This window comes from Prunus dulcis, chromosome 7, assembly GCF_902201215.1.
Source record: "Prunus dulcis chromosome 7, ALMONDv2, whole genome shotgun sequence".
NCBI lineage: Eukaryota > Viridiplantae > Streptophyta > Magnoliopsida > Rosales > Rosaceae > Prunus > Prunus dulcis.
In genome coordinates this window covers 14,405,152-14,475,028 of record NC_047656.1, presented here as the reverse complement: position 1 = coordinate 14,475,028, position 69,877 = coordinate 14,405,152, and the positions used below count along the sequence as shown (strand labels likewise).

General features: G+C 39.3%; 7 protein-coding genes and 3 pseudogenes across 8 annotated transcripts in view; 6 read left to right on the top strand and 4 right to left on the bottom strand.

Annotated features, from left to right (window-relative positions):
- Positions 1-1,975: 1,975 nt before the first annotated feature.
- Positions 1,976-4,761, bottom strand: LOC117635430 (L-ascorbate oxidase homolog). Its single transcript, XM_034369752.1, has 8 exons — positions 4,615-4,761; positions 4,412-4,521; positions 4,035-4,353; positions 3,685-3,784; positions 3,248-3,593; positions 2,737-3,102; positions 2,545-2,623; positions 1,976-2,429 (listed from the first exon to the last, which is right to left on the bottom strand). Exons 1-8 carry the CDS (start codon positions 4,759-4,761, stop codon positions 2,235-2,237), a joined length of 1,662 nt encoding a protein of 553 aa, XP_034225643.1. The 3' UTR covers positions 1,976-2,234.
- A 12,283-nt stretch (positions 4,762-17,044) lies between these two features.
- On the bottom strand, positions 17,045-20,465 carry LOC117635695 (L-ascorbate oxidase homolog). The gene is made up of 8 exons (XM_034370046.1): positions 20,126-20,465; positions 19,927-20,036; positions 18,940-19,210; positions 18,654-18,750; positions 18,191-18,536; positions 17,724-18,089; positions 17,560-17,638; positions 17,045-17,451 (listed from the first exon to the last, which is right to left on the bottom strand). Exons 1-8 carry the CDS (start codon positions 20,270-20,272, stop codon positions 17,248-17,250), a joined length of 1,620 nt encoding a protein of 539 aa, XP_034225937.1. The 5' UTR covers positions 20,273-20,465; the 3' UTR covers positions 17,045-17,247.
- Positions 20,466-36,293: 15,828 nt separating this feature from the next.
- LOC117635429 (reticulon-like protein B13) lies at positions 36,294-43,645 on the top strand. The gene is made up of 3 exons (XM_034369751.1): positions 36,294-36,487; positions 36,590-36,801; positions 43,297-43,645. Exons 1-3 carry the CDS (start codon positions 36,294-36,296, stop codon positions 43,479-43,481), a joined length of 591 nt encoding a protein of 196 aa, XP_034225642.1. The 3' UTR covers positions 43,482-43,645.
- Positions 43,646-43,658: 13 nt separating this feature from the next.
- On the top strand, positions 43,659-44,655 carry LOC117635428 (annotated as a pseudogene).
- A 738-nt stretch (positions 44,656-45,393) lies between these two features.
- Positions 45,394-46,801, bottom strand: LOC117634696 (2-alkenal reductase (NADP(+)-dependent)-like). The gene has a single exon (XM_034368884.1). The coding sequence runs from the start codon at positions 46,738-46,740 to the stop codon at positions 45,691-45,693; it is 1,050 nt and encodes a 349-aa protein (XP_034224775.1). The 5' UTR covers positions 46,741-46,801; the 3' UTR covers positions 45,394-45,690.
- Positions 46,802-47,509: 708 nt separating this feature from the next.
- Positions 47,510-51,503, bottom strand: LOC117634695 (pentatricopeptide repeat-containing protein At4g37170). The gene is made up of 2 exons (XM_034368883.1): positions 49,043-51,503; positions 47,510-47,772 (listed from the first exon to the last, which is right to left on the bottom strand). The coding sequence occupies exon 1, from the start codon at positions 51,501-51,503 to the stop codon at positions 49,428-49,430; it is 2,076 nt and encodes a 691-aa protein (XP_034224774.1). The 3' UTR covers positions 47,510-47,772; positions 49,043-49,427.
- A 452-nt stretch (positions 51,504-51,955) lies between these two features.
- Positions 51,956-55,797, top strand: LOC117634921 (annotated as a pseudogene).
- A 647-nt stretch (positions 55,798-56,444) lies between these two features.
- Positions 56,445-60,129, top strand: LOC117635926 (annotated as a pseudogene).
- A 1,952-nt stretch (positions 60,130-62,081) lies between these two features.
- On the top strand, positions 62,082-65,719 carry LOC117636188 (probable disease resistance protein At5g66900). Its single transcript, XM_034370686.1, has 5 exons — positions 62,082-63,086; positions 63,305-63,708; positions 63,836-64,197; positions 64,343-64,554; positions 64,669-65,719. The coding sequence occupies exons 1-5, from the start codon at positions 62,444-62,446 to the stop codon at positions 65,508-65,510; spliced, it is 2,463 nt and encodes an 820-aa protein (XP_034226577.1). The 5' UTR covers positions 62,082-62,443; the 3' UTR covers positions 65,511-65,719.
- Positions 65,720-69,407: 3,688 nt separating this feature from the next.
- LOC117636180 (probable disease resistance protein At5g66890) overlaps positions 69,408-69,877 on the top strand; it is a 3,677-nt gene continuing 3,207 nt past the window's right edge. The window contains exons 1-2 of one of the 2 annotated variants that reach the window (XM_034370677.1): positions 69,408-69,494; positions 69,623-69,877. The exon at positions 69,623-69,877 is cut by the window's right edge and continues 428 nt beyond it. In XM_034370677.1, coding sequence (XP_034226568.1) covers positions 69,684-69,877 — 194 coding nt within the window. In that variant the 5' untranslated portion in view covers positions 69,408-69,494; positions 69,623-69,683. The remainder of the gene's footprint in view (positions 69,495-69,622) is intronic. The other variant, XM_034370678.1, reaches the window with a different exon arrangement.

Here is a 69,877-nt window from a genome sequence, read left to right as displayed (position 1 = left end):
TGTTTGTGTGGGTTGTGATATTATGATGGCTTTAGCATCAGTAGCTAATAGCTATCCTTCTCTTTCTTCTCTATCTGCATGTGTGTTTTAAGGTGTAAAGGATATGAGGGTGTACCAATTAAGGACCAAGAAATTAAATTAAACGTTTGTTATTTGTTAGTGTTAATTTCTTGATGTTATCACATTATTATCTGGCATAAAATAAGAGGGGTTATGCTTAGATCCCTTAGAAAAGTGTAATTCAGCAGTTTAATTATCTTAGTCAAGGGTAATGTGACAAATTTTGGGTTCCCCCTATATAGCTGGCTACAATTAATTATATTTCCTAAAGATCTAAATAAATTTATCTATGTAAGAAAATATCTGGAATAGTTGATTGGATCAATTGAGAGAGAGAGAGAGAGAGAGAGAGAGAATTAAGCACATACAGCTTCTTGGTTGACTAAACAAGTTTAGTTATTTGAGAGTTTATTTGGATTATATTAATTGATTAAGTGAAGTGAAGGTGAGGGTGGTGGTGTACAATATTGTTGGGGTGGTGGAAGGCACATGAAGATTCAGGGGTTGTGTTTGGTTACGAGAAAGTGAAGAATGAAGTGTAAAAAAAGCAGCCTTTGGAAAGAGTTTCCCTTTTATGCAGCGATTTGATTCTTATTACAGTCGGCCGTCAGAGGATTCCTTCTATACTTGCAGCCTTTGTAAAATCTGGTGTCTGCTCTCTGCTCGAATTGCCTGCTTCTCTGGAACTTGCTCATACTATACTTATTTATGCCCTTTGGGTGCTCAAACATCAAAAGGGCACCATCTCTCTCTCTCTCTCTCTCTCTCTCTCTCTGGTATGTTCATAATTCTTTTGGTGTGAGCATGCATCTTTTTGAAGCTTAAAGTTCGCATGTATCAGAACGCTTAAGGAAATAGAGGGGGAAAAAAGTAAGAAAAGTAAGAAGAGCAAAATTTGGATAATATTCTGGCTAGGCCTATGGGGCATGTTTTTAGTATTTATCCAATATATATAGAACTTCAATTGAGGAAAAAATAAACTATAAGAACTCGAGTTTTGAGCAATAAGGATATATCATATAGTTAGCTACTTGATGAGTCGAGGCGCTTGACAAGACCATGATTGTATGATTGTATTGTGGCTGCACAATGCACATGCTGTGTACGCTGCCAGAATATGCTGGTTATGCTCCTATGGTCCCTGATTGGGACCCTATTCACGATGGGCCTGCTTGCTTTCTAGAGTTGTTAAACCTGGACCTTCATTGCCCTCTTATAGAAAGGCATATAACTAAGTCTTTGTAAAAGTCTAGTTGGGGTCCAGGTTTATCAAGAACAAGGAGAGAGAGAGAGAGAGAGAGGAACTGCAATTTTGTGATAGAAAAAGTTCGCCACTATGAGTAACTAAGAGGTACCAATTGTCAAAAAAGGTTTGGAGCTCAAGTGGTTAAGAACATTCAAATCTCTCCCCCATTGTCGCTTGAATCCAAAAACGAAAAATGAAAGGAGGGTACCATTTGTCTGATCCAAATTTCAATTTTGTTACCGTAATTTTCTTGGTAGTTTGAATTCCCTATAGTTTGAATTCAAACAACTGTGGAGGGAAATGTGGAGCTCTGCTCACTGGGCACCAGTAGGCCGCTCTTAGAGGGGAATCTGCTCTTTTTGCTGATATTAATTAATTAGATGGCACTCTTTTCGCTTGATAATTTCCTACTTGATTGCTTATTGCACAATGAAAAATCTTGAAGACATTTCTGACTGAGCAAATAAAAAGGAACATCAGTTTTTTTTTTTTCTTAGTAGAAATTGCTGGTGCTCTGTTCGGTCAATGCAGCTTGAGCTTGTGGTTTGAACTCTAAAATGAGTTTTTGGGTCAAAATCATGTTGGCATGTTAAAAGTCCTAAATGTGTGACAAACTTTCTAATGAGACTAATTGAAGCCAATCTTCTGAGCACCATTGTTGGACTTATTGTATAGAAATGAACATGTCCTATGATATTAGACATGAACATGTAAGAGAAATTAATCCTTTTTGGGACTGTGGCAGTAAGAAATCTAACACAATGACACTTTAAAACATCTTATTTCCCTCACCCTAAACCTGTTTCCCCATTCTTTTTTCCACAGTCACACCCTCGTAACTGAAACTTAAGAACTACCCAATTTTAAGAAAGAAAAAAAATGAAAGAACATACAGAGTTACATGATCAAAGAGTAAATAAATTGTCTATCAGTGCTTGGCCTTGCCGCAAAGCAACGCGTTCAGAGGCATATCGTTCTCAGTGAAAAGGCTGTGTTCGTTGTTCCAGACTCTGACATACAATTGCTGTCCCAAATATCTCCTAGACCAGATTGCAGACCTTAAATTCCACATACCCTTGTTGTCCAAAGACACTAATACAGCACTCCATCCAGTTGGATATACCTGTCAATTTTGTACACCAAGTAACATTTCAGTAATGATTAACATAGGATTAAATCTCCGAAATTCTGCATAAATGGGATGATTATATCAGTACAAGTTGCTAAGTTTCAATTACCTGAACTGTGTGTCTAGGTACACCATCTACCAAATTGTAGCGTCTCCTCATATCTGGTGTCCAGTTACCAGAGCCATATCTGAATATTTGAAGTCCAACAAAAAGTATAAGGCAAATTATCAAAACAAGATAAGGTTTGAGCAATATTTTGTTGTAGTTGTACACATTATAATTGTGCATAGAGAGGCCTACCCAACAACATAGAAACTGTTTCCATCAAGATGCCAAGATTGGAGAGTAGGCTCGGTGTTCTGGAAGACGATTTCCACGAAGTCATGAAGGGTGGTTCCTACAACAGAGGCGCCAAATACTGCAGGGCCTGGAGTAGGTGTGTCCTTGATTGTGTCCAAGTTGAAGACACCGGGGATGTTAAGCCAATCGGCGAGTTTTAATGGTGTTTCTGGATCAACATAAGATATATTATTCACAGCATATCGAAGCTTGCCACCGATCTTAGCAGCAGTGTTGGCCAAAACTAGTCTCCTGACAATTGGAATAGTTCCATAATGGAATGACCCCTGTGGGTTAGGCCGGGCTGCATTTGCTGTCAAATTCAATCTTCACGCACAAGAAAATAAAAACAGTTAGTTAGATGACTAGCAAATCATTAATCAAATACTGCTAGACAATGTCACATCATTTGATATATATGTATGCTTCCGAAAAAGGGCAACCGAAAAGATCTCAAGAAAATTATAGCTACCTGATTGTCCTGGCTTGCTTCATAGACCAGTGAATGTGATAGGTTGGACCAATTGGCAATGGCCCTGTAGCAGGGGTGTTAGAACCAGCATAACGTAGATATCCAGTGGTTGCGAGGATTGGCTTTGTGAATCGAGAAGAGGCAATGATGAAATAGTCCTTGAGTGAACCGTGCAAGGTGACCAAAACAGCTACAGATTGGCCTGGATGAACGTCAAGTGATTCATAGACCTCTTGCAAGGTATGAGCTCCTTCAACTTCAACAAGTGTCATTGTATGGCCCTGAATTCTAAAGTTAATTGAAGTTGCTATGCCAACATTTGAAACCCTGAACTTGTAGGTCTTTCCTGAAAGAATCCAACAAAACTTTGATTAAAAAATCTTCAAATCTAATATTTATGGCATACAAACACTTTTGAGGAGGGCTAATATGGTTACCTTTTTCGCCAGTGAAGATGGCGGATTTATGATGCCCATTGATAAGAAGACCATCAGGAAGAGGAAGAGTCTTGCCAGAGTCCAAGGTTTGCTGCAATACCTGAAAACATAAGAGCATCCATCAGTAATCAGATCATTCTTCTTGATATAAACTTCTTCCTATTGTTCCATTTATGAACAACATGTTATGTTACTAGCCTGTAAATCTAGACCACTCCAACAACATAACATGTCATACTGTATAGCAAAACCGCATTTTCCTTGCTTCTTACAACATCCAAGCTCAAAAACAAAACAAAAATTGAAGTAAAAGAAAATGTGAAATGATCCATGATCTTAGAGTTACATACCTTGTGGCTGTTCTTGTACCAATCACTAACAAGCAGGGTAAATTCTCCAGCGGGAATTGGATATGGGACTGCTATCACAGACCTGTGTGCAATATTGAAACCCCCAAAACCACCAACAGCCCTGTGCAGTTTGGTAGAAGGGAAGTAGTTGAAAGTTCCAATCTGATCTTTGGCTTGAAACTTGTATGTCCAGTTTGTGTTTGGAGGAATCGGGCAATTTGTTCCCAGCACTCCGTCTTGCCAGGTGGTCTTTCGCTGTTTGATCCCGTTCCTGATTTTCACACAGAGCAGAAAATTAGTCCCATGAGGAGGAGCCAAGCATCACAATTTTTTTTTTTAAATTTACAACCATAACAACTACCAGCAAAAATTATCACCATGTAATGAGGAAAGGCTCATCCAACTTGTTAATGACATTAACGATTATGTTGTCATTGGTCACGGCTTCGATTGTTGGGCCAGGAAATTGACCATTGATAAGGATACCCTGCATAAATTAACCAGAACTTTTAAATTAATTAAGCACAAGAAATACATAACAGAATTGGATGATAAATAAAAGGGTCAAAAGCCAATTAACCTTTTGAGGGATGCCCAATGGAGAAACAAGTCCATATGTAACTGTCCATGTATAATACAAATATGGGTCTTCTGCATTAATGATGCAGAAAGCACTCAAGCTAACCAATATTCCCACCAAAAAATGCAAGAAAATGGTTGGCCTCATTGTATCAGCTTCTATATATTAATCCTTGAAATTTCTGAATTCTGCAGAAATTAAAGAACATGTCCGCACAAAAACTAATTAGTACCGAATACCGATTGGCGAAGGCAAGACAATCAGAGTTGTGGAGTACATAGTTAGAAAGATGAATGTGCATACGTACTGAATTGTTGCCAATCTCCCCAAAGAGCAGAGGAAGATTGAAGTGCAAGTGTGTAGCCGTATGGTTGAGTTGTGCAAGCTAACAGATGGAGGGGCTTACTTAAATGGGCAAGGAAAGGAAGCAGCCATGAAGAGCCTCGGGGAGCAATGCCAGCGTGGATATACGGATGTGCACGAAGACCAATGGGAAAAATCGAAGCTCATTTGCGGCGCACTTCATGCTCAAGCAGTCAGCTACCTGCATATGCTACTCATTCACAACTCATGATATTGGCTCACACATTATTGATGATTAATTATCATTTTTACACATATTTGTATGTACACATTATAGTGTATAGAGTATATAGTGTTTATACGCCTATGCTGCTATGCATGTTAGAGCTAATTAAGTGGAGTGGCTTATTAATTAGATTTAGTTTCTTGATGTTGCAAAAACCGACCAATGAATGAATGCTATTTTCTTTGTTTGAGTTTTTTTTTAGTGATGGAAATGTGTTGTGTACGTGAGGCTTGGTGTTGGTGGGTGGACTTTGGACGTCGGTGGCCGCGGTGGCGGGAAGGAGAGAAGAGATCAAAGAGGCAGAAAGCAAGCGGGAGCTGCGCAGCTTAGAACGGATCCATATTCATTGCAATTAATATATGACAAGGTTTTTTTTTTTTTTTTGGTTGGTATTAATTAATTTTAATCTTTAGATTTCTTGACTGGTCTTTGAGGAGTTGAATTAAATGGGGGTTTTAGATCTCTCGCAACCTCACATGACGAAAACAAGCAGAAAAGCGAAGACAATGGAAGGGCAGAGTGGTCAATTTCCAGCATGTCCTCTGTTTCTTCATCGTGTTCAAGTCCCTGGCCTCCTCTTTCCCGCCCTGTTGGCCCTTTGAGTATTGACAGTTGAAGGGCGCAAGTTGAGCTTCTTCAGTCTTGAACAAACAAACACACTTGGCTAGCTAGCTACTTGCAACTTTATATTTAGACCCTTTTCTTTTCATTTTAATGGGGAGGGAATCACGTTCATGATCTTTACTAAAGAGTAACTACGAGTACCAACTACGATTTCAACTTTTTAACACTAACGGCCGTGATACATGACGGTTGCTTATTGATTGTAAATAAATAAAACTTATCGTGAGTTCATACATAAGCAAATGAGATTTTACCATATCAGTTAGGATTTAAAAACTTAGGATATGAGTTTATAATTGGAAAGTATAAGGATGTCGTTATTTTCCTTAAATTAAGGACATTCTATTTATAGGTTCTAAAACCAATACTCGAACTTGTTCAACTTTTATGTTATTTTTTAAGGATTATTCATGCAAAATATCAGTTAAATCGGAAATTGTTTAGCTATCCAAGTATTCATATTTTTGTTTCACTTTTATCTAGCAAACTATATTTTTTGCGCATTTTAGATGACCAAACAAGTTTCAATATGGATGATTTTTTGTTGCACAAATAACACTTGAATTGATGACCTAAAACATAGACAGTTGAAATGCGTTGTTGTGTAGCCTTAAGAAGGATGTGTGGATATTTCGTACAAAGAAATACATCCTTAACATAACCGTATAACTTAGTGTCCTGAAGTTATTATAACTAGAAGCAAAGTGAACTAACCTAACATGTGCGAGTTCATAAATGCATAGTCAATTTAAGGGAGAAGGGTGTAGAATATAGAGACTGTTAGTCCGAGCGAGCCTACATCTTACCCTATGAGACATGGTATAGACTAGTGTATTGATCAAAATTATGTTTCATATGGACAACAATAGAAGTCAATGGAAGAAAATATGTTACATTGATAACTTAGGACATTGAGAAGTCAATTTTTATGACGTTATTAGTTGTATTTTAAGTATATTTGTACAAGGATATATAGAGCATATACTTGGTAGATTTAGAATGCTACACTAAACAATTAAACATCTATTTTTGACAATTAGACTGTGTTTATAAGTTATACTTTTAAAAATATCCTTCAACCAATTGAACAGATTATTAATGTTAGTATGAACACCCTCCTAGTACATGAAGTGTAAAGTCAATGAAAAGCTTTTTTGATGGGCAAGTCAACTTTTAGAATAGAATTGGCAATGGATCCCAAGAACAGATCTCATGGGGAAAACAAGAACAAGATCCATCTTCTTGCTTTTGTTAAATAATATGATTTGGGGGCATATCCAGGTGTTAACTTACACATGGCACGTACGTGGACCTCAATTCCAACACATGTGACATTCAATTCTCATCATGTGGTGCCCGTCATGGGATTTTTAAGCCTCCCTTCAACATTTATACCAATTACTATAAGACGACACAGGGACTTGCAATTTGCGCCAACCAATTACTCGACTGCTCTCTCTCTCTCTCTCTCTCTCTCTCTCTCTCTCTCTCTCTCCTGGTTAACTTGGGGCCAGTATACAGTTCCCTCCAATCTGACAATTATAGTTTCATATTCTCATAAGTGCACCAAATAATTTGAAGTTCAATTCAATCATTATAAACATAGGTCAAAAGTTCTTGTAGGTTTACTGCTTATATTGGGTAATCTAATTCCGAATTTGGGTAAAACAAGTGTTCTCAAAGCTTTGAGCAGTGGCAGAACAATTCACCTCATTTTTTCCTCTTTTTACTAAATTCTACCAAACTTAAGCTTTGGGCCTGATCAAGCTCGGGCTGCATCTGCATGCACAAGGATTCTAGAAAACTATCTCATTTTGGTTATTTTTTATATATTTAGAATAAGTGATAATTGTATTCATAATTTAGGCATCAAGATTATCCGCCACAAAGACATAGACTACCCAAAAAAAAGGTTAATACAAATGTGGAAGCACAATAGCCATGCATGATTATTCCAGATACAGAGACATACACCATAACGTATATCTTCACTAATAATGATATAAAGCCAAATAAATTTCAGCATAAAAAGCCGCAAGAATGAACAAATCAAACATTGACTGCAAGCCTCATTTTGGTTCAGCTGATTGTGTTGCTAAGCTTGAATATTTGACCAAAAAAACGCTTTGAATATGCTTTTGAATTCAAGTAAAATGCTTTGGGGAAAACAAAAATCAGTTTAAGCCTTCACCATGAAGTTTTCTTTTGTTTAGTGGGTTATGCTATGAGCCAACAGTTTAGCCCTCAATAGCTGCATTTTGAAACAACCTCCAGCCCATGTCTTTCCTTTGTCCCAGAGGATCTGCAAAAAGCAAGCCCGCCCTTGGATGTCCTACTAGGCTCATGGGACAGGACCCAAGCAATTATTATTATTATTTTTAGTACTTGAGGGAGCAAATTTCCCCCAAAAGAATATTCGCCCAATATTCCTTCGTCTTCTCCGCCTCTCTTTCTCCCTGCAAAACAGATCGGAGTAAAAAGACCACACCCGGGGGGTGTTGGCCAAAGGCCCTCCGATGCCTAAGTTAGGTAGGGTAATTCAAGGAAAAACGGGTGGCCGGAGCCGTGTGTGGTGGCCGGAGCCTTGTGTGAGAGAGAGAAAGAGAGGGGGTGGCTAGGGTTTTTGAGAAATAACTTATGTAGAGTTTTAGTAGGAATTTAGGCGTACCTCAACCATTGTGTGTGGCTATGCTTTTATAGAGGTCTCGGATGCTAGGGTTTCAGAGGAATAATTCCGTAGATGGAAGGGAATTATTCCTCCCCTTTTTGGAATTGATTTGATTAATTAGGGATTTGATTAATTAGGGTAAATCAAATCCCTAATTGTGGTAGGTATCAATCAATCCTGATTCAATTTAGGCAATTCCTCATTTAATGGGGGATCGTGGTAATTAACCAAATCAAATCTCAACCTAATTAGGTAACGTTCAATTTAATTGGATAATTCCCAATTAAATTGAGTAACTCCTAATTAGGTTGATTGATTCCCAATTTGGTCAAATAATCCCCAAATGGTAGGAATTATTTGACCTAGGGTTTTGATTTAATTAGGTTCCCACAAATGCCCCCCAGCTTCTGCATGGCGCGTGGTGGCATGTAGGAGATGTAAATTATCCGTTGGGCTGTCCAGCTGTAACTGGGCTTCCTTCGTGGACTTGGGCTCCTGCGTAGAGGAGGTGTTTGACTTGCCAATTTTGTGAACTGCTTGAGTAACCAGCCTATGTTTCGATTGCGCGTCCTCCTTTAGAGATTTGCGAGTACCAGGGTCCCCCTTGAAGGACTCCGGGCATGCACTGCATATCCCGTAGGATGATTTCCCTTAGGAAGTTGGTGAGCACCAGGGTCCCCCTTGAGAGACTCCGGGTGTGTTCTGCACATCTCGTATGTGATTTCCCTTAGGAAGTTGGCGAGCACCAGGGTCCCCCTTGAGGGACTCCGGGTGTGTTCTGCACATCCCGTAGATTTCCCTTAGGAAGTTGGCGAGCACCAGGGTCCCCCTTGAGAGACTCCGGGTGTGTTCTGCTCCCGCTCATCCCGTGGGATGATTTGGTCGTCGCCCTGCGTCTCCCGTAGGACGCTGCTTATGGGCAGCTTACATGATTATCCTGCCTCCCTTAGGAAACGGATAGGAACCTGGATATTTCCCGCAGGAAGCATGGAGACCTCCTTTTAAGAACTTCATGGCGCACCCTGCGTCTCCCTTAGGACGCTTTTTTTAGTGGGTTGCGTCTCCAAACAGACGCTTTTAGTCGTCACCCTGCGTCTCCCTTAGGACGCTCCTTATGGGCAACTGTATGACTATCCTGCCTCCCTTAGGAAACGGATAGGAACCTGGATATTTCCCGCAGGAAGCATGGCGACCCCCTTTTAAGAAACTTCTAGCGCACCCTGCGTCTCCCCTAGGACGCTTTTTTAGCGGGCTGCGTCTCCAAACGGACGCTTTTAGTCGTCGCCCTGCGTCTCTTTTAGGACGCTTCGTATGGGCAACTGTGTGACTATCCTGCCTCCCTTAGGAAACGGATAGGAACCTGGATATCTCCCTTAGGAAATTCTTGGCGCACCTGCGTCTCCCGAAGGACGCTGCTTATGGGCAAATGTTGTGTTTTGTAGGGCAGATGAGACATTTTGGAATGAGAAACTGAACTTATATTGATATTCATAAGATTACAGTCCTTTATTCGAAAATGGAAACAACTTGATACAAAACTTAGAACTTCTAGCAGTCAGGAGGAGCATTATGGATAATACTTTCGAAGATGGTGAGCATTCCATTGTCGCGGTATTTCCTTCCCTTCCATAGTGTCGAGTGTGTAGCTTCCTCTGCCCCCGAGTCGGCTGATCACATAAGGGCCTTCCCAGTTAGGGTTCATCTTTTTTGACCCTTGTCTTGGTGCAGTAATGAAAGCCTTTCTCAGTACGAGGTCGCCTGGTTGAAATCGTCTGATCTTAGCTCTTTTGTCGTGGTAAGACTTCAACTGCTGCTGATAGGAGGCGACTCGGATAATGGTCTTCTCACGCTCGCCCTCAAGTAAGTCGAGATTAAGCCTCATCTGCTCGGAGTTTTGATCAACACTGCCCACTTCCAGATTTATGGAGGGGACAGTAATGTGAGGTGGTATGATTGCCTCCGTTCCGAAGGCGAGGGAAAATGGGGTTTCACCAGTCGATCTTCGTTTGGTGGTGCGATAAGCCCATAGTACTCCGGGGAGTTCATCTACCCATTTTCCTTCGGCGCCTTCCAGCCTTTTCTTCAAGCAGTCTAATATGATTTTGTTAGATGCCTCGGCTTGTCCATTTCCTTGTGGATATCTCGGGGTAGACAAGTGTTGCTTGATCTTGTATTTTGCGAAAAAGGCGGTGATCTGCTTGCCAATGAACTGTGAGCCATTGTCAGTAACCAGCGACTGTGGGCAGCCAAACCGGCATATGATGTTTCTCCAGATGAATCGCTCCACATCGGCTTCTTTAGTAGAGGATAGAGCTTCAGCCTCGATCCATTTAGTAAAGTAGTCGGTGGCGACGATCATCATTTCTTTCTTGGCGGGCGCTGGTGGCAGGGGACCCACTAGGTCGATGGCCCATTGCATAAACGGCCATGGACTGTTTTGCGGATGATAGACTTCGGCAGGCAAGTTAGGGATTGGCTTGTATCGCTGACAACGATCACACTTCTTGACATATTCAGCGGAGTCGTGACGCATGGTAGGCCAGAAGTAGCCTATGTTTAGAGCTTTCTGGGCGAGCGATCTGCCCCCAGAGTGGTTGCCACACTCGCCGTCGTGAATTTTGCAGAGAACCTCAAGTGTTTGAGGGTACTTTATGCAGGTGAGATGAGGACCGGAGTATGATCTGCGGATGAGCTTGTTGCCGAGCATGTAGTATCTCGCGGCCTTTTGCTGGACCTTTCTAGCTTCGGACTTGTCCGTTGGCAGGTTTCCATTTGTCAAATAGTCGATGATGGGGTCTTGCCAACTAGGGTCCTCGTCAATCTGCATGGTATCGATTAGCTCTATTTCTTCTATGCTTGGTCGGTCAAGGTGTTCGACCGGGATGGAGCGTCTGAACTGGGTATCCAGCGCTGATCCTAGGCTTGCCAGTGCGTCTGCATGAGCGTTCTCTGCCCGGGGTACTTGTTGAATGGTGAAGGTTGGAAATGCCTTCAACAGCTCTTGGACTTTGTCAAGGTATAGGATCATCCTTGGGTGCTTCGCCATATATTCACCTGAGGCTTGATTCGTGATCAATTGTGAGTCAGAGTAGATGGCTAGCTTTTTGATTGCGAGCTCTTTTGCTAAGCGTAGGCCGGCAAGCAATGCCTCATATTCTGCCTCGTTGTTCGAGGCGGGAAGCCAAGCGTAATAGCTTGCTCCAACAGGGTTCCATCCGGGGTGGTGATGACGACTCCTGCTCCAGCTCCTTTTTGGTTCGACGCTCCATCTACGCGCAACTGCCACATGTCTCTGGGTTGGCTAGGTTCTGCGGAGGTCCCGTCTGCTTTTGAACTTTCCTTCTTTTGGTTGACCAACTTCTCTTTTTCGGCTGATGGGGTGAATTCTGCTACGAAGTCTGCTAAAGCCTGGGCTTTTATTGCAGTTTTTGGCCGGTAGAGGAGGTCATATTGGCTTAGCTCTATAGCCCACTTCATGAGTCGCTGAGAAGCATCAGGGCTGTGGAGGATTGATCTCAAAGGAAAGTCGGTCATGACGATGACTCGATGAGCTTGGTAGTAGGGTCGCAGCTTTCTGGCAGAAACTACAAGAGCCAAAATAAGTTTCTCCAATTTTGGGTAGCGAGTCTCTGCATCGAGGAGAGCTTTTGACGTGTAGAATACTGGATGTTGGGCCCCCAGCTCTTCTCGGATGAGAGCTGAACTGATAGCTGAGTTGGACACTGCCAAGTATACGAACAAGTCCTCACCAGGGACTGGCTTTGAGAGCAGGGGAGGTGAGGTGAGGTAAGTCTTCAGATTCTGAAAAGCCACTTCGCACTCCTCATCCCATTTGTCTCTTTGCCCTTTCTTCAAAGCTTTGAAGAATGGTCTGCACTTGTCGGTTGATCTCGAGAGGAACCGGTTGAGGGCCGCTGCTCTGCCCGTCAGACTTTGTATTTCTTTCATCGTGGAGGGCGATTTCATCTCGAGAATGGCTTTGATTTGACGTGGGTGTGCCTCGATACCTCGTTGCGTGACTAGGTATCCCAAGAATCGGCCGGAGGATACACCAAACGTGCATTTACTTGGATTCAACTTCATGCGATATTGGCGGAGCAAGCTAAATGACTCGGCAAGATTTCCAATGTGATCTGCACGTTTTGGGGCTTTGACCAGCATGTCATCCACGTAGACCTCCATAGTTTTGCCGATCTGTTCTTTGAAGATTTTGTTTACGAGCCTTTGATAGGTTGCTCCGGCATTCTTCAGCCCAAAGGGCATGACCTTGTAGCAGTAGGTCCCTCTTTCGATGATGAAAGAAGTTTTCGCCTTGTCATCCTCGTGCATCATGATTTGGTTATAGCCGGAGTAGGCGTCCATGAAGCTGAGCAGCTGATTGCCAGAAGTGGAATCCACGAGTTGGTCGATTCTCGGCAATGGGAAGTTGTCTTTGGGGCATGCTTTGTTGAGGTCTGTGTAATCGACGCAAACTCTCCACTTGCCCTTTTCTTGTTTTGCCACCAGAACAACGTTGGCAAGCCATTCTGAGTAGGAGACCTCTTCGATGAAGCCGGCAGCTAGGAGTTTGTCAATCTCGGCTTCGATGATAGCGACTCGCTCGGGTGCGAAGTTGCGTCTCTTCTGCGCCACTGGCTTGCATGCGGGGTTGACGTGGAGTCGGTGACAGATGATGTTCGGGTCGATGCCAGGCATGTCTGATGGCGACCATGCGAACATGTCTTTGTTGCTCTGAAGGAATGTGGTAAGCTCCACCTTCTCTTCTGGGCTTAAGCGCGAGCCGATCCGCGCCTTCCTGTCTGGCTGGTCAGGATCCAAGGGTATTAACTCGACGTCCTCCTCGGGTTTCCATCCTTCTTCTGGAGAGACCTCTGGAGGGATCTCCTCGACTTGGTCCTGACGCTTTGATTGCTATAAGATAGTAAGATTCGGTTGCTCAACCTCCTCCAGATTTGCCTGGCTCACGGGGAGAAACTGCGCTTGTTTGCCTTTCTTTAGCCCTTGGGCGGAGCATTTCCTCGCCATTGCTTGATCGCTGTTGATTTGGCCGACACCGCCCCCAGGGATTGGGTACCGAATTTTCTGATGTGTGGCGGAGGTGATGGCATTGATCTTGCCAATCCATGGTCTGCCCAGGATGCCGTTGTAGGGTGAGACCTCATCAATGACCATGAATGTTTGCAAGCTGATTACAGGTGGGGAGTAGACGTCGAGGTCTATCGTGCCCACGGTAACCGTTGTTGCACCATTAAAGCCAGTCAGCGATCTGGCTAATTTGTTGATCTTTGTCTCCAAGCCCATCTGTTGGATGACCGTCAGTTGCAGGATATTGGCTGCGCTGCCCTCGTCTGCATGGATTCGGTCGACCATGGCCTGAGCGATTTGAATGCTGATGACAAGGGCGTCGTTATGTGGCATGTCGAGGCCGATCAGATCTTTCTTTTGGAAGCCGATCACAGGATCGTCCTCTGCTAGTGGAAGGTCGGTCGAGACTTGGGAGATCCCAGTGGCCTGTTTGATCTTCCTCTTCTTTTCCTTGCTGGTCAGCCCAGACTCCTCGGAGTCGGCTAGGATGGTGTTAATCCTTATGACCTTCTGAGGCAGCTCTTTGGCGGTGTCTCGATCTTCAATTCGTTGGATGGCCTGCTTCGCAATGAATTCTGTGCAGTGACCTTCTCTCACGAGTTCTTCAAGATGCGCTTTCCAAGCGAAGCACTTGTTCGTAGTGTGTTCGTGCGTTCCATGGAAGGCACAGTATTTGCTAGTGTCCCTCTTGTCCGGATCTCCTTTCAATGGTGGTGGTCTTCTTACCCAAGGTTTGTTCTTCACTTGGGCTAAGATTTGATGTATGGGGATGGTGAACTTGGTATAGTTCTCTCCTGCCGTAGCCTCCTCTCGTAGGTGCGACCTGCGCTTGTCCTTACTCCTGTTGTCGCCTCTTTGGCTTGCCCGTTTAGTCGGCTGATCTTCCTGCTTTGTAGACTTCTTTGCGGCGATTCGATCGTCATCCCAGAGCGCGTAGCGTTCCGCAGTCGCGTAGACCTCTGCCAGAGTCTGGCTGGGAGTGATAGTCAGCTCGCGGTACAAGTCGTGCTCAGCTGGAAGACCTTTCTTGAAAGCGGAGGACGCGATTCGGTCGTCACATCCTACAATGTTCGCCTTTTCCGCCTTGAATCTCTTGATGTAATCTCGAAGGGATTCGTCAGACTTCTTGCGCAGGTTGTACAAGTGGTCAGGGTTCTTCTTGATCGTCCGGTAAGAGGTGTATTCTTTGGTGAAGACGTAAGCTAGCTCCTTGAAGCTGCTGATCGACCTGGATGGTAGGGTGTGGAACCAGTCTTGGGCTGCTCCTCGCAAGGTTATTGTAAACACTTTGCACATTAGCGCGTCGTCAGCCTGGTGGAGGATCATAACACTTTTGAAGTGTTTTAAGTGGCTCTCGGGATCAGAATCCCCTTTGAAGTGTAGGAACGAGGGTGTCGAGAATCGCTTCGGGTGAACAGCCTGCTCGATATCGAGGGTGAAAGGCGTAGAGTTCACCTGGTCCATCTCCTTGCGTAGTGAATCCTCGAAGTTTCCTCCGGTCTTCAAGTCTCGGAGTCGGTCATTCACGAGCTTCTCAACGTCCTCTGCACACATTGCTAGTTTGTTGCGTTGGCGACCTCCATGGGATTGGTTGACTTCCTCATTGTCCTCCGAGGGTCGACCTTCTCGCCCGCGCTGCCTAGTTGGAGTGTTGGTGGACTGCGCCTGCGAATGATTCTCTGTAGCTGGCCGACGGGAATTGGTTCTTCGAGAGTGAGTAACGGAGCGCCTTTCCTCGTGGTCCTCATTGCGTGGGTTATCCAACTGGCCTCCCTGGGGTCCTAGCCTTTCGAGAGCGCTTCTCTGCGAGTAGACAGCTGAACGCCTTTCTTCGCGATCCTCGTTGCGATGGTTGTTTGGCTGACCTCCTTGGGGGCCTAGCCTTTGATGTACATTTCCCTGCGGGCCCAAGCGGGCACGGACGTCGAGTCGTCCACCGGCGCGTTCGTCCAGCCTTCTCTCCTCGCCCGGTTGTCCAAGGCCAAGGTTTTGAGCAAAGCCTATTTGGTTGATGAGCTGCCTCATTAGATTGCTTTGGTCGTCCATTCTCTGAGCTAGCTGGTCAACTCTTAGATTAACGTCTGCTTGACTTCGTGGATCGGGAGGAGAGAAGTGCGTGGAGCCCAACTGCACACGGGCTAGGTTTTCATTGGAGGTGTATGCAGGAGCGTGCGTCGCGCGCGGAGGCAATGAAGGGAATGCTTGGAGTTGCTCCAAGACCGGCCCCGGGTCGGCGGTGGTAACGAGTCCACCTTGATGGGAAGTTCCACCATGTTCGGCGGCGGTGGCCGGTGCGGTGGTGAGAGGTGGCGGTGCCACCATGTCGATCGCGGGATCGTGGGTGGAGTGGCTTTGGGCCGTCGTGGATCTAGCCATCGCGGCGGCTTTGCCTCTCGTGTTCATGCTTCCAACCATGGTTGTTTGGAAGGCTTCGGTGGATTGGAAAATAGGAGGAACGGATTCCTTGAGCACGCGTTGAGTATAACTCGTGCTCTCAATGAAAGCACCAATTTGAGGGAGCAAATTTCCCCAAAAGAATATTCGCCCAATATTCCTTCGTCTTCTCCGCCTCTCTTTCTCCCTGCAAAACAGATCGGAGTAAAAAGACCACACCCGGGGGGTGTTGGCCAAAGGCCCTCCGATGCCTAAGTTAGGTAGGGTAATTCAAGGAAAACCGGGTGGCCGGAGCCGTGTGTGGTGGCCGGAGCCTTGTGTGAGAGAGAGAAAGAGAGGGGGTGGCTAGGGTTTTTGAGAAATAACTTCTGTAGAGTTTTAGTAGGAATTTAGGCGTACCTCAACCATTGTGTGTGGCTATGCTTTTATAGAGGTCTCGGAGGCTAGGGTTTCAGAGGAATAATTCCGTAGATGGAAGGGAATTATTCCTCCCCTTTTTGGAATTGATTTGATTAATTAGGGATTTGATTAATTAGGGTAAATCAAATCCCTAATTGTGGTAGGTATCAATCAATCCTGATTCAATTTAGGCAATTCCTCATTTAATTGGGGATCGTGGTAATTAACCAAATCAAATCTCAACCTAATTAGGTAATGTTCAATTTAATTGGAAAATTCCCAATTAAATTGAGTAACTCCTAATTAGGTTGATTGATTCCCAATTTGGTCAAATAATCCCCAAATGGTAGGAATTATTTGACCTAGGGTTTTGATTTAATTAGGTTCCCACAGTACTTATATTGGGTAATCAATTAGAGTGCAATTGTGTTTATCACCATCTTTAATCATCACCATCTCATGTGCAATGTGATAATAAGTTAATAACTACAGTTAAACTTTCACAATGGTGACGGGTGATTAGTGGACACTGTAATTATTAGTGGAGTAGTAAATGGTGAATCATAATTAAAAATGATGAGCAAACATAAACTCGTACATTTTTCACTGATCATTTTAAAAGAAAACATAAATAATAATAATTTATAGAAAAACAAAGTTTATACCTTAAAAATATATTATATAACCATAGCATACAATATTTCCCGTACAAAGGCAAAGGAAAATTCATCTAAATTTAGAATTATACAACTAAATATGAAAAAGAAAACATTAAATAAGAATCTTCTCTTTTACTTTCCTTTCTGAAACATGTCTTCACTTCAGTCAAACTTTAATGACTCAAGAATTAGACGCCGAAGAATTCAAGGTCATTCTATGGGTGCCGGCCAAGAGCTTTGCCACACAGAAGAGTATTTGAAGGAATGTTATATTCATTAGCCAGGCTGCGGACAGGATTCCAAACCCTGAGATAAAACTGTTGACCAAGATACTGCCTTTCCCATATAGCAGACCTCAAGTTCCACATACCTTGGTTGTCTAGGGACACCAATATTGTGGTCCAAGAGGTTGGATACACCTTCAAAAACAAGACAAAAAAGATTACATTTTAGTTAACCAAAATTTGAAGCTAATTTGGAAGGTCCTACAAGTAAGCATATGCTGTCATTTCCAGGCTCTCTTTTACCTGAGCAGTATGTCTGGTAAGAGCATCAACTAGATTGTATGTTCTTCTCTTGGCTGCTGTCCACTGTCCGAAACCATAGCTGCATTTTGTTCAAACAATAAAGATTTTAGTCTATCCGTTGATCTCACAAAAGCTTAAAATGCAAGAAAGCACATTTGACATACCCAACAACCCAGAAATCATAGCCATCTAGATGCATAGATTGGAGGGTATTTTCATTGTTTTGGAAAACAATTTCGAGGAAGTCATGGAGTGAGGCTGGCACTACGGGGGTAGCTATGAATGCGGAGCCACTGGAGGGAACAGTTTGGATGGAATCAGAGCTGTAGACACCAGGGATGTTGAAATAATCAGCAAGCTTTAGAGGGGTATCGGGGTTCACGTAGGAGACTCTGTTGAATGCGTAACGCTGCTTTTCATTTATCAAAGGTGCTGAATTGGCTAATATAATTGTCTTTGTTGGGGTGACTTTGCCATAATGGTATGAGCCCTGAGGATTAGGCCTGGCTGCATTTGCTGTCAAATTCCACCTGCAAGAAAAACCCAAGTTCAAATTGCCAAACTAAATCATTATAGTCTAAAGTCCAACACATCTAAGGCTCCTTTTGTTTGAATCATCTTTAATAAATACCTGAAAGTTCTGGCTTGCTGCACAGACCAATGTATTTGGTAAGTAGGACCAGCGGGAACGGGTCCAGAAACTGAGGTGTGAGAGTTTGTGTAGTGTAGTACTGAAGTAGCTGTAAGAACTAGCTTAGTAAATCGTGTGGATGCAACAATGTAGTAATCCTTTGGAGGTTGATTTAGGGTTACAAGGACAGCCACTGATTGGCCAACATGTACGTCAAGAGAGTCATATGTGTTCTGAATTGTGTGAGATCCTTCAACTTCAACTAACTTCAGGGAATGGCCCTGAATCCTGAAGTTTAATGAGGTTGACAAGCCTACATTTGAGATCCTGAACATATATGTTTTGCCTGAAATCATAACAAGGAAAAAACACAGTTGAACATTTTTCATCAGAGTGAAGGTTAAAATATTTCCCAGCGAACTAAGAATGGCCCAAGTGATTGAGGATCAAGAATGAGCATTACCTTGATCACCAGTGAAGGTGTTACTTGTCTGCCCATTTATAAGAACACCAGCAGGAAAAGGAAGAGACTTTCCTGAGTCCAAAGTTTGCTGCAACGCCTGCAAACATCAAAACAGGATAACTTAAGTAAATTAGAATGCAAAAATGTTTATCAACACTTTCAAAGCAGTAAGATTGGACAGTACCAGCAGAAAAATATTCTTAACAATATCATCTGCTTAATATATTTCAACAATTTAACAAAAACACGTGTAGAATGGCCTTTATCATGCTCATATTTGTCTTACCTTATGGCTGGTGTTGTACCAATCACCAACAAGTAAAGTGAAATCTCCATCAGGGTTTGGAAAAGGGATTGGGATCCGAGGTCTCTCGTAGATATTGATGGCTCCAAACGCTCCAGCAGCTCTGTGCAATTGCGTTGATGGGAAATATGTGTAGGAACCTATCTGATCCTTAGTCTGAAACTTGTAGGTATAGTTTGAGTTTGGCGGGATGGCGCAATTAGTTCCCAATACCCCATCTTGCCATGAGTTCTTCCTCTGTTTAATCCCATTCCTGGTTGTGGCCAAGAAAATTTGTTGTTATGCACATGTCACTATGCTGAATGCCACAATCAAATATTCAGACATTGAATACAAGAACAGAAATGAAGATTTGTGAGATATATAACAATATGATTCTTTTCATCATTTCTATAACTTTTTAACCATCCCAGACATGTAAACCAGTGCAATCCATGCTTCAACTATGCAAATCCTAAATGAAGAGGGGCCTAATTGTTTCGTCGGTGGCACAGAAATGTTGGGGAAAAATATATGAAACAAAACTCAATTAAGACTTTCAAGCTCAAATTTCCCATCAATTAAAATCTAGGAACAAAATCCTCCACACGAGTAAGCATAATGCAGTCTTTTGGCTTAAATTTCTTTCCAATTGTCATCCTAAAATTTCATAGCAGATTAACATAAATTTAAGGGAAAATATTCCCCTTAGGGCCGCTACCAATCCTTTATTTCTGTATGTCGGATACCAAACCAGCATTCTGGCTGTTCTGAGTTAAGCCCTGAACTAGAAAAGCATGGAACTTTTCATTGCCTCAGTAAATAAAAGTTCTTTAATTTAAATAAAAAAGGAAAAACAAAACAAAAAGAAAAAGACTAAGGCATTTGAGCTAATAGACTGGGAAAGAGAACCCTGAGCCAAGAACTACCACAACATCAACAAAACCAAAAACAGTAAAGCATTAGAAGTAGATGGAAGGCTGAACTCACCATGTTAGGAGAAAAGGTTGGTCCAGCTTGTTAATAAGGTTGAGGATGATGTTGTCATTGGTGACCACATCAAGTCTAGGGCCAGGAAATTGACCATTGATAAGGATTACCTTCAAAACACCAGAAGACACATTTTTTCACAAAATCCAAGATCTCCAAAAACAGAACTGACATTGCAGAAATGGCAAAGACCACCAACCTGTTGAGGAACGCCAAGAGGAGAACGAGTCCCATAAGTCACAGTCCAAGTGTAAAACTTATATGGGTCTTCTGCTTTCACCACAGCAACACTGAAAACAGCCAAAACCCCACAAACCAAGTGGAGCAAGACTGCTTTTTTCTCCATTGTCGTCCCTGCAAAATGCAAATTCTCAAAACCAGGTATTTGGGTTTTGGGTTTAATTTAATCCCTTTTTCTTTTGGTCACATTGGATGATGTGGGGGCAGTAAGTGCCAGCCTTTTTATAGCAGCAGCGCGGGAAAAAGTGCTTCACCAAATGTGTCCTGCTTCTGCTTTTTCGAAAATAAAATCTGTTTTTAATTTTATCCAGCCATCAATGTTCTCGTATTGGGTGCATAAACGCGTTTTCGCTTTGATGATAATTCTCCATCGCTTAGATTCGAAGCCAATTTGAACCCATCATTCGTCAGCTAAAGTGAAACTGCGTGTCACACTTTGTCCATAAACCGCCTCTAATTGCGCCACTGATGTTGAAATTATATTACTTTTCCTCCTTTCGGTCTGTTTTAGTGTTTTTCTCTTTTAATTTTTTTTACTCTTCCTTTCATTGAGCGTAGGGTTCTCTCATAAATATATTGGATAATGAAACTCATCATAGGTAGTTCTATTTGTGATCCCAGCACATGCCTACAGTTAATGTGAAAGCACAATGCTTGTTCAGCAAATTAAATGCAACCCCACTTGTTTTTGTTTTGTTTGGTTCTGAGGCTTTTGCAGTTTGTTTGTTCGTTTTTTTTCTTCTTCTGGAAATTAGCTTATGTAGTTTTGTTAAGAAGAAAACGAAACTAATCGGTGTCACATGCAGATCATATTGTTTCTGCCATTTTTCATTTCCCACAATTCTGCAACTTTGGAAATAGCTGTAGCATGTTAAGGCTGTAACGCAGAAATATATATAAAATTTCAGGACCAAAATTGCCCTTTTGGGCTATCCACCAGCCACAAGGACAGAGAACCTCTTTGTTTTCTTTTTCGGTGAATAATGCGGCAGCTGAATCCCAATGAGTAATCTACATTAAAGGTTGTATTTTGTGATCAGTTATTCATGTTCATATGTGGTACTGATTAACGTTTAGTTTAGTGCTATTTGTTTTTATTTGGTTAGAGAATATCTCAAGTTCGACTCAAATCGATGGTGATGAATTCAGTAGCTAGTTAGTTATGACTAACCCTATTTTACTGATATAGTCTTCTTGTGAGTGTGTGGACCCATTATAAAACTATCATGTAAATATTCAACCGTTTGTGAAAATAAATCATAAAAATCTACGTTCATGTGATATAAATTAAACACTTAATTACAATAATTCATATGGAATTAACAAACACATTAACAACTAATGTAAGCATTTTGCCTCTGTGAAAGACACAATTTAGGTAGACAGACAATTTATATATCAGAGGCAGCAGCTAGACACTTGCCATCCGGATACCATTCAAGGTTTTCATGGGACTTGTCCTCTTCCTTCCTTTGCACTTTTCAATATGGTATTATTAGGGTGGGGCATGTGCATGACATAGTTGAATGCTGAGCCCAATCCAGCTCATATGTAACCGGGTTTTATAAGGTACAACGTGGTTCAGTTTAAATGGTGAGTTGACTGTTGACTAAAGCCATGCATGGACGAATCAAATACAGATTAGACCAACTGATGAATCAAATACAGATTAGACCAACTGATGCTTAGTTTATGAATCATGGCCTGACCTGCCCAGGTTGCAGCCTAATGATAATGCAGTGTAGGGTAGAACTTATGTGCATGTGCTGCATAGGATTCATATCCCACTTGCTCTCTTCCATCTCTCAAAAGCTTTGTTAGACTCAGAATTTGGCTAGGTCAACTGATCCCCTGTAGGAAAGCAACTTGTTGGGGGGAGGGGGGGAAGAGTAGATAGGAGGAATATTCAATGATGGTACATCCAGCCTCATATTTTTAATCACAGTAGAGTTCAAATCTTTCAACAAGCTTAAATTAAGCACAAATCTTTGTAAGCCTGTTGGGTTGGATTTGTTAATTCATATTTCATATACAATTGTTGATGACAGACATAATTTGTTTCTATCGTTTAGCGAGTTCAAGGCAATTTTATTCTCACTCTTTGTTTGTTATCTTACAATATTGTTACGTGAGCATTTTAGAATAGTAAAATATTAATGTTAATTTTTTGGATATGAGCCCGAAAATGGCTACTGTCAAATTTTATACACGAGGACGGATTAGACATGATATGCTCCCAAATTTGTTCACACACCTTTAATGTTACAATCACGTTATGCAATTAAGAGAGAACGTAGTTTTAAGTTCATGGCCCCAAGAAATTGGAAGTGGTTCTTACCTCTCTTTTGTTCTTTCTATCATTAAATTGGTGTGTACTAAATTACTAATTATAAAATATTGTCTTGTTACGTGTGCTTTGGACGTTCAAAGAAGTCCTAGCTCTATCACTGTTTATATATACGATAAATTTATTGATAAGAAAATTATTATGTCGAAGCATAGAATCAAAATTTGACAATTTTATGATAAAATAACAATTACTAATACATCTGGTATGCTGACTATTTTTTTAATCCAATTCCAGTCACGTAGTGTGCTTTGATTATCTGTCCTTCAAATAAACTTTAGAGTGAAAAGACTTAGAAATAGTGTGTGGGGGGGCCTCTAATCATGTCACCCATGTGGATATTCAGTAATTGCATGCCCTGGAATTTTGACCTTATACAATCCAAGTCGGTAGAAGGAACCAACTACCACAGGGTCCACACGCAAGCGCCCGGGAACTGTATGATCTCATCGCCATAATCTTGCAAGTGAAAGTCGAGGTGCAACTGTTCATGTTCTTATTTATATGCTTTAAGCTTAGGATGGATGGGGTTGGATTATCATATCGGATGAATTTGTTTGGTGCGTTATGAGTTAGGGTGGACATCAATCCGATCAAACCGCGACTAAATCGGTCTGTAATATGTGATTATTATTTTGTGCTACTAAAGATTATTGTCTAATTTGATGTCGTTTTTTGTAAGTTACCACATGTTAGAGGTTGTTGCTTATGAACCTTTCCATTTATATGCAATTTCCGATCGGAGGGATAAAAGGAGAAGTAACAAATTCAGCATATTGCGTAAAAAAAAAACCATTAAAGCATGAAGAATTGGTTAAGGCAATAAGTGAGACATTGTACATTATCATGAGGGTTCGTCGTGATGGAATCAAAGTGTTGTAACTGTTGGGAACATCATGGACCCAAAAATAATTATGGAGCATAATCACTAGCGCTGGTAATAAAAGATAAAATAAATGTACAAGAGGATGGAAGAGAAAGCTAACTAGCTTTTGGGCCTAACAAATCCTAAAAAGCCCATTAGGAGTGCGAATTCAAATCCTATACTGCCCTAACAAGGGGACAACTCCTGAAGAATTGTACAGTTCTTCTTCTGTGCGAATATTTGGATTTTATTAATGTATGAATATCAATGTAAATATAGAGAAAAGTAGAGAGGAGTAATAGAAAATATACGGCGTTCGTATAGTAATAACGTCCAAACATTCACAAAGGAGATATTATAGAAGTATATCCTCTAAAAAAAAGTTACTGAAGTATAAACATATCTCTCAAATTCTATCTTCTCTCTCAACCTAGAAAACCTCACAGCCAGTACCTACCATTGTCTTCGGTTCCAGGGGTTTCCAATGGGTAATAGGAAGATGCAAAATTGGCTTGTTTCTAGCCGGTAATAGGAAGACGTCGAAAATTATATCTCATTTGCTTACTCATATGGAAGAACTCCAAGTAACGGGCTTGGACTATTTGGTGATACCAAGCAACCCAAAGTCTCCATTATCTAGGAGCTTCCATGAGCCTTGAGGACCTTCATAATCTTCCACACCACAACCCCTACGAACAATCACATGACTTGGGTTCATTTGAGATTGGTAGGTGATTTGGCATAAGAAAAATGTATTAACCTTGCATGGAGTTATTTTGGCATGTGCATGGAATGCTTGGGCATGTGTTGCAGTGACTTTGGCTTTTGTGACGGTGGAGCATTCTTGATGGTGACCAAGCTTAGTGAGATATTGGATTTAAAGGAAGGGGAAGGAATAGGCTTGGCATGCGTGTTATTGCTTGATATGGCATGGATATTATTAGAATTTGTATAAAAGCTCATGTATATATTTATTTTGTTGAGTTAAATCCCAAAATATAATTGGAATTAGCACATGACTAATTTATCTTTTTATTTTGTAAGTTATATTAGGCTTTAAATGCCTTTGGGTTTATAGTGACTTTTTGGGCTTCAACAGGTGCCTATGGGGTGGACAGTAAGATTGGGTCGAAATCTCCATAGGAGAGTACTATGATATAAATTAGGAATTGTCCTTGAATTGTTTGGAATTCAAACTACAGTGATAAAATTGATAAAATTAAAACTACAAGCACCTTAGTGATAAAAATGGTAAGTTATAGGGACCAAAAATAATTTTTTGCCTTTGAGAAAAAATAAGACAAAAAAACAAAAAAGAGGAGGATGAAGAAGAAGAAGAAAGGGAAGTGATTATTATGTCACCGATGTTTGGGCTGTCAAATACATATACAAAAGCCCATTAGAAATGAGAATTCAATGGGTTGGGCTCAATTAAATCCAATTTGGGCCTAACAAAAAGATAATCCTTTTCCTCTTTTGGTAACTAATTTTTTCACGCCAACACGGGTTAACGCTGGAAGTGGAAGTGGAAGTATATCAGTTTCCTCAGTGTAATTTCATAAGTAGCCATGTTTATTGTTGCTTCATTGTTCGTTTCGGCCAACAACATGTGCTTAGGCTGCTGGCAAGTAAGATCCCATGTTTTTTTAATCCCCCTGTTCTTGTCCTTTTTCTGATTAGTTTTAATTAGAACTATTTTACGCGGAGACAGATGGAGATGAAGTCAACACTGTATGTATGTACGAGGACTTGTTGAATTAAATGAGTCTCAGATCTCTCACATGATCGTCATTATAGATATATTCTATTAAGACTATATTATAAAGAAGAAGATAAAAAAAACATATCTTATAGACTCGCAGTATGAACACTCTCCTATCCTAGTTAGGTGTGCGCATGATTTTGTCGTAATATTTTTTCCTCTTGATATATGAAACATTGAAGTCAAGAAATCAATGAAAGTAGAAAACTATCAGATGGCTCTTCACGGATGAAACCCCGCAACGGGCTTCTTGGCACCGGCGATTCGCACGAGTAAACCGCCCTGCCTTTCGTTGGTCGACATTGTTTCTGCTGCGGTAATAATCTTTCTATAAACTCTCACATCTAGTTTTTTGTTCAAAGTACAAATAAAAAACTTGGAAAATGTCGAACTAACATAAGTAATTGTGATCAGATTTTGGTACGTGTTGGGTTGTGTTGTGGAGAATCGAGAATGGCGGATCTTATTGGAGGGGCGGCCATAGGACTAATATTTTCAGAGCTGTATAAGGGCGTTGAGAATCTGATAGAAAAGACTAAGAAGTTCAGCCCCCACCTTAAAGCAATCAAGGCCACCGTAGACTCTTTGAAACCAGTGATCGACCAGATAGAGGAGCAAAACAAGGAACTGAATCTCTCAAACGAGGAGACAGAAAAGTTGAAAAGGATAATCTCCGACGGCATAAAACTGGTCGGCGACTGCTCGAAGAATCCAAAGTGGTGGTACAGAAAGGCAAGCTATACAGATAAGATCACCGACTTGGACGAGGCTCTCAAAAGGCAGTTGGAGATACTCAAGGCGCAGGGGCTCAGGGATGGGAAGGAGACGCTGATTAGGGTTACGGAAATAAAGAAGTTGATCAACCAACTACAAGCCTCCTTATTACAAGCCTCGTGCTTGTTATTGGTGCTCATAATTTTTCTTATTTTGGTAAGTAGGGTCATGTTTAGTGTTCCTGGAGGAGTGAGAGAGAAGCAGCTTGCAACATCATCGGCGTCAGTGCCTGGAGGGGGTATAATATTGTCCCGTCCGGCGTGGTTGCAGTTAGGTTATTTTGTGGTCTGGTTATTTGGAAAACTTCTTGCGTATGCCGTCTCTGGGGTCTTCGTTTGTATGTTCATATTGGGATCGAATGTGGTTGCGTGGAAGCTATTCAAGATCAGTATCGACTGGGTTTCTCCGGCCTGAAGCTCCCGGAATGGGATGAGCTTCGGGAATTGCCTATGATGATTGTCGGGCTGTGTATGTGCCTCTATCTTCTTAAGGGTCTTTTGGGGTTGACCAACTGGATTAATCAACAACTGTGATTTCATGAGATTTGAATTGAGTTGAGGAGTTTGTAAAACAATTTGGCATGTTTCCTAAAACCCTATCTTTGGGCTTTTATTTGCCCTCTTTTGGTTATTTTCAGTAGACTTCAGTTGTTTCCGCCTGTTCCTGACCTTTTGGATTTGGGACTCATTATTAATTTAATAGCGCCATTAATTTTTTTTTTTTTTAATTGGTGAAAGAGATTCCAACTCCATATTTTCACTCTTTAATTGATTTTTTTTAAAATTTAAATTTCTTCATTGGCTAAATAATAATAAAAACTAGCTATTGAATGAATGATCCTCTTTTAAGTGTACATTAGGAAGCCGTTACACATTAAAACTAGCTATTGAATAACGATGATCAAAACTGTCATTCATTAAGAGCTTAATTTCAGTAGCTGCTTTATTTGCAAGTGTTGCTTGGGAAGTGAGTGTATATATAATAATTTCTGAAGTATTCTTGACTCTTGACCTTGGGAAGGGTGCTTATGAGTTATAAAATACGTATTTTAGAAGAAGTACTTTCCAAATAGCTTCCAATTGGTAGCTATAAAAAAGTCCATTAGGAATATGAATGCAATGGATTGGGCTTGATGAAAACCTCTTTGGGTTAATAATCTAACAAGAAGTAAGCCTTTTCTTATCCTGGAACCGTATGCGCAATGACCACATCTGGAGAAGGCTCGCATGGTTTTGGCGATGGGCAATACCGTTCGAGCATCGGTTGAAGAGGGAATTCGCGATGGATGTTTCGGGTTGCTGCAGAGAGAGAGTGGTTTGTATTTGTTGGAACTGTCTCTGGTTTGTGGCTACTCTCCCCTGTAGCAAGAACCGTCGATCTTCTCATGCTTCTTACCCTTCTGGTTTGTCATTCTTATTTCCACTATTAATGGCGTGAGAATTCTAAATCCAAGGACGATGATGGTTGCTTCGAGTGTGGATCGAAAGATCACTAGAAAAAGAATAGTTCTATGTATTGACGTGAGTCTCCTAATTAATCAAGGAGATTTACTTCCTAAATTAATTAAGGGATTTACTTTCCTATTTTTTATATAAGTGATAAATCATTGTACAATTAGGAGATACTTTTCTAATTCTTTACTATATCTAATTCCTTGTAAAACCTTCATATGTAAACTCCTATATATACCTCCTTATGGAGAAGAATAAAAAATAACCTAATACATTTAAACCATATTCATATTTTAGCATGGTATCAAAGCAATCGATCCTCGGTTGTCTCTAAATCCTCATATCAAACTTCTTTGAACACAAACCCTAAAATCATATCTTCAAATTCCAAAACACATATTTTTTTTACCCTTAAAAATCTTCCGCTTCCATGGATGTCATCTCCTCTTCCAACACCACCGACACCATTCCACCATCCTCCCAAATTGTTACTATCCACAGTGACAACGCTCCTTTCCCAAATAACGTCACCCTGACTGAAACCAATTATGCCTTATGGTCTCAAGTCATGGAGATGCGTATTGCTGCCGGTGAAAAATTGGGGTACCTCACCGGCGACACCCCGCAACCTTCTAAGCTCTCCTCCACTTACTCCAAATGGTGTACGGAGAACTTTCAGGTGAAGGGGTGGCTTATTGACTCCATGTCTCCCGACTTGATGAGTCGTTTCATCCTTCTAAGTACCGCCAAAGAAATCTGGGATGCCGTGAAGAAAACTTACTTTGATGGTGGGGATGAAACTTTCCTCTTTGATCTCAACAAAAGGGCGTTCACCATTAAACAGAATGATGCCCCTGTCTACAAATACTACAGCCAACTGCAGACCATCTTTTAGGAGATTGATCACCGCACTCCCAATCGCATGCATTGCGACGCCGATGTCAGACCAAACTGGATCGTCTTAGTGTTCACCTGTTTCTTGCTGGGCTCGACCCTCAGTTTGATCAAGTCCCGGGGGAAATCTTGCGCAAAGAACCTAAATTAGACCTTGACCAAATCTTTGCATATGTCCGTCGCGAAGCTCAACAACGACTGACCATTACCAGTACTCCAGACACTGCTGTCCTAGCCACCCAATGTCCACAGGGTCCTCCGACTTCTACCACTGGTGCTTCTCAGACTCAAGTCACAAGCTCTCATCCCGAACGCAAATGCACTCATTGTGGTGGAAGCAAACATACTCGTGATGGCTGTTACGAATTGATTGGTTACCCAGATTGGTGGGACCACTCTAAAGCTCCGCGCAAGAATAGGGGCAAATCACTCGATACATCTTCTGACTCAGCTCCTGTTAGTCCTGCAGTTCAAACGGCACCAGCTCCTGCCTCTACCTCTGTAGTCACAACAGGACATCCTCAGCAGCAAGACGATTGGTTGTGGTATTAGGAGGGGCAAACTCCCAAAAAAGAAAAAAGAAAAAAGAAAAAAGAAAAAAAAGATCCCCTCTAGTACCAAGAAGATGTTGCTTATTTCTCGACTCTGACGACCCTTTCTCTTTAAGGGGAGAAGGGGAGTGAAGAGAAGTTGTTTTGTCTTTAAACCCTTATCTTAAAATTCTCAAATTTCTTTAAATTTCTCATATTCAAATCCAAAACCCTAAATCAAAATCCTCATTTTTTTTCCCCAAATCCAAATCCCTCAAATCTAAAGTCCTCAAATCAACAATTGCCCCTCCCTAAACTATATTCATATTTTAGCACTATATTTAGGGAGAGGCAGAACAAGTTGAAGAATACTAAAAGTTGAAGCGGAACAACTATTCAAGCCTTCCATATAGGAGCATTGGAAACGTGGAAGCCATGCAAGCCTTCTTCATATAGAGTCACTTATTGCGTGTAAGCTTTGGCGCATATATATATATATATATATATATATATAGGACTTTTCCTATTGAAAGGGGAGATAACATATTAAACTCATACACACAACACAGATGCTATGACTCGAACTCAGGACCTTGCCTGAGGGAATAAATACTCCAAACCACTATACTAGTAGGTCCTTTGCATATATGTATTTATTTAGTATTAGCTCTCAAGTCTATTTATTCAAAGATTTTTTTTTGGTAACAAAAAGTTTAGAGGAGGAGAGGCTACCCCATCCCAAGGGCAGGGCATTCCAATACTCTTTGAGGACTTACAAAGTGGGTGTTAGTCCCTTTTTTGGTTTTTACAGATTACTCACAAAGAGGAATTGTCGGCATCATAACTCAAATCTAGGCCTTGATAGTGAAGAGAACGATCTTTACCAACTCAACCAACTCTCGTTGGCATTTATTCAAAGATTTTGAATATTCTTGAGAGCTGCAACTTCATGGAAAAGGGTAAAGGTGACGTAGATATCCAATCCTAGATTCCATGTTAAATTAATAGATCAAAACGAGGCAATTGTTGCCTTAATGTTCAAGTGAACATTAGTATTTTGGACCGACGATATAAGGCAAAATTGTAGGGATATTTTTTGGGGTTCATCACGTCTCGAAATCAAGTTAGTATTGGGCAACGCAACTGCATCCATTATGATATGCCTTTCTGATCGGTTGAAGGTGGTTTAAGAGAAATTTCCTCTTGTTTTGCAAGTCTACACTACACCTGCGATATAGTTTCCAATTTGGACCCTGTCAATGGTGGTGTTGTCTGCACCTTAAACTGATCACATTTTATTAAGGCTAAATTCCATTTTTTATAGTGATGATTGGAGGAATCTCAAGCCATAGACAGGAAGCTTCTTTAGATAAGGGGGAAAAGTAATTGGTATGGAGAGTATCTGTGTATGCAAGGAAACTCCCTCGGAAATTTCTTTCGAAAATTCAATATTTCAGGGATTTTTGTTTTTTAATTTCTTTGACTAATCTTTCATATCGGTTATTGACTCTGCGCACAAATATATATCCATATTTCCACTGGCCATAAATATAAGCTATATACATTGCATATTCTGCAGCATTTTTTAAGTCTCGCAAGTAGCATAATTCAATATTCAGTAAAATTTAGAAAATGAATGATTCATTTACGCGTCCGATTACAACACTTTCCCAGAATGTCACAACAAAAATAAAGGCAATTGGGGAATTTTTTACCTTATTGGTGGCTCATGTACAAAGTTTAGGTTCTATAATTTACTAAGCACGTCTCGAACAGTTAGGACCAAAATGATTCCTATGAAAGTTGAAAAACGCTAAATTTTTTGTATTCATCCACTTGCCGTACGAGTTCTATAAAGTCAAAATTTTATGAAGCTCAAAGTTGAATAAATTAATGTATATATAAGATATGCCTTTTGTAAAAGCTGTTGAAGTAGTTAGTTTTGGGGGTTTGCTCTCCTAGACCCAGTTCATCAATAAAAAAGAAAAAGAAAAAAGCTGTTGAAGTACCTAACATGCAAGATTTTCTAATTTGGACCAGGCAATGGCGTTGTTCTCTTGCCTTATATAATTGATTTTCCTGTTAGGCTGAAATCATTACTAATCTCTTTGGAGAATCTAAAATGGCAGGAGGAGAGACTATTCTTGGTGCTGCAATTTCGGAGCTGGTTGTTCTCCTCAAAAAAACAATCCAGAAACATAAAGATTGTCCAGCCTTGCTTTAAAATCTGGATGCTACCCTAGTGTCTTTGCATCCATTGATACAAGAGATGGAGAACCTAAACAGGTACTTGGGTCGCCCAAAGGAGGAAATAGAGAGTCTGAGAAGTCAAGTCGATGCCGGTATAAAGTGCGTTCTCGAAATCTCCAAGTCGAAGAAGGGCAAGTACATATGGAGCATGTCTCATCACCAGCTTTCTGCATTGGATGCCTCTCTCAAAAGACTCCATGAGAAACTGGTGGCGCAGACAGCAAGGAATGGGATGGAGACCTTGCTTTGCACAAGGATGATTTTTGGTTTGGTGGTAGTCATTGCTCTTGTTGCTTTGTTGTTGCTTTGGGGCAACGGGCTTATTAGGCTTCACGCAAAGTAAGCATTTCATTTAAAGGATACCAAGCTAATTTTTTGATTTAGGTTTTTAATTAATTTCTTGTGCAACGAAACGAATTGAACTGAGCAGAGATGTTTCTTGTTTACAGGGAGTCTCCAGGTTTGAAAATCACAGAGAATTCACTTGTGAATATGGACAAAGCCAGCACCATTCGAGTGAACCATGCAGAGAGAAACTGGTTGGAATCTGTCTTTGCTGGTGGGTCATGTGGTTACTCTACAAACTCTTCCGGGGCGGGCTTTCTACTTTCCTAAACTTGGTTGGGGCGTTTTTCTGGTTATGTATTTTTTTTGGTCTGGCCATCTTAGCATATTATACATGCGTGACCGTAAAGTCGATTTTGGGGTGGGTTAAGGACTCTATCTCTATGAATATCGTATTGGATTGGATAGCACATCAAATTTGAGGCATATATTGAAGGAGGAAGTGAAGGCATATGCGAATGATCTTTTAATTTGGGGGGAAATAAGGATGAGTTATAAGGTGTGTATCCTACAATTTTGTAGGGATTATATAATAAGATAAGTTTTCTTCTTAAGTAATTTATCTTCTATCTTCAAATTGGACAAAGTTTCTTCATTTCTTCTTGTAATTTGCCTTCAATTAAGTAAGTTATCCAATTCAATCTAATCCTAGGCATAACGAGCTCATTAAGGCATTGTCCAAGGTTTGGTAGTCAGAGATGGGTGTAAAGAATCCCACTTTAGGATACCTAACCATTGTGTTACAATAAGGACTTGAGCGATTAATTGTTCGGATACACTATTTTTGTGATAACACAGTTTTCAGCCAAGTCCATAGTCTGTCAAATTGTTGTGCCCTAACTTTTGTATATGCTGTCTTGGAGGTGGATCTGGCATTTATAAGTGAAATTTTAAAAAGCATAATAAAAAGGGCCATAATATTGATAAGTAAGCATATGCATATACATATGACATTAAGATAAAAATGTCTTCATTGAATAAATAATAATAATAAATTTGTGGATATTTCTGTGGACTGCACGCATGAGAGCCTTTCCTCTTTTATATGATTAATTGGTATTTTTATCCATGTATGATCCTCTTTTAAGTGTATATTAGGAAGCTATTACACAATAAAACTAGCTATTGAATAACGATGATCAAAATTGTCGGGCTCGTTTGGTATAATTTTTGTCGGATAATATTAATATGTTTCGCAGAGTACTGATTGTTTATCCATAATATTATAAGACATTTGGTGTTGTTCTGGATAAATAGTCTGACTAAGTTATACTGTGTTTGGTGTTGTTCCAGATAACATCAGATGACTATTTTTTTTTAAAAAATTCTTTGATAATTTAATGAAAATTTAAATTCATAGGGAAATGGAGTAATTTAGTGGGAAGTTAAAAGGGCTTTGAATTTACTTCCCGTCCATCATCATGAATTTGCCTAAATAAGTTTTAGTTAATTTAGTTAACTAAAATTTAATTTCCAACATTCACCAACTTAAATCAAACAATCCACTCATCCACCAAACTGAAGCTTGAATTTTGAAAAACTGAATTATGAACCAAACTCATCCAAACTCATCCACTCCCTAGCAACCAAACCCAAGCTTTTTGGTTGCTCTATGAAATATTGCGTTTCAATTCAATGCAAAACATAGACAAATAAATAATTCCACGATGTAATTACATTCCTAACCTAATTTCCACAAAAATAACAACTCATAACCTAATTTCCATAAAATTTAATAAAAGAGGAAATATAAAAATAAAATTAAAAAAGAAAAAGAATAAAAAGAGAAGATGAAGACAGGATAAGCGAGAAGAAGCATATTGGATAGAGAGAAAGAGGGATACCTGGAGAAGAGTGAAGAGAATAACCTGTGGAGAAGAGTGAAGAGAATAACCTGTGGAGAAGATAGCAGGGAAAAACCCTAGGAGAAGAAGATGAAAATAGAATTTTTCACGTGAACACATGTGTTCTTTTTTTCTAACCGTATAAGTAAGCTTGTATTATTTAAACGGGGGTGTGTGAGCTGTATTAGTTAGTCAGGTAAGGAGAGTATTAAAAGCCCAACCTATTTAAAATAGTCAGATAATTAAATAACACAAATTGACACCAAAAAACTGTCATAGACTATTTACTTATATTCAGAATCTAATATGATGTACCAAACAAGCCCTAAATGTAATAACCCAAACCAAAATATCTAAAAAGAAAGAAAATATCTTCTAGCAAAAAGACCATTTTGCCCTCGCATTTTTTTATAGGGGGAAAATTGACTTTTTGATCGAGAAAGAATTTGGGAATGCCGCTTGCGCCATTGCGTAGAGCGCGGCGAAACGAGTTCGTAGACACGGAGTAGACCCGAATCGGGGCTGTAACGAAGGAGATATGGTCTAAAAATCACGAAGGGCAAAACGGTAATTTGGCCAAAAGTCAGATTTTTATCCCCCTCTCTCTCCTCTCCCCCGTCACTTTTCTCTCTCTTCCTCTCTCTCCTTCCGCGCGAACTGGACCGTGCGCCCGTTCGACTTCCAGGCGACGGCCCGGCCAGCCGATCTCCGCCGTGGGTACCATCGGGTCCGCCTCCGTGTCGCCGTCAAGACCTGACCGACCTCAACCCCGGGGCCGCCCTGAACAAGTTTTTCTGACGGAGGTTCCTTCGAAGCCACCCGAACTTCCAGCTCAAAATTCTCCTTCGTTTCTCCACCAAATCGATCGAGTAAGGCACCAGGAGCCCGACAGGATTGCAAAGGAGACTTTCGAAGGGTCAAAGTAGCTCGGACCATCTGTGAGTGGACTTTCTTTCATAAATCAGATTTCATGAATGATTTGATGTGATTTTATATAAAGAAGTTTTATAAATGAGTTTATATTGATTTTATATAAATAAGTTTTTAGAAATGAATTTATTTGAATAAATTTCTTTATGGGATCTTGAGTAAGTTTTATTACGGTTCTGAACATGATCAGTACAGTAACAGTTCTATAAGTCTGTGCTGCTTATTTACAAGTTATAGAAACAGAGTTTGAGGTTGGAATCAGATGAGACAGCAGCACAATTTGAGATTTCAGTTTTAATCGGATTTTCTAAAGGAATCTATTTTAAACCCACCTCGTACCCATTTTCTTTGGTGATTACCCACAGTTGGACCGATGTCTACGGACATCCAGTCCGATTTCAGTTTAGTCAGTGCACTTGACTTTGCCTCACGAGTTTCGGGGACGCTCGGACCGTGAGTGCCAGGATTTGCGGCTCGGCAGACTTGGTGTCCCGAGACCTGCCAGGATTGCGGCTCGGCTGACTCTGTGTCCCCGAGACCTGCCAGGATTGCGGATCAGGCTGACTACGGTCCCCTGCATCCTGCCAGAGCGACTCGAGCTGACTTGGTGTCCTCGAGGAATCTGCCGGCAGATCAGGCTGATCATAATCCCCTGATTTCGCCAGTTTGCGGCTCGGGTGGACTGCGTGGCGCCCGAGACTGCCAGAGGAATTGACGGATATGACAGGGGTACAAATAGGTGGTATTTTCAAAGGATTTTCAGCTCTTTTATTCAGTTATGATTTTCAGCTATTTCAAACCAGTTTCTTTGATATTTGCGCATTCTATATCTTTATATAATTGTTCAGTTATGCAAAGTTTGAGTACAGAGCTTTTATACAAGTTTGATTTCAGTGCTTTTGAATAAAATTTATCGAGCTTGATTATGATTTACACGGAATGCTTTGAGTTTAGTAGGCTTTAAATGGAATGTACGTATTCAGTTTATTTAACAATTTTTATAGTGGGGGTTATTATGATTGTTAAACTGTTTTCAAGAATTCTCATGTTTGGTCCACTCACATCTTCAAACTGTTTTCACCCCCAGGCCGTAGAAGTACGTGGGATCCACCACCGGGCCAATCTTAGCTTCCGCGCAAAGGTAGAGTTTTGTAGAAAATCCTTGAAACCTTGAAAACTTTAGAGTATGCTCTGATATCTAGTATTAGTGGAAAAATGGAGTTGAGATCTGTTACTTGACATATTCTGGCTGTTGGGTTGGATGTACTGATTGTTTAACAGGTGGAAAAATTTGGAATTGGTCAAAATACAGGGGAAACTCTGCCGAAATTTCGGCAGAAGTCTAGGGGAATTTTAAAGAAAATTTGAAGCAAGAAGGGTAAAAAGGTCTTTTGTGTCCGACATTCGCCAGGTGTCGGACACGCACCGGACTTGGCTCGAATTCCAAAGTAGAAATTGGGTCGGGTCTTGTCACTAAAAGTTTAATTTCAGTAGCTCCTTTATTTGCAAGTGTTGCTTTGGAAGTGAGTGTATATATAATAATTTCTGAAGTATTCTCGACTCTTGACCTCATCACATAACGTTTGGTAGAAATTGTTAAAAGTGCTTATGAGTTATAAAATACGTATTTTTGAAGAAGTACTTTTCAAATAGCTTCCAATTGGGGGGCTATAAAAAAGGAGTGGTGATTTTCCCACTCCAATTTTATCCACTTACACTCCATTCTATAACTAAAAAAGAAGTGTAGTTAAATAAAATTGGAGTGGAGAAATCATTATCCTAAAAAAATCCATTAGGAATATGAATGCAATGGGTTGGGCTTGATGAAATCCTGTTTGGGTTAACAATCAGACAAGAGGTAAGCCTTTTCCTCTCCTGGAACCGTATGCGCTGTTGTGTACTCCCACAGTCCAAGGCTCCACGCAAGAAGTGACCACAAATGGAGAAGGCTTGCATGGTTTCCACGTTTCCAATACTCAGATCCATACGTGTAAGCCCAAAAACCAAACACCCTTTAAGCATATCTCAACTAACCGCTTCAAAATCAATATTTCAAAATTAGCGTGTCCTGCTCTTCATCTTCATCTTCATCTTCAGCTTGAGCTTTGCTCCAGTCATCAACATCTATCACCAACATGTCTGATACTTTGAGTGATATAATCCTGTGGAGGAAGAAGAGGCAGAGTTTGCTGACTCTTTTGACAGCAACAGCAACATGGGTTTTACTCCAAGTCTACCAATTCAACTTCCTCACTCTGATTTCATACCTGGCCATGTTTATTGTTGCTTCGTTGTTTCTTTCAGGCAACTTGCTCAGGCTTCTTGGCAAGTAAGTGAGCTAAGCTCCCCTGCTTTCTAAGATCCCATGTTCTTGTTCTTTTTATATTGTGTTGTGTAACGATTTTTGCATTTTAATTTGCTTTATTTTCAGAGCGCCTCCAGACTTGTCAAGAGTGGGAACTTCGGAGAAGTCAGCTTCGGAGATGGGCAATACCATTCGAGCATGGGTCGAAGAGGGAATTCGATGGATGTTTTGGGTTGCTGCAGAGAGAGAATGGTTTGTATTTGTTGGAACTGTCTCTGGTTTGTTGCTAGTCTCCCGTGTAGCGACATCCATCGATCTTCTTACCCTTTTATATATAGGTAATGACTAATAAAAAGGAAACTCCTTGACTTACCTAACTAATTTAATGTCTGGTCCGATTAGTGTCACAAAATTTGTTCCATTGTATGTTAACAAACATGTCAATTGATTTAATTGGGGATAAGTGCTCTAATTAACGTAATATGTTATCGGAGTTAGCGTTAAACTTAGTGTTGTTGTGTTGGTCGCATGTGTTCTAAGTCGTTCACATGTTACTGTTAATAATTACTCGCATTTCCCTTCACACAATGATATGTATAACCTTAAACGTGGATTGCACAAATATATTTAATCCAATATTTCTCTGTGGAATTCTGTGGATTGCAAGTATTTTTTATTCTCTTTTAAGTGAATAATTAGCCAATGGTTAATACGTCTGAACCAATGGTTAATCGACTAATTTGGACTAAGGACGTTCAGTAGTTACATAGCATGCGTTGCTAGGAAACTGGTTTTGTACAGTATTTTCTTGAGCACTGTTGACCTGCTGGAATAGCTTTAGTCGGTGAATAGTATTTTTCTTCTTTTTGTTTCTTTGTTTTTTCTTCCATCCACGCGGTGTCTGTGTCTCTATTGTTTTTTGGTTTCTTCTTTGTTTCTTTGCTTACTGTTTTACATGTAAACGAAGAAGAAATTGCTTCAGAAGTATTAGATCATCAAGTCGATGCCTTAATGATATTATCTTTCCCAGGGCCGCCATGAGTTTAGGCGATAAATTAATTGAGCCCCCTTTCTTAGTATACAATAAAGCTTAATACGAAAGGATATTTTTTTTGGTTAATTTATTCTCTTTGGTTTAAACATAATAATTTCATTCTAACAAAGCAAAAGTACATGAATCATAAAAAACAAAAATCATAGATTTAGGTCCATACATAGTCATAAAGCTTCTAACATTCAACAAAACAACCTATTCTTTGACAATAGTTCTCAAGTAGTTTTTTTGGGGCCGAAAGGTGCTCATTAAACCAATAAAGAGAATCAACAAACCACCTAACAAAAGATAGAGGCCAAGCCCCAACAACAATGTGAGAAAGGAAAAGCAAGAGAAAAACTCAATAGAGACTGGAAGATAGGGTTTAGGGTGGGAAAAATTAGTTTGCTGGATAGGAAAAAATAGTAAGAAAAATTCATAAATCTGATTACATTTTCAAATTCTCATGCCTCTCTCTCTCTTCTTGGTCACCATCAATCTAAAAGACAGGGATCAAAAGAGAGTGGTTTGTATTTGTTGGAACTGTCTCTGGTTTGTGGCTACCGTCGATCTGTTAGAATTCTCTGATCTCTATATTTCAGATTAGGAAGAAGTGCACATTCTAGAGCATTTTGCTAGAGAGAGAGTGAAGAGAAAATAGAGAATGCACTGTTCTATTGAAATCTGTCAAATCTGCAGCTTACAAAGTGTGATTGCCAGGAGAGAAAATGTGATTCTCTTCTAACAGAATTACAGCTGTCATCCTATTAGATGTTTACACATGTCATACCAAATCTAAGCTAGAGAATCCACCTAGACTATGATCTAATGGTTCTCATTACATCATTTAAATAGACTTAGCAGCAAACAGAACAAATAGAAGATAGCTTCAGCTCTAAGAAATCTGCTGGAGGATTATATTTCAACACTCCCTTCTAATCCTTTAGCTGATTTCACTCCAAGCAAGCTTCTCAGCCTCACAAACCGATCCTTAGGCAGAGCTTTAGTCAAAATGTCTGCTATCTGATCTTCTGTTTTGCAGTACATCAGTTCAATTTCTTTTGCTTGAATGGCTTCCCTTATAAAATGAAATTTCCTGCTGATGTGTCTTGTCTTTTGGTGATGAACTGGATTCCTTGCCATTGCAATTGCTGAGGTGTTATCACATAGAATTTGAGTCCCTTCTATCTGTTCTTCACCAAAATCTTCAAGCACAAATCTGAGCCACTTAGCTTGTGAAGTTGCTTCTGCAGCACTCACATACTCAGCTACGGCTGTAGATAGAGCAACTGTGTTTTGCTTGATGGAAGCCCAAGAGAACATGCCTGAGCCTAGTGTGAAGGCATATCCTGAGGTGCTCCTCATATCATCCTCACTCCCAGCCCAGTCACTGTCACAGTACCCAATTAGAGTAGCTGTCTTCCCCTTTGCAAACTCAATTCCAAAATCCAATGTGCCTTGAATGTATCTCAGCACCCTTTTAGCAGTTCCCATGTGTTTCTTTGAGGGATTGTGCATAAACCTAGCAAGCAAGCTAGATGCAAACATGACATCTGGTCTTGTGGCAGTCAGATAAAGGAGACTTCCTACAATCTGTCTGAATTCACTTTCATCTGCTGCTTCACTCCCATCTTCTCTACACAATTTCTCATTCACCACTAATGGAATTGCCACTGACTTGCAGTCTCTCATTCCAAACTTCTCAAGAATTTTCATGGCATATTTCTTTTGATGAATGAAAATATGCTTGTCAGTTTGTTCCACTCCCATGCCAAGAAAATGGTGCAACAGACCCAAGTCTGTCATCTCATAGTGTTGCATCATATCTTGTTTAAATTCTTCAAGCATTTTAGGACAGCTTCCAGTATATATAATGTCATCTACATAGAGGGAGACAATGATAATACCTGAGGTGTCACTTGTTTTGATATAGAGAGTAGCTTCACTTAAGCTTTTCTTGAAACCTGCAGTGTTGAAATAGGCATCTATTTCATCATACCAGGCCCTTGGGGCTTGGGTCCATATAGAGCCTTGCCTGTAACCTTGGTTGGTTTCCTTGCTCTCTTGAACATATCCTTGAGGTTGTTCAACATAAACTTCCTCCTTTAGAATGCCATTGAGAAAGGCAGACTTCACATCCAATTGAAATAGGTTCCATTCCTTTTGTGCTGCAAGGGCTATCAAAGTTCTGATGGTGTCAAGTCTTGCCACAGGGGCAAATGTCTCATTATAGTCGATTCCAGGCTTCTGTGAATAGCCTTTAGCCACAAGCCTAGCTTTATTCTTCTGCACAGTGCCATCTAGGTTCAGTTTGACCTTGTAGACCCACTTAACACCAATTACTGGTTTGTTAGATGGCCTGTCAACTAATTTCCAAGTATTGTTCTTCTCAATCATCTCCAATTCAGCCTCCATTGCACATCTCCATGATTCATCCAAATCTGCTTCTTCAAAGCTGTCAGGTTCTACAATGCACATGTTGCATTGTGCCATGATGTCATTAATACTCCTCCACTTGTGAGGTGTGTGATCAAGCCTTTGAGTCTCATCAAGCATTTCTTCCCCTTGAGGTGCAATTTCTTCTTCCATCTGCATTTGAGTATCCAAGAACTGAGATTGTTCATCTAATACCCTCTGTTCAGTTTCTGCAGTATCTTGATTTCCATCTGGCATAGGTATTCCCACATCTGCATTGCTAGGATTCTCCCATTTCCATGAGGCTTCTTCATCAAAATAGACATCCCTAGACAAGATAATCTTTCTTGTCTTAGGATCATACAGTCTATAGCCTTTTTCACACAATCCATAGCCCACAAAAATGCATTTGTGACTGTTTTCTTCCAACTTGTGTCTCAAAACAGAAGGAATAAGCACATGACATAGGCATCCAAACACTTTCAAGTGTGCAATACCTGGCTTTCTTCCTGTGTAGGCCTCAAATGGTGTCATTTTCTCAAGAGACTTAGAAGGACACCTGTTGAGAAGGTAGACTGCTGTATGAACAGCTTCTGCCCAAAACTCATATGGAAGACTCTTTTCATGTAGCATAGACTTTGCCATCTCAATCACAGTCCTGTTCTTCCTCTCAACAACTCCATTTTGCTGAGGGGAATATGCTACTGTCAGCTGTCTTTGTATTCCAGCCTCACTGCAGTATGCAAGAAATTCATTTGACATGAATTCTCCACCTCTGTCACTTCTAAGTGATTTCACTTTGTGTCCACTCTGCAATTCTGTCATTGCTTTGAACTTCTTGAAACATTCAAAAGCATTGGATTTATTTCTGAGAAAATAAACCCAAGCCATTCTTGTATAGTCATCAATGAATAACAGGAAATATCTGTTTTCTGACATTGATGCAATCTGCATTGGACCACAGATGTCAGTGTGAACTAATTCAAGTGGAAACTGAGCTCTCCAAGTAGATTCTGCAGGAAATGAGTCTCTATGTTGCTTTCCCAGCTTGCAGCCTTCACCCACTGCTAAATCCTTCTCCAGACTAGGCAGTCCATGAACCATGTCTTGATTTGCTAGCATCTTGATGCTTTGATCATTAAGATGACCCAGCCTTTTATGCCAAGTCTGCAAACTGTGAGTCACACTTGCTCTCAACACCAACTGAGTAGCAGGTACCATTGTGAGAGAGAAACACCTATTGCTAGTCATTGGAACCTTAGCTATAGGATTTTGCAGTGACCAATCATCAAAAATTGTCACCATTCCCTTTCCAAATACTAAACAATACCCATGTTCCATCATCTGACCAACACTTAGCAAGTTCTCCTCTAAACCAGGCACCAACATCACTTCTTGAATGTGTTTTCTGCCTGTCTTGGTTTCTATCACAAGAGTACCTTTTCCTGCAACTTGAACTGTCTCTCCAGTCCCCATTTTCACCTTGGAAGTTACATCCCTTCGAATATCTATCAGTAGCCTTTCATCTCCAGTCATGTGGTTGCTACAACCACTGTCCACATACCAAGAATTGTTCAATTTCACATCTGTCACAGCATTGCATGCATAAAACAATGTTCCAGTTTCTTCAACCTGATTGGCATAGTTCACCTTCTGCACAGATTGATTGTCATGGCAATTTCTAACCATGTGACCAAACTTTCCACATCCTCTGCATTTTGGTTTTCCTTCAAACCAGCACTTGCCATAGTGCAGTTTTTCACAGTGCTTGCAGGGTGTTTTAGTTCCATCATTTGATGCATTTGGTTTGGTATTTGAATTGGACTTGTTATTCCAATTCTTCCCATTTTCCTTCCAGTTCTTCTGAGACTTGTTACCTCCAGAAGAACTTCCATTCTTAGAGCTTTTACTCTCAATGTTCAGACTAGTGAAAGCCTTTTCTGTGGAATTTTCATTGTGCCTATCTAATCTGAGCTCAAAGTTCTTGAGAGATGCAACCACTTCTTGAATTTCAAGAGTGTCAAGATCCTTTGAATGCTCAATCACAGAACATATAGAATCATAAGATCTAGGCAAGCTAATAAGCAATTTCTGCACAACTCTTTCTCTAGGTAACTCTTCACCATAACTTTTCATTTGATTAATTAGATCAAACAGTTTAGCAACATAAACAGAGAATGACTCACTATCCTTCATACGAGTGTATTCAAACTCTCTACGTAGGCCTTGTAGTTTCACACTTCTTACCTGTTTATCACCTCTAAACTCCTGCTTCAGAATATCCCATGCACCTTTTGAGGTTTCTTCATTCACTATTCTGGGAAAAATTTGGTCTGAGACTGCACCTTGGATCAGTCCAAGTGCACGAGCATCTTTCATCAAAGTCTCAGCCGTTACAGACTTCTCTTCTTCAGCAGCTTTAGATCCTTCTTCCTTTCCTTTTTCCTTCGTTGGATCTGAAGCATCAAAGCCATTTTCAACCAAATCCCACAGTCCATGAGATTTCAGGATGGTCTTTAATCGAATGCTCCAAAACTCATAGTTTTCTCCATTGAACACTGGTGTACGAAGCTCAGAAGAGCTTGATCCTGCCATGTTAGACATCAGACGCAGCTAGACAAGCTTCGTGAAGTTTTGAGTGAGCTCAACGTCAGCTCAGCCAAGCACCAGCTCCTTCCTCACAGATTCACGCCCAATAAACAATCAAACCTGGCTCTGAGGCCATGTTAGAATTCTCTGATCTCTATATTTCAGATTAGGAAGAAGTGCACATTCTAGAGCATTTTGCTAGAGAGAGAGTGAAGAGAAAATAGAGAATGCACTGTTCTATTGAAATCTGTCAAATCTGCAGCTTACAAAGTGTGACTGCCAGGAGAGAAAATGTGATTCTCTTCTAACAGAATTACAGCTGTCATCCTATTAGATGTTTACACATGTCATACCAAATCTAAGCTAGAGAATCCACCTAGACTATGATCTAATGGTTCTCATTACATCATTTAAATAGACTTAGCAGAAAACAGAACAAATAGAAGATTGCTTCAGCTCTAAGAAATCTGCTGCAGGATTATATTTCAACACGATCTTCTTACCCTTCTATTCTATATATAGGTAATGACTAATAAAAAGGAAAATCACTTACCTAACTAATCTTATGTGTAGTCCGAATTCATAGTCTAATAAGATAAGTTAAAAGACACAATAATATAAGTTAGTGTCACAAAATTTGTTCCTTTGTATGTTAACAAACATTTTAGTACGTGCTTTATTTGTAATAAATAATGAAATCATGACAGACTTGGAATAAATGGTACACAGAGAATGCGAAAATTTGATGACCCTAGCAATACTAGTTTGTATATAATTTGGGTGGTTTTGCATGTAGGTATTGTCACGGGCATGACAGTTCCAGCAATGTATGTCAAGTACCAGGACAAGATAGAGTGGGGCGAGGAGAAATTAAAGGCACAATTGAAAAGGTATTACGACATGGTTGATGAGAAGGTAGTGAAGAAGATACAGAACAAGCTTGTGACAGTCCGGGAAGAGAAGGAGAAGAAGGTCGAGTAGCTGCTTATAATTTGCATGCCTTGCTTGGAAATTAATTGCATGTAAAATTTCTCGAGTAGGTATCTTGACCTTGTGTGCAAGCTTAGTTGTAAATTGTGGATCACTCATTGATCAAGCCCATGCCTTGATCTTGTGTATTCTATATATAGTATACCTGTGTAGTTTCACGAAAAATAAATGAAACATATCTTATTGCTTCCTGTTTCCTCTGTGTAAATTGTAATTTCCCAATTCCCCGTTACCCGTTATATTCGATTTCTTGCACTACACTCAAGTTGAGGGAAGTGAAGGAGAAGGTTCAGTAGCTAGCTACTTAATTTGCATGCTTTGCTTGGAAAGTTTCATGCATTTTACAATTTTCCTTTTCTCGTTTGGAGTCTTGACCTTGTCAGCAATTTAGTTGTATACGTAGCATGTAGTCAAATTTCTTCTAGGAGAAGTCCTGGCTTTGATCTTGTCTTTCCAATAGTTATATGTGTAAGTAATATATAGAGCCTACCAAAAACACTCCTATAAATGACACAAGCATTGCTCCCTCATTTCTCATACTCATTAATGCTGGTTCTTCTTTAAAAAAAAAGGTACTAACTACGGAAAAAATACTTATAGATGCTACTATAGGACGCGCATTAGAGGCGCTACTAGGAGCTGTTTCACAAGCAAGGGAGAGAGCACACATGTATGAGTCTATTCTTGCACAACTAGAATTCACAATTCAAACCATCACTCCAAAAATCAGTGAAATCGATCATCTTTCTGAAGAAGATTTCCCAGACGATGTCATTTACCGAACACGTCTACAGCTGATTCAAGGCAGGGAACTAGTCAATAAGTGCTCGAATGCGGGTTGCTGCAACTTATGGAAGAGCCAAATGTACTACAAGAAGCTCCAAGAGTTGGAGGACTCTCTTCGGAGGCTGATTACTATTGATTTGCAAGTTAAGGTGGCACTGGATGTTATAAGGATTTCGACTGAGATGAAGGAATTGTGTAGGAGATGGATCAAAAGAATAAAATGGATGTGCATGGGGATGGCAGGGGATGGATTTTTAACATAAGTGGAAGTAAGGTTTTGGGTAAGTTTTCTGGATTGAAGAGGCTTGTGCAGACTGTGCAGTCAGTACCAAAGCGAATCCTTATGAATTTGGTTACATGTGGGGCTATCACAGAATAAATCTATATAGCAGCTTCTGTCCCAAAAACTATGGATTGAATATTGTGTAAAATTAGTGTTCTGGATGCTTGATGTTGGTGTTAAAGTAATAAAATGATGCAAATCAAATCCCTCCAATTGATTGGAGGGAACCAAAATTCAAGGAGACCTTCGAAATTCCCCTTTTTTTTTTTTATTATTTTTTTATTATTTTTTTTTATTTTAAAATTTTCAAAATAGCCAACATGCTGTACTTTAACTATTGGAACAACCCTATTAAAAAAGACAATTGGAACGTTGTGTACTAGATCTATCTTAATTGAGTAACTTTTCAGGACAGTCACACTGTTACGTAATGTTATCAATTTATTCATATTGTAACACATGTATTTATTTATTAATAATATATCATTTTCCTATGAAATATGAATTATATTGTCTATCCATATTTTAACTTTGTAACACCACGTGACTATTTGATTGTAACTCTCTAAATTTTATGTGTCTATTGAATTTTAAGTCTATCAACATTTGGTATTTCGGGTTTATATACATTTACTGGTTAGAATATAGGTATCCAATACCTCATTTTCTTCTATCTTACTCGTTAGCAAATCAAATGAAAACTTGAATCTATGATTTTGACACATAATATGTCACGAGAACTTAACTGGATGTTAAAAGGATTTCGGACTGAGATGAAGGCCCAGTTTAGGAGACAGGATCAAATGAACCTTCATCAATGGGGAAGTAAAGTTCTAAGTAAGGTTTCTGGATTGAAGAGGGCTTGTGCAGACTGTCCAGTCAGCACCAAAGCGAGTTCTTCTGATTCTGAATTTGGTTACATGTGATTCTTTGACAGATTAAACAGCAGCTGCTGTCCAAACTCAAAGACATTGGATTGAAAAATAACATAATATTCTATAATTACGAAATTACTATTTAGTTTATTATTATTATTTTATTTGCACACCAGCAAAGGATTGATTGTGTAAACTAGTAGTAAGACAAGGTTCCTTATTCACTTAATATATTATTAATATTGCCAGAAGTATCTTACTCCTTAGCAATACAAACGGCCTGCTTACCAACATTGCGGCCATAGAAAATTCCAACAAGAGCAGAAGGGGCATTCTCCAGGCCCTGAGCAATATCTTCAACATAGACCAGCTTCCCTTCCTGCAAGTATTTGATACATAACTCGACCAACTCTGGATACACATGCCCGAAATCGTTTTCAACAAACCCCTTCATCTCGATCCGCTTCATGATCAGGCTAAACATATTGTGTACACCCTCTGGTTTCTCAATATTGTACTGAGAAATCATGCCACAGAGTGCAATCCGGCCATGAACTTTCATGTGCAAGATAACTTCATCAAGCATGTGACCGCCCACATTGTCAAAGTAAATGTCAATGCCTTGAGGGAAGTACCTTCTTAATGCCGAACCCAAATCATGCTCCTCTTTGTTGTTAAATGCTTCATCAAATCCCATCTTGTGCTTTAAGAGATCAACCTTCTCTTTAGTGCTGGCACTTCCAACAACATAGCAACCCATAAGTTTGGCAAATTGACCAACAAGTTGACCAACTCCTCCTGATGCAGAAGAAACATACACACAATCCCCTTCTTTGGGATAGCATATTTTGTGAAATCCAGCATAAGCAGCAATTCCTGGCATGCCCAGAATGCCTGCATAGTATGAGCGGGGTACGTCGGTAAAATTGATCTTGTTTAGGCTATCAGGGGTAGTGATCAAAGTGTACTCTTCCCATCCAATCATTCCCCAAACAAAGTCACCTTCTTTGAAGCTTGGATGTGTAGACTCTATGACTTTGGACACGCCATATCCCACAAGGACAGAGCCAGAGGTGAAGGACTGGACAATAGTCCCGGAATGGGAGATATGATCGGACATGCGGTGCCGCATGTAAGGATCACAGGAGAGGTATAGGTTCTTTAGAAGAACAGCAGATGATGTGGAACCATGGGAAAGGGTGCAACTGGTTGTAGAGGATCGCAATCCAAAGTCACTCTCTTTTGGGTACCCAGTTACATAGTGATTCAGGACGATCTGTTTGTTGGGAATGAGCTTCTTCATCATTGTCTTCTTCTCTTCCTCTCCCTTGTTCAACTTTATTGTTTCTAGCTTCCTAATTTTCTCCTAAGATATGAAGGTATGCATGTGGGTGGGTACAGAAAGTAAAGAGTGCGTTAGGTGTAGCAAGTGGGTGGGTGAAGTGAAAGAATTAACGATAGAGTGCAAAAGCACTTCCACCGCAAGGGTTTAGCCTTGGCATGAGGGGGCCCTAGGCCTGGAAGGAAGCTCTAGCGCAGAAGACCCAGCTTGGGCAAGGTGCGGGACTCACGAGCCCAAGCAAGTCCACAAGGAGATTTGGCATGTCCTATTGCCTTCGGGCAGCTGACGTCAGTGCAAGATATTTAATTTTTTTTTTTTTTTTAGCAGCGTTGCATCGGCACTGTCAAAAACCAACGGCTACAAGTCAAGTGGCTTCTCTCGGAGACTCCGATCCGAAAATCTCCTCCAATCCAACGACTGCCCATTTTTTGGCTAAAAAAATTGAAAAAAATATCTAAAAAATTTGTAAAAAATATCAAAAGATGATGGACATTTTTTTATATATAAATACATACCAATATTATTCACTTTCCGCACCAAATCTTCATACAAATTCTTCTCTTTCTAATATTTTTCACTTTCCATACCAAATTTTATACTGCTAAATTCCATTTGTATAAAAATACAAATTGCCTCTTCCATCGAAACTGGAGGGTCGTGGATAAACGTTTGAAGCGGTCAAAATCTTGGCGACGAGGTAAAAAAAAAAAAATTTGTTTTATTCAATTTAATGTCATTTTATTTATTTATATTATCTTGCATTTTCAATTTCATTTTTTTAATAGATTATTCAAGGCAAAACAAAAAAGAGGAAAACCATTACACATAGCTCCTCAAGTAAACAATGCCAATAGTCGGTTCCCGTGGTGCATTCCGTGTCGAAAATAATGGTACTATTACGTCCTCCGAAGGAAAATACTCCCCCACGTCGTGATCCGGTGCCCCCCGCCAATGATTGAGTCGTTATTGTACTCGATTGTGTCGGACTATGAGGACCTGAAGTATTTCAATAGTACGATGAGTTAGTAGGTTCAATTGTATGATGAGTGAAATGTGAATTTTATAATAAATATGGACACATGGCAACCGAAAATTTTATCAGAAAATTTTATCTAAAATTTGAGATGAGAATTTTATAATAAATAATGACACATGACAATCGAAAATCTAATCAAAATTAATCGTTTAAGTATAAAAAATAAAAAATAAAAAAAATAAATAGTAATTACCCTTATCCTTGTCCATAAGGGTGAAATGAAAGTACTCTAAGAAAGCATGGTATGTCCCTTTTGAGAACTTCTATGTAAAGTCAAGTCATGAGCATTTTCCTTCTGTGTTGTTTTTTGTTTGTTTGTTTTTGTTGAAAAACTAATGCTCATTTGTTCTACAAAGTTCTAGAAAAGTCAAGTGAATGGCTAAAGTATGGCAGTGGAAGAAAACTCTAGAGCATGACTACAAACATGTGGTTGGGAGAAAGTGCCCAAGTCGGTGGACCAAGGCTAAGTCGACAAACAATCATGTATAAATAGGCATGCAACCTACAATGAAATGTGGAGTGAACCAATAAACTCCCAACCTATGTGGGAGCTACAAGTTACCTTACCCAAACAAAGTCATGCACGTTGGGGAGTCCACTAATAGAACTCCCAATCTATGTGGGAGCAAACAAGCTACACAAATCTAAGATAGTAAGCTAGCAATCTAAACTAGCTAATCAACTAAAAGTGGTTAACCACTACAACTCCCGATCCACGAGGGAACTACACGTGAGCTACCCAACCCAGGGAAGAAGCTTGAAGACGAGCTCAAGCTAGGGCCAAATAGCCCAAACTAATCGAAGTCAAGTGTGGTGGCCAATAAGCCAATAAGTTATGAAGAAGACCAATTAGCCTAACCCTATATACACTAAGCTATGTAATATTCTCCTCCAATGTAATAAAATCACTTTGTCTCAACTATTGTCCTATTGTCCTAAATCCCTTCATCACATCACATAAACCAACAATGGTATTAGAGCATCACAAACACTCATCACACACCTCCTAAAATTCCAACAATTTTTCATTCGTTCCGTGAATACGAATTGCTCTAGAGTCCTTAAGAAAACTGTATATTTTCATACGTATTTAGTTCTTCCCTTAAAGTATTAGACCATGCAAGAGGGCTAAGTACTTTTGCATTACAGGATTGGTAGTATTGTAGTTTCAATAAAAAAAACCATGTGAGAGGCCACAAATAACTTTAAATAAAGGGTAGTATAATGTACCGAGTCTCATAAACTGTAAAGATATGCTTTGAATTTCATTGGTGATGTTTGATTGGCCATATGAGGACGCTTGATGTTGAAAGATGTAGCTGCAAACAGTTCTCAAGTCTGAATGGGTATTGGTTCCATTCTTCTCATACGATCAAACAATGAAGCCTAATTGATGTTAAAACGGCGATTTACCATTGAGGCCTCAAGCAGTCCCCAGCTATTTCCAAGACCTCATAGCACACCGATAAACTCGGATGTCAATTTCTTCCCCCTAAGCTCAATCAATCCACCATATGTGATCTAGTTCTTTTGACTCAGAACAATACGAGGAAAATTCCCAGATCGCATTCTGTGGTAGGACTCAAATGCTTTACAGACGACTCGGTGATTCAAATCACCAATAGTCTCGACATGAGCAGTTCCCATCCTCAAAACAATGGAACCGATTTGAATCCCGCACTATTATTTTTCTGTTAGCAATCTTAGAAATAAATTTAATCGCAGTATGACAATCTACACATGTTCTTAAATTCTTAAAAACCTTGATTGGTGTTCCTGGTGGAGTAGAAATAATGCCAAACGCAACTGCAAGCTTCTCACTGTGGTAGGAGAGGTTATGCTCTTTCTGCTCCTCCTCAACATCATGCAGCACAAAATTTGTGTCAGGGACATACCCTTCTTCCTTCATCCTCTTTGAAAGCTCATGCAAAAAGAAATGTATTTCATCATATCTCAGGTGGGACTTGTCTCCTACTAAGAAAACATGCACCTCTCTCTTGATCTCAATCCAACTCAAACCTGGTTTCTTTATTACCCCTCTTTCATGCATTGTTTTTCTGACCTTTGTTACTTCATCCCACATGCCACCAGTAGCATAAATGTTGGCTAGAGTAATATAAGTAGCAGGATTCTCAGGTTCTATCTCAAACAATGCTTCTGCAGCTCGCTTTGCCAGCTTGAGGTTTCCATGAATTCGACAACCACCAATTAAGGAAGCCCACAAGAACTTATCCGGCTTCATTGGCATTTCATTGATAAAATTCTCAGCCTCTTCAAATCGGCCAGCTCGAGCCAATAAATCAACTACACAGGCATAGTGATCCGCAGTATGTGCTAAACCATGTTTTGCCTTAATTGAATGGAAATATTCAAGTCCTTTTTCAACTAAGCCAGCATGAGTACAAGCGGAAAGAACACCTACAAAAGTAATGTGATCAGGCTTAGTACCTGATTTAAGTAACAATTCAAACAACTGAAGAGCCTCATAAGGTTGACCATTCTGAGCATACCCGACGATCAGGGAAGTCCATGAAACCACATCTGGATGGGGCATCCCTGTAAACACCATATTTGCATTCACTGTGTTTCCACACTTCGAATACATATGAACAAGGGCACTTGATGCAAACGACAAGGGGTCAAATCCTATCCGTGTCATGTACCCATGAACCTGCTTGCCCAGGTTCTCAGCGGCATGATGAGCGCAGGCATTCAAAACCCCTGCAAAGGTGAACTCATTCGGCCTAATGCCCGACTTCATCAACTCCGAGAACAAAGCAAATCCCTCTTCCCTCTTCCCATCCTCAAAATATCTATCAATCATGGCTGTCCACGAAACAACATCTCGATTCACCATCTTATCAAAAATGCGCTTAGCTTCCTCTATACTCCCACATTTTCCATACATATCTGACAAGGCACTCCAAACCACCTCATCCGAGTCCAACCCAGTTCGCATTATAAAACCATGAATCTCCTTCCCCAGTCTTAAACTCTGGATGGCTGCTGAAGCAGCTAGAGCACTAGACACGGTGAACTTATTAGACTTTGAATTATCGTGCCTTTGCATCATCCTATACAACTGCAAAGCCTCTTTAGGCCTTTCATGGCGAACATACCCTGATATCATTGCGGTCCAAGAAAAATTATCTTTCTCAGGCATTTCATCAAACAGTTTCCTAGCTTCACCAAGCTGCCCTACTTTGGCATACCCAGAAATCATAGTATTCCAAGAACACAAATCTCTCTCAGACATTTCATCAAAAACCTTCTGGGCATCCACAAGACTCCCACATTTTGCATACAAGTCAATTAAACGATTACAAATGAACAGCCCGGGCACGAACCCAGACACTTTTGTGTGGGCATGGACCAATTTTCCCTGCACAAGAGCTCGTTGTTGAAGACAAAACTGCAACAGGGTCGAGTATATAGAAGCAGAGGGCCTATCTATTCGGTTGAGCAACTGAACCGCTTCTGCCAAGCGCTTTTGCTCGCAAAGAATGTCTATGGCTTCTTTGAATTTTCCGTCCTTGCACAAGCGGCTTATGAGGCCGTCTTTGGTGTTGGACTTGAAGAAAGTTTTCTCAATTAGAGGTTTGTTTAGTTGGGTTTGGGAAGATGATGAATGGGTTCTGTTAAAGCAAATCAGAGAAAAGGATCTGGGAATTTTGAGAGTCAAGGATTTCATGGTGGCCGTGGTGGAAAGCAAAGTTTGATTCTTTGAAGATTTAAGACTTCAATTTTTTCGCGCCAAGGGAAAAACTTTTATGGGCCAAAGTTAATAAAATGGTCCAGCTTTCGCTAATTGGGTCTCAGAAATTTTTGGGGCAAAGTTGATAAAATGGGCCGAAGTCTTTTGGTTGCAGTAGGTAAAAGAGCAAGAAAGAAACCGAACATGAATACCATCGCTGTCTTCGAAAAAAAACAAAGCATGTGTTTCTTCATTCTTCCTCCTACGTCTGTCTGAAGGACAAGGAATGGAGACTTAAGGCAGGAAGGTTCTTTGCCAAAAGAGAGAAGAAACCGCGCATTAATTCATAGCTACTGTTTTTGGTCAATGGAGTTTCAAAAAGTAGATGCAGGGTGGTGGTGGTGGTTCCATCCAATTTCTAGGTCTCATCTCATCAGGTTAAGGGATTTTGTCTTGCATCCTCTGAATCACTCAACGTGCATGTTACTGTTTCAATTATATTATTGGTTACTTTGGTATTATTTATTAATATTAATATTAAGACATAAATTATATTATACCACTGCTGATTAGTTCAGATAATTTACTTTTTATTTAATCTTTGGCTTATCAATGTATTGTAGTTGTAAAAACTCTTGTCCCCAGCTTTCAATAAGATATCAATATTTTCTAGAAACAGTAGGGTAGGATGCTGCGGAAGTTTTCTTGAAAGCTAAGCATAATGTGCTTGGTCAGTCAACGGGTGGGGTGAGGGGAGGGGGCTAACTCGGAAATTCTGAGCTTCCACTTGTCGGTAGAATCAATTCTCCCTTATCTTGAGTATTTATCACCAATTACAAATCAAGAGAACATTGAGTTTTTCATACCACTCTGTTCTCGTCTTCAACTTTAGATTGAAATTATACGATTTCAAGTTAGTTTTTGGGTTTTGGTGGCGTGGTGGGTTTTGTTGTAAAGAGTCAAGAATGGATCTTTTTGCCGGGGGTGCTGTAGGAACGTTGTTCACTGTGCTGTATGAAGTAGTTAAGGATGTGAAGGACAAGACCATGATGTTTAAATCCCTCCTCGGAGATCTCAAATCCACGCTAGATTCTTTGAAACCGCTGATCGAAGACATAGAAAAGTACAACAATTTGATGGATCGTCCAAAGGAGGAACTAGAAAATTTCAAAGAAAAAATGAAGAATGGTGCTGTGCTTGTTCCCAAGTGCTCCACTGTTAGCCGGTGGAATACGTATAAAAAGTATAAATATGCCAAAAAGCTTCTTGATTTGGACCAATGTCTGAATAGACTGTTAACCATACTGAACGCTGGGGGAGTAAGGGATGGGAAGGAGACCTTGTATAGGGTAATGAACATTGAAGAGAAAATTGATAAATTGCAAATAAAAGAAGAGGTTGTGTTGCCAAAAAAATTGGACATCAAAGCTTGGTGTGCAGTACCTGAACTTCCACCTGTTACAGTCGGATTGGACGAGCCTTTGAGGGATTTGAAGAAGAAGCTTCTTAAGGACGATGTGTCAATGCTTGTGCTGACTGCTCATGGAGGATCCGGGAAAACCACATTGGCAACAAAGTTCTGTCATGATAAGGAAGTTAAAGGTATGATTGCATTTTCTGTTTTATTGGTTCCCTCTATTGGTAAACAGTAACTATTAATACTTGTACACAGATTTATATGACAGATTTCTTATATTGTATTGATAGATAAATTCAACAACAATATCTTCTTTGTCATTGTTTCAAAAAAGCCCAACTTAGACTTTGTAGAAGAAGTATATCAAAGCATGAATTCAGAGGATGCAAGACAAAATCCTCTGTTGTTGATCCTGGATGATGTTTGGTTAGGATCCATATCTCTTCTTCAGAAATTTGATGGACTGAAAGGGCCAAATGGCAAGATTTTGGTGACATCAAGATCCGAGTTTCCAGGATTTGGTACTTCGTATTTTCTAGAATCATTGAATGATAAAGATTCAATGACTCTTTTTCATCATTCAGCATCTCTGGGAAACAGGAGCTCTAGTATTCCAGAAGATCTTCTGAGAAAGGTGATTTCTTACCCTGCAATCTACACCATATATGCTTATTTATGCCTCAAATATTAAAGAGGGAACAAAGTAGGGAAATAATTTTTCGTCTTTTATGCGAAGTACCCATACACACAAATGAATATCCATTTTACCATATCAACCTGCAAATGATCAGTTATGCCTATTTTGCTTGTGAACTACAACTAAAATAAGAATGAAGAAAAGTAGATACTAGATAGTCATTTAACCATTTTCTCATCTTCATGAAACCAATGAGTTGTTTTAAGAAACTTGAACATTCGGTCTGCAAGTCAGATAGTAATTCACTTCATTTGGAACAATTGAACTGCAGATAGTAGAGCGCTGTAACGGATTTCCACTTGCCATTACAGTGACCGGAAACTCACTTCGCGGACAAGCTACAGAGTTCTGGCGTAAAAGACTGAGAGACTGGTCTAAAAGTTCTATTCTTGATATTGAGACTGAGTTGCTTCTTCGCCTTCAAAGTAGCATAGATGCCTTGGATGAAAAAGATGCTATCATCAAAGAATGTTTCATGGACCTTGGTTCATTTCCTGAAGACCAAAGAATCCCTGCTGCTGCTGTCATTGATATGTGGGCAGAGTTATATGAGCTAGATGAAGACTTTCTGTCCATTACAAACCTCCTCGAGCTCACCACTAGAAGTCTGGCAAATCTTGTGATCACCAGGTATGCAGGGTTCAATATCTCTTATGTATAGTATTCTCATTCAAATTTCCATATTCACGAACAATTGCTAACCTTAATTTACAATTGCAATCTGTATGCTGAAGAAATATCTTTTAAACGACTAATCTTTTATTACCAGGAAGGAGAATATGGAGATGGTGGATGACTACTACGTTGAACACTTCGTTACCCAGCATGATATGCTCAGAGAGCTGGCTGTCTATAACGCAAAACTAGACCCAATAGAACAGAGAAAAAGACTAATTGTAGACATAAGTGGAGACAATGAACCCAAGTGGTTGACAGAACAGAAGTCTCAACCCATCAAGGCTCGCCTCTTATCTATCTCCTCTGGTTGTTCCATCTCTCTCGCTCTCTTTATTTTTAGAAAATTCAGATGTATGAAATCATGCACACACGCACATGTACCCGCACTCATGACAAGCACACACATTAGGATATGAGGAGAACTTTCATTTAATTTCCATCCACAGCTCTTATCTTGTAGCATATTGTTTGCAGATGGAGTGTTTTCAACAAAATGGCAGAGCATTCAACTACCAGAGGTTGAGGTCCTAGTTTTGAATATTCAGACAAAGAACTATGCCTTGCCTCAATTTGTGGAGAAAATTGACAAAATGAAGGTTCTAATAGTCACAAATTACGGTTCATTACCTGCTGAATTGAGTAATTTTGAGCTACTGGGTTCATTATCAAATCTGAAGAGAATCAGATTAGAGCGCATTTCGATTCCTTCCATAACCAAGAACCCCATACAATTTCGGAGTCTAAAGAAAATTTCTTTATTCATGTGTAACATCGGTCAAGCTTTGAGCAATTGTTCAGTCAAAATTTCAGATGCATTCCCAAATTTAGAGGAAATGAATATTGACTATTGCCATGATTTGGTGGAATTGCCAACCGAGGCCTGTGATCTTATTCATTTAAAGAAGCTCAGCATCACCAACTGCCATAATCTATATGCCTTGCCTGAACGGATTGGGAAGCTGGCCAATTTACAAGTGTTGAGGTTAAGGTCCTGTACAGACTTGGTAAAACTTCCAGGCTCGATGAAGAACCTCAAAAAGTTAGTCTTTCTTGACATATCTGATTGCTTCAGCATTAGGGAGTTGCCTGAAGACATTGGTGAAATAAGCAATTTAAGAAATATCAACATGAGACAGTGCTCAAGATTGCAAGAGTTGCCTCTATCAGTTTTTGATCTCGAGCAGTTAGAGGAAGTGATATGTGACGAAGAGACAGGAAGTCTGTGGGAGCCCTTCTTGAACTGTCTCAGAAGCACACGCATAATGGTGGCCAAAGAAAATATCAACCTGAATTGGCTCCAATAGCTTCAATTTTGAGACCTGTCTTTTTCTTACTGAATGTTGGAGCAACTTCTTAATTTCCCTCTCGTGGTTGGAATTTTCTTATTTGTTTTCTTGATGTTCTTTCAGAACAAGATGAAAATGTGTCTACTCAAATTGTATTTGAAAGGTCTTCTGTTTTGTGAAATGAAATGAGCGTCTGAGAATTTGTATTTACCAGTTTTTGCTTGTGAATTATTGCATCTTTCGTTTGGTTGCTTCACACGGTTTGTCTTTATCGTTTTTCTTTGAACTTGTCACATTCATTAATTAGAAACAATCTGACAAATACAATTTTTGGGTTGGCCAATACCTGCGGGGTGGCGGGAGAAAAACTTTCCTGGAACGGGGATGCCAAAGTAAGCATTCCGCGTCAGTCTTCCCGTATTCCCGGCCAATTAACTCCTGACAGCTGTCAACTACATTGTAATTAAGGGGGGTGTATCCAATTCATACTTATAAAGACTTTTTTTAAGTGAGTGATTTTCATAGAGATGACAAATTTTTAAATACTTTCATAGAGTTGATAAAAGTCACTAGTAAATTGGCAAGACTTTTGCTCTTAACAATTAGCCTTAAAAGTATAGAAAAGTCATTCATTTAATAAGCTTTTTAAAAGTCATTAACTTTTTGGATACCACCAAACTTTTAAATACTTTTTAAAAGTCATAACTGAATACCACCAAACTTTTAAATACTTTTAAAAAATCACAATTGAATACCACTAGACTTTTATATACTCTTTAAAAGTCTAAATTGAATACCTCCAGACTTTTAAACTCTATGAAAGTCATTAAAAGTTTGAATTGAATACACCCCCCTAAGTCTCCTAATAGAGTCAATCATGTTTGAAATCCTCATTTATCTTATCTTGCATGATTGCCAACAAAGAAAGAGAAAAATTTGTATTGCCAGCTTTTGAGTCTCTGGTTTCCTGTGTTTCTTGGCTTCCAAATTTAAGTGTCTCACTTTTCCTTATTTCCCAATCTACCAAGATGCTGTTTTGTGCTCCTGTCTTAAAGTAGAGATGAAACTCAAACAAGTCTTCTGATTTTGGCGTTGAGTTTTGTTGCTAAGGATCAAGAATGGGAGGAGCAGGGGAGCTTATTGGAGGGTCTGTTCTAGGAACACTTTTTAGTGTGCTGTATGAACGCCTTGAGAAGCTGATCATCAAGAATTTCAAATATAAAAACATCCTCAACGACTTCAAGTCAAATTTAGACTCTTTAAAGCCAGTGATCGACCAGATAGAAGAATACAACACGGAATTGGATCACCCAGAGCAGGAACTGAAAGACCTAAAAGAAGTGATGAAGAAGGGCATAGAGCTCCTCGTCAAGTGCTTTGAGGGTGGTGAGTTTCAGTTCTACGAAAAGAACAAATATGCCAACAAACTTGTTCAGTTGGACAAATCTCTCCAAGCACTTCTACAGAGACTGCATGTGCAGGGCATAAGGGATGTGAAGGAGAGCTCGGTTTCGGTGAGGAACACAAAGAAGGAGCTCAGCCGAATTGAACCACTGCTTAGCCGAATTGAATCAAGTTTGGTGTTACAAAATCAAGCTAAGACTGAAGCTTGGTGTGCAGCACCTGAACTTCCGCTGCTTGTAGTTGGGTTGGATTTTCCTTTGAAGGAATTGAAGAGGAAGCTTCTTAATCTTAAAGATGGGGTGTCAATGCTTGTTCTGACTGCTCCTGGAGGATGTGGCAAGACCACTTTGGCAACAACATTTTGTCAAGATCAGGAAGTCAAAGGTATCTTTTATTCCTTTTCAATTGTTAGCTTTGATCAAGAATTGGCCTTATATACACATATTTGCTGGGAACATGTTTTCTTGAGAAAATTGCCACACACATTTCTTACTCTTTGGATATACTAGGACTGCAATTATATATGTTTAATCTTTGTACAACCATAGACAGATTTGAAAGAGACCTTAATGACAGCATTCCTATATTTTCTTTGGATAGATACATTCGGGGACAATATCTTCTTTGTCACTGTTTCAAGCAACCCCAACTTGGAACGTATTGTTCAAGAACTTCATCTACGCAGGGGTTCCAAAGTACCTACTCTCGGAAACGAAGTAAATGCAGTTAAGTGGCTGCACCATTTTCTCAAGGAACAAGGACAAAATCCTTTACTGGTCCTGGATGATGTTTGGTCTGGATCAGAATCCCTTCTGGAGAAGTTTGATCAAGTTAAAATGCCAAATTATAAGCTTTTGGCGACATCAAGGTCTGAATTTCCTAGATTTGGCTCTTCATATCATTTACAGTCATTGGATAATGACAATGCAATGAAACTTTTTCATCATTATGCATCTTTGGGAGATAAGAGCTCTGATATTCCAGAAGATCTTTCAAGACAGGTACTTTTTAGTTGCAATGCACTATATATATGCTTATTCATGCCTTACAAGAGGGGGAAAATAAATTATGTTCGCTTTTAACACAAAGCATCCATACAGACGAGTGAACACATCCATTTCACCATATCAGGTTGAGTAATCATGCATTTAAGCTTACTTGTGATGTACAACTAAAATTAAAATAAAGAAGCTTAGATAGTTTTTAACCATCTTCTCATCTTCAAGAAACCATTGAGATGATTTTCAGAGACTTGAATTTGGGTATGCGAGTCAAAAGGTAATTGATTTGATTCTTGAAAATTGAACTGCAGATAGTACTAGTAGAGCGTTGTAAGGGATTTCCACTTGCCATTAAAGTGCTTGGGGGATCACTTTGCAGACAGCCTATAGAGATCTGGACACAGAGATTAAATGAATGGTCTAGAGGTTCTACTGTTCATGATTCAGATGGTGAGTTGCGATTTTGGCTCCAAAGCAGCTTCGAAGCATAGGATAAAGAAATGCCTATTATTAAGGAATGTTTCTTAGACCTGGGTTTGTTTCCCGAAGACCAAAGAATCCCTGCTGCTGCCCTCATTGATATATGGACAGAGTATTATGATCTAGATGAAGATGCAGAGTGCATTGCAAACCTCTACAAGCTCTCATACCGAAGTCTCGCTAATCTTGTAGTCATAAGGTGTTCATGCTTCTGTCTTTCTCTTGTATGATATTTTCGCCCTATAATTTTCTATTCATGTACTAGTTGCTGCTGATAACTGGTTATTGCAATATGTTTTCTGAAGAAATCTCTTGTAAGTAACTTAGTTTTGATCATCACCAGGAAGGAAAAGGTGGAGAAGGTGGAGAAGGTGGAGAAGAAGGAGGGGAATCAGTACTACAGTGAACACTTTGTTACCCAACATGATATTCTTAGAGAGCTGGCTATCTACTACTCAAAACAAGAACCAGTAGAACAGAGAACAAGGCTGATTATCGACAAATGTGGTAACAGACTTCCCAGTTGGTGGAGAGAACAGAAGCATCAACCGATGAAGGCCCGCCTATGAGATCTCAACAACTGGTTGTCCCATCTGTCTCTTTAGCAACTACACATATACATGCTTCCATATTAGTTTCACCTCACACTCACATCAATTAGCATGTTGTTACTTTGCAGACAGACTGTTTCCAAAAAAACTGCACAACATGCAAGTACCAGACGTTGAGGTTCTAGTCTTGAATTTCCAGACAAACAACTATGCCTTACCCGAATCTGTGGAGAACATGGATAAATTGAGGGCTTTAATAGTCACAAATTCTGTCTCACCTGCTGAGTTGAGCAACTTTCAACTTCTGAGTTCATTATCGAATTTAAAGAGAATCAGATTAGAACGCATCTCAATTCTTTCCATAACCAAGAACCCCATAGAATTGAAGAGTCTGCAGAAGATATCCTTGTTCATGTGTAATATCGGTCAAGCTTTCACCAACTGCTCCATCCCAATCTCATCAGCATTCCCGAATCTAGAGGAAATCAACATTGACTGTTGCGATGATCTGGTGGAATTGCCTGCCGACCTTTGTGATCTTATTCGACTAAAGAAGCTCAGCATCACTAACTGTCATAAGCTATCTGCCTTGCCTGAAGAGATTGGAAAGCTGGTCAACTTAGAAGTGTTGAGGCTAAGGTGCTGCACAGATTTGGTAAAACTTCCAGGATCCATTGAGTACCTCACTAGGTTACACTTTCTTGACATATATAAATGTTTCAGCATTGAGGAATTGCCTGAAAGGATTGGTGAATTGAGTGGTTTAGAAACAATCAACATGGGACAATGCTCAAGATTGCAAGAGCTACCGTATCAGTTTTGAATCTTGGGAAGTTACAAGAAGTGATATGCGATGAAGAGACAGAAATATTATGGGGGGAACCTTTCAAATCCCATCTCACAAAGGTAAAGATATCAGTGGTAAAAGAAGACTTCAACCTAAATTGGCTCCACAATCTTTGAGAGCTGTCTGTCTTTAATAAACGTACATGTTGGGGCATTTTCCTAGTTTTCTTCTCTTTTGTGGATTTTATTTCGCATTTGCCTTTGTATGAGATATTTTTGCATAGTAAAAACAGTTTGAATGAGAGGATTTGGATTTACCACCATATGGTAGAGATTTAATTTCTTATGAGGAAGGACAGAGGAGGGCAGGGGCTACCCTTCCTTGTGCGAAAGAAGTGTACAGTAAAGAAGACAATAGTCTACCATTCTTCTTGAAAAAATTTGAAAGCTGTAAACTCCAATTTAGTTGCAATGCTAAAATATTACTTGGAGCCGAACTCAAAAAGCTTTTGAATAAGCTTTACTCAAGTAATTGAATCCACCTAATATGTGCTTCAAATTGCTAAGTTTGTTTCGTTTATGATTTTGGCTTCATAGACGAAAGAGATAAATAAAAATAATAACTGATTGTTTGTTTCAACTTTCAAGTATAAAATTAGAGTTTTTCTATTTAAACCCCACACTTTTTTTTGTTTACTCTAATACTTAAATCATTAAAGCTCTTATGTTTTATTATTGTGAAAAGGCAAAAAAAGTCATCTAATTTAATATTTAACCTTAGTACATCTATACACACGCCACTGGATGCGTTTCTAGCCTATGGCAAGCGGGGCTCAAGCCCGCCCAAATGTTTGTTAAAAAAATATTACCTACGTATGTTCAGTCCACTTAAATTAAACCTATACAAACCATTTTTTTTTCTCTCTCTTCCTTCTCTCTCTCCTCTCTTTTTTTTCTTTTTTTTTAATAGTTCTTTTCCTTCTATCTTCTCTCCTCTCTCTTACTTTTTTCTTTCTTTTCCTTCTCTCTTATCTCCTCTCTTTCCTTTTGTCTTTCTTTTCTAATTAAATTAATTTTTTTTTTGGTCTCCCGCAAACCCCAAGCCCCGCCTATTATTTTTTTATTTTTTTTTTGTCTTGCACAAAGACAGTTGTTTCAAAAATTAAGGAACATGATTGATAGGGCTATGGAGCTCAAGGTGGAAAGCCAGAAATGGGTGTCATAATGGACCTTTGTAAAAGGAAACAAAAGGAGAAAGGAGGTCACAACTCAACCAAAAAAAAAACAAAAACAAAAAAAACAAAACAAAACCTAGCTCCGCCAATTTTCTTCCTTCTCATTTCTCTCGATATAAATACTTTTTTTAATGTTTATTAATGAAATTCACTTGTACCGTTGATTTTAGTATATAAGTTTTGCCCGATCGGCTTTCGAATTTTGGAAATGCCACTACACCCCATCACTCTTCATATTAAGTTTTAGAAAAACACAAACTCCTTTACATCCTATTACCAATTTACTCTTCTCTTTCAATTCAAGAAACCTATTACACTCTCATCTTCTCTTTATAAACCCAAAATATGACATGCAAATAGTAGTTTGTGGGTCATCAATTGAGATATGCTACTTAAAGAGATATTTAATGTTACAATGCCATTAAGATTATAAGAGCCTCAAAAGAAAAAAAGAGGAAATTATAAAAATGTAACAAACAATTTTTTTTTTCTTCTATAAGCTCCATCCTTGAAGACCCATAAAGTCTGCAATCTGCAAAACCTAAAACTAATGCTTCTAAGGTCGAGCTGAGAACCCAAGAAATGGTATCAAGATCACAATAGCGGATCCTCCACTATAACTACAGGAAAAAGAGAATTTTGGAACCTTCTCATTTTACAACATATTTGAAAATCTTCGAGACTTTGGAAATAGTAGGGTGTTCTTAGAAATTATGAAAATTTTGAATTAGAAGTTGAGGTGAACTTAAAATATAGGGTGAACAAAGAAAAGCGTGAAGTTTAAATATAAAAATTCTAAAATTATTGTGTTATAATTTCACAATTAGATTTGGAAAGTGTGTAAATACAAATTTTTGAAAATGAAAATTGACCTAAACCATTATAAATAAATAAAAAGGTTTGAGTTTAGGCATGAAGTAACCGCACCACATGATTGATGATTGGTTAGTTTGCGCGTGGCCTATTATGTAAATTTCTGCATCAGGTTATGTGTGTGTTTGATTGCTTTACCGTTTGTCTTTATGTCTTTGTCGTCTTTCTTTAAAGTTATCCTCACAGAAGTACAATCTCTGGTTGACCACTACCTGCAATTTCTGGGAAGTTAGTTTTCTCCCCATGAAAGTTTCCTAGGAACGTTGATGCAATTGCCCGTTTAACTCAACCAGTCAATAGAAATTTCCACCGAGCTTCGTAGATCAGTAACATCATTTCTGAAATTCTTCTTTATCTTATCTTGCATATGAGCCAATAAAGAAAGAGAAAGCTGAGCTTTGTATTTCCTGCTTTTGAGTCTCTGGTTTACTCTGTTTCTTGGGTTCTGAACTTATTGGCTTCCAAGTTTAGAGGTAACTTGAACAAGTTGTCTGATTTTGGTGTTGGGTTTTGTTGCTAAGGATCAAGAATGGGAGGACCAGATTTTGGAGGGGCTGGTATAGGAGCACTGTTTAATATGTTGTATGATGGCCTCAAGGAGCTGATCGGCAAGAATGTCATATATAAAACTCTCCTCAAAGCCATCATATCGAGGTTAGACATTTTACACCCATTGATCAAAGAAATAGCAAAATACAACAAGGATTTGGATCTCCCAGATAAGGAACTAGAAAATCTGAAAGTAGGGATGGAGAAGGGCATAGAGCTGGTCCACAAGTGCTCAAAGATTCGTGCTTGGAACATCTATAAAAAGTACAAATATGCCAACAAACTTCTTGATTGGAACGAATCTCTTCTAGGGCTTTTAGATATGCTGAATGTGCAGGGCATAAGGGATGTGAAGGGGAGCTCGGTTTCGGTGAGGAACATAGAGAAGGTGGTCAGCCGAATTGAATCAAGTTTGGTGTTACAATATCAAGATGAGACTGAAGTTTGGGGTGCACCACCTGAACTGCCGGCGCTTGTAGTTGGGTTGGATTTTCCTTTGAAGGAGTTGAAGAGGAAGCTTCTTAATCTTAAAGATGGGGTGTCAATGCTTGTTCTGACCGCTTCTGGAGGATGTGGCAAGACCACTTTGGCAACAGCATTTTGTCAGGATCAGGAAGTCAAAGGTATCTTTTATTCCTTCTCAATTGTGAGCTTTGATCAAGAGCTGGCCTTATATACACACATATTTGCTAGGAACATGTTTTCTTGAGAAAATTGCCACACACATTTCGTACTCTTTGGATATACTAGGACTGCAATTATATATGTTTAATCTTTGTACAACCATAGACAGATTTGAAAGAGACCTTAATGACAGCATTCCTATATTTTCTTTGGATAGATACATTCGGGGACAATATCTTCTTTGTCACTGTTTCAAGCAACCCCAACTTGGAACGTATTGTTCAAGAACTTCATCTACGCAGGGGTTCCAAAGTACCTACTCTCGGAAACGAAATAAATGCAGTTAAGTGGCTGCACCATTTTCTCAAGGAACAAGGACAAAATCCTTTACTGTTGGTCCTGGATGATGTTTGGTCTGGATCAGAATCCCTTCTGGAGAAGTTTGATCAATTTAAAATGCCAAATTACAAGCTTTTGGTGACATCAAGGTCTGAGTTTCGGGGATTTGGCTCTCCATATTCTTTACAGTCATTGGATTATCACAATGCAATGAAACTTTTTCATCATTCAGCATCCTTGGGAGATAAGAGCTCTCTTATTCCACAAGATCTTTCAAGACAGGTACTTTTTACTTGCAATGCACATTTTTAGCTATTTACAAATTTTCCCATCTTCATAAAATCATTGAGATGATTTTCAGAGACCTGAATTTTGGTATGTGACTTCATTGTCAAAAATTGAACTGCAGATGGTAGAGCGTTGTAAGGGATTTCCACTTGCCATTAAAGTGCTTGGGAGATCACTTTGCGGGCAGCCTATAGAGATCTGGAAAAAGAGAGTAATTGAATGGACTAGAGGTTCTACTGTTCATGATTCAGAGGCTGAATTGCTTCTTTGTCTCCAAAGCAGCTTAGAAGCATTGGATAAAGAAATGGCTATCATAAAGGAATGTTTCTTAGACCTGGGTTCATTTCCTGAAGACCAAAGAATCCCTGCTGCTGCCCTCATTGATATATGGGAAGAGTTATATGATCTAGATGAAGACACAGAGTGCATTGCAAACCTCTACGAGCTCACCAAGCGAAGTCTCGCTAATGTTGTAGTCACAAGGTGTGCCTGCTTCTATTTTTCTCTTATATGATATCTTCACTCTATTTTTCCTATTCACCACTTGTTGCTGCTGCTAAGATCTTGTTATTGCAATATGTTATCTGAAGAAATCTCTTTTAAGTAACTTAGTTTTGATCATCACTAGGAAGGAAAATATGGAAGGGGATGAGTACTACAATGAACACTTTGTTACCCAACATGATATTCTTAGAGAGCTAGCCATCTACTACTCAAAACTAGAACCAGCAGAACAGAGAACAAGACTGATTATAGACATGCGAGGAAACAAACTTCCCAAGTGGTGGAGAGAACAGAAGCATCCATTGATGAAGGCTCGCCTGTTATCTATCTCAACAGGTTGTCCCATCTCTCTCTTTAGCAATTACGCATACATGCAGACATTAAACTTTTTAGTAGTTTGGTATTATTTCATCCCACACTCACATCAATTAGCATGTTGTTACTTTGCAGACGGTGTATTTTCAGGAAAATGGCACAACATGCAAGTACCAGAAGTTGAGGTTCTAGTCTTGAATTTCCAGACAGAGAACTATGCCTTACCCGAATCTGTGGAGAACATGGATAAATTGAAGGCTTTAGTAGTCACAAATTATGGTTTCTTACCAGCTGAGTTAAGTAACTTTCAACTTCTGAGCTCGTTATCAAATTTGAAGAGAATCAGATTAGAACGCATCTCAATCCTTTCCATAACCAAGAACCCCATAGAATTGAAGAGTCTGCAGAAGATATCCTTGTTCATGTGCAATATCGGTCAAGCTTTCAGCAACTGCTCCATCCCAATCTCATCAGCATTCCCGAATATAGAGGAAATGAACATTGACTATTGCCATGATTTGGTGGAATTGCCTGCCGAGCTCTGTGGTCTTAGTCAACTAAAGAAGCTCAGTGTCACCAATTGTCATAAGCTATCTGCCTTGCCTGAAGAGATTGGAAAGTTGACCAAGTTAGAAGTGTTGAGGCTAAAATCCTGTACAGACCTAGTAAAACTTCCAGGCTCGATGAAGAGCCTCAAAAAGTTAGACTTTCTTGACATATCTGATTGCTTCAGCATTAGGGAGTTGCCTGAAGACATTGGTGACATAAGCAATTTAAGAAAGATCAACATGAGACAGTGCTTAAGGTTGGAAGAGCTACCTCTATCTGTATTGGATCTTGAGCAGTTAAAGGAAGTGATCTGTGATGAAGAGACAAAATATTTATGGGAATCTTTCTCATCTCACCTGAACAACGTAAGCATAAATGTGGCCAAAGAAAATATCAATCTTAATTGGCTCCACCACACTCAAATCTGACACCTGTAGTTTCTTAATGATTGTCTGCAACCTATGTGTGATTTGTTTTTCATTGTTTTCCTATTTTCCCTGTATTTTTTTTTTTTTCAATGTTTTCCTTCTGTTTTTGTAAATAGAATGAGATATTGCAGGTAAAATAATGAATATTGTCAAATTTAGGGATTGAATATTGAGCACTGCGATGAATTGGTCTCGAACTATGTTCTTCATCAAATAGAGTTTGATTTGTCACGTTCAAAATTATCCCTAAAATAATCTTCTTCTAGATACATACTTGATCAACTTAGAATTGAACTTTTCTTGTTCAAGCACGTAATAGTTGAAACAAGAAATAACATAATCAAATAACTTTTCTTGCTCCAAATGTAATCCAAATAAATAATCGTACATTAAAAAGGATATAATTTCTTGTGTGAACCAATGAAGTTATGTAATCCAAACTTGTAATACAAAAGAAATTTATTAAACCACGTTGATGTTTTCGTGCGTCTTCTAAGAAAACAAAAGGAAACTATATTGTGTCCTGCCCGCACATAGTTCTTAGCTCAATTCAATTACGAATGAAATTCTTTGGTTCAACATATGATACATGTAAACAAGATAATCCACACACGACAAAGTTTGAATATTGCATTCATACGAGTCGATTTTTGAACATCTAGCTAAATAAAGAGGACTATTATTAGATTAAAGAAAACAAAAGGAAACTATATTTTGTCCTCCTGACATGTAATTCTTAGCTCAATCACAATTCACAATAATAAAGTTAATGCATTTTCGCATGAAATTCTTCGTTCAACATATGATACATGCAAACAAGATAATTCACACACGACAAAGTCTAAATGTTGCATTCATATGAGTCGATTTTTGAACATCTAGCTAAATAAAGAAGACTATTATTAGATTAAAGAAAACAAAAGGAAACTATATTGTGTCCTCCTGACATGTAATTCTTAGCTCAATCACAATTCACAATAATAAAGTTAATGCAATTTCGCATGAATTCTTCGTTCGACATATGATACACGCAAACAAGATAATTCACACACAACAAAATCTGAATGTTGTATTCATATGAGTTAGTCTTTGAATGTGTAGCTAAACAAAGAAGACTATTATTAGATAAAGAAAACAAAATTAGGAAACTATATCGTGTCTTCCCAACACGTAATTCTTAGCGCAATCACTCTAATAAAGTTGGAACAATTTCGCATGAAATTCTTTGTTCGACATATGATACACGCAAACAAGATAATCCACACACGACAAAGTCTGAATGTTGCATTCATATGAGTCGATTTTTGAACATCTAGCTAAATAAAGAGGACGATTATTAGATTAAAGAAAACAAAAGGAAACTATGTTGTGTCCTCCTGACATGTAATTCTTAGCTCAATCACAATTCACAATAATAAAGTTAATGCAATTTCGCATGAATTCTTCGTTCGACATATGATACACGCAAACAAGATAATTCACACACAACAAAATCTGAATGTTGTATTCATATGAGTTAGTCTTTGAATGTGTAGCTAAACAAAGAAGACTATTATTAGATAAAGAAAACAAAATTAGGAAACTATATCGTGTCTTCCCAACACGTAATTCTTAGCGCAATCACTCTAATAAAGTTGGAACAATTTCGCATGAAATTCTTTGTTCGACATATGATACACGCAAACAAGATAATCCACACACGACAAAGTCTGAATGTTGCATTCATATGAGTCGATTTTTGAACATCTAGCTAAATAAAGAGGACGATTATTAGATTAAAGAAAACAAAAGGAAACTATGTTGTGTCCTCCTGACATGTAATTCTTAGCTCAATCACAATTCACAATAATAAAGTTAATGCAATTTCGCATGAAATTCTTCGTTCGACGAATGATACACACAAACAAGATAATCCACACACGACAAAATCTGAATGTTGTATTCATATGAGTCAGTCTTTGAATGTGTAGCTGAATAAAGAAGACTAAGACTATTATTAGATTAAAGAAAACAAAATTAGGAAACTATATCGTGTCTTCCCAACACGTAATTCTTAGCGCAATCACTCTAATAAAGTTGAAGCAATTTCGCATGAAATTCTTTGTTCGACATATGATAAACACAAACAAGATAATCCACCCACGACAAAGTTTGAAGGTTGCATTCATATTAGTCGGTCTTTGAACGTCTAGCTAAATATTATTAGATTAAGGGAAACAATAGGACACTATATCGTGTCCTCTCCGCACGTAATTCTTAGCTCAATCACAATAGTAAAGTAGGAGCAATTTCGCATGAAATTCTTCGGTTGGATGTATTATACTAGTAAACAAGATATTCCACCCACCACAAAGTCTGAATGTTGCATTCCTATGAATTGGTCTTTAAATGTCTAGCAAAACAAAGATAACTATTATTAGATTAAAGACTAGTTATGTAAGAATGTTCGTTGCGCCTAACTATTTAAGAAATAAAAGAAATTTCCTGAATTATCCTTTTACTTTTTCTTTATCATTTTTTTCGAAAGACAAAGGTTTGTTGTCATGCGTTTTACCAAAACGTCGAATAACTTACCCTTTTTTTGTTTTTAAAGAAATAGCACCTGTTTATAAAGATTTTCTTGAAAAAAAATAAAAATAAAGAGCATGTGGGTTATGCACTTCATCAACCGAAGGGTCGTAGCATCCACGTATTTTGATATTATTGAAATAATAAAAAATAATAAAAAGTCTTTTTGGCAACTTTCGTTGACGGCTCCTGGTATTTGCTTGGTTAGATAGTGTCACAGTGTCGCTATCGTAATTGGCCCCGTCAAGGGTGGGTCAAGGGTCGTTCAACAGAGAATTCCAAACAAATAACTTTTATTTTGTTCGCCGGAAACAATTTTACCTCAGGAAAATGCAGTAAACCAACTGTGCAATACTTTGACACTTTCCTTAAGAAATTTTCCAAACTTTGTGTATTTTCAAGGGAAATTTAACATCTGAGCGCACTAGGGTTGAATGATTTTAGATATCAACGTTCTACAGAAGATATCAAAGTCATCTCTACCATTCAAGCTTTCAGCAATTGTTCAATGATTTCATCCTAATTTCAGACGCATTGTCAAATTTAGAGAAATTGAATATTGAGCATTGCGATGAATTGGTCTCAAACTACGTTCTTCATCAAATAAAGTTTGATTTGTCATGTTCAAAATTATCCTTGAATATGTCTCAAGTAAATTTGGAGCAATTTCGCATGAAATTCTTCAGTTGGACGTGTGATGCACGTAAACAAGATAATTCACCCACGATAAAATCTGAATGTTGCATTCATATGAGTGGGTCTTTCAACATTTAAATAAATAAAAATAACTATTATTAGATTAAAGACTATAGTTATGTTAGAGTGCTCATTACACCTAGCTATTTAAGAAATAATAAAAATGTCCTGAATTATCATCATTTATTCGAAAGACAAAAGTATGTCGGAGTGCTAATTGCGCCAAGCTATTCAACCCTTTGCTTTTTCCTTATCATTTCTTGGAAAGACAAAAGTATGTTCTTCACTTATAAGAAAAGTCAAAGTTGTTGGTTAGTTACTTTATCATTTACTCCACCGCGTGTACGTTGTACGTTTGTTCTTCTTAAGGATTTTATACGTTTTACTGGTGAGGTGACGCAGACTTTTACCAAAACGAGGAATAACTTACCCTTTTTTTGTTTTTAAAGAAATAGCATCTTTTTATAAAGATTTTTTGAATTAAAAAAAAGAAAAAGAAGAGAGCATTTGGTATTTGCAACTTTCCTTGACGGCTCGTGGTATTTGCTGGGCTAGTTCATTTGACAATCGGCATCAACTCGTACTTTATTAATACGCTGAACTAAAACAGAGAAATTGCAAACAACGTAACTTATTTTGTTCTCCACGAACCGTTTTATCTCAAGAAACAGTTTTTCATATTTCTGTTCTGTCTTGCACCATCGGCGTCACTAACAACAAGTAAGATAAGATTGAGTTTTGCATTGTTGGGCTTTTGCGCTAATGTTAATTTATTGATTTCTTTGATCCCAAGTTACGTCAACTTATTGCATTTTTTTTCTTTTTTTTTCTTCTTCTTCTTATCTTAGGCTTTGGATTGAAACCTAATAGAAGTTGTCTGATTTTAGCTTTGGATATTGCTTTATACTTATGGCATTGGCAGTAGGCGTGGGTGCTCTAAGAGCAGCATTTCAAATGCTGCTTGATGCGGTTATAGCAGTGAAGGCAGAGACTACCATGTTTAAGCCTCTCCTTGGAAATATCAAATCCACACTAGACGCTTTACAGCCAATGATAGAAGACATAGAAAAATATAACCCAAAGGAGGGGCTAGAAAATTATGC

Excerpts from the sequence above, each read along its gene's own strand:
- LOC117634695 (XM_034368883.1), bottom strand. The coding sequence starts at position 51,503 with ATGAAATCCTTGACTCTCAAAATTCCCAGATCCTTTTCTCTGATTTGC.
- LOC117634696 (XM_034368884.1), bottom strand. The coding sequence starts at position 46,740 with ATGATGAAGAAGCTCATTCCCAACAAACAGATCGTCCTGAATCACTAT.
- LOC117635695 (XM_034370046.1), bottom strand. The coding sequence starts at position 20,272 with ATGGAGAAAAAAGCAGTCTTGCTCCACTTGGTTTGTGGGGTTTTGGCT. Across the intron at positions 19,211-19,926 it reads CAACCTTTTCTCCTAACATG|GAATGGGATTAAACAGAGGA; the intron begins GTGAGTTCAGCC and ends GGCCACAACCAG. Across the intron at positions 18,090-18,190 it reads CAGCAAGCCAGAACTTTCAG|GTGGAATTTGACAGCAAATG; the intron begins GTATTTATTAAA and ends TTTTTCTTGCAG.
- LOC117635430 (XM_034369752.1), bottom strand. The coding sequence starts at position 4,761 with ATGAGGCCAACCATTTTCTTGCATTTTTTGGTGGGAATATTGGTTAGC. Across the intron at positions 4,522-4,614 it reads CATTGGGCATCCCTCAAAAG|GGTATCCTTATCAATGGTCA; the intron begins GTTAATTGGCTT and ends TAATTTATGCAG. Across the intron at positions 2,624-2,736 it reads AACAGTTTCTATGTTGTTGG|ATATGGCTCTGGTAACTGGA; the intron begins GTAGGCCTCTCT and ends TCAAATATTCAG.
- LOC117635429 (XM_034369751.1), top strand. The coding sequence starts at position 36,294 with ATGTCTGATACTTTGAGTGATATAATCCTGTGGAGGAAGAAGAGGCAG. Across the intron at positions 36,488-36,589 it reads TTGCTCAGGCTTCTTGGCAA|AGCGCCTCCAGACTTGTCAA; the intron begins GTAAGTGAGCTA and ends CTTTATTTTCAG. Across the intron at positions 36,802-43,296 it reads TCTTACCCTTTTATATATAG|GTATTGTCACGGGCATGACA; the intron begins GTAATGACTAAT and ends TTTTGCATGTAG.
- LOC117636188 (XM_034370686.1), top strand. The coding sequence starts at position 62,444 with ATGGGAGGACCAGATTTTGGAGGGGCTGGTATAGGAGCACTGTTTAAT. Across the intron at positions 63,709-63,835 it reads CACAAGATCTTTCAAGACAG|ATGGTAGAGCGTTGTAAGGG; the intron begins GTACTTTTTACT and ends ATTGAACTGCAG. Across the intron at positions 64,198-64,342 it reads GCTAATGTTGTAGTCACAAG|GAAGGAAAATATGGAAGGGG; the intron begins GTGTGCCTGCTT and ends GATCATCACTAG.